General features: G+C 40.4%; 1 protein-coding gene and 1 pseudogene across 4 annotated transcripts; one reads left to right on the plus strand and one right to left on the minus strand.

Annotated features, from left to right (window-relative positions):
• Positions 1-4,584: 4,584 nt before the first annotated feature.
• On the plus strand, positions 4,585-5,241 carry LOC145089399 (AP2/ERF and B3 domain-containing transcription factor RAV1 pseudogene; annotated as a pseudogene).
• Positions 5,242-22,913: 17,672 nt separating this feature from the next.
• LOC145086508 (E3 ubiquitin-protein ligase RHF2A-like) lies at positions 22,914-28,249 on the minus strand. 4 transcript variants are annotated; one of them, XM_079024288.1, is made up of 9 exons: positions 28,094-28,249; positions 27,433-27,533; positions 27,005-27,153; positions 26,872-26,918; positions 25,512-25,574; positions 25,224-25,332; positions 24,265-24,644; positions 23,644-23,730; positions 22,914-23,291 (listed from the first exon to the last, which is right to left on the minus strand). In XM_079024288.1, exons 3-9 carry the CDS (start codon positions 27,134-27,136, stop codon positions 23,030-23,032), a joined length of 1,080 nt encoding a protein of 359 aa, XP_078880414.1. In that variant the 5' UTR covers positions 27,137-27,153; positions 27,433-27,533; positions 28,094-28,249; the 3' UTR covers positions 22,914-23,029. The 4 variants fall into 4 exon arrangements, with proteins under 4 accessions (XP_078880414.1, XP_078880416.1, XP_078880413.1 ...); XM_079024290.1 differs by lacking the exon at positions 27,433-27,533 and having other exon boundaries at positions 23,644-23,727; XM_079024287.1 differs by lacking the exon at positions 27,433-27,533.
• Positions 28,250-72,089: the final 43,840 nt, after the last annotated feature.

Here is a 72,089-nt window from a genome sequence, read left to right on the forward strand (position 1 = left end):
CAGCGATTCAGACATCGAAGAGAAACATATTGAGGCCAACACTTCTGGGGCTAGTCCCTCTTCCACTCCTCTTGGTATATGACTTTTATCCTCTTCTCAGTTGGTTGTTGTTTGAGAGACAATAGACAATTTTAACTTCCCCATCTTTTCAATATTATAGCTCTCTTTAGTTTATCGCATTGTCTTTTCAACCCTTGTGGTTTGTGTTGGCCACCCTAGGTTTGGATTCGTCTCAGAGGTTGATGTTGACATTTGGGGCTGCCATGCTTTTTGGTTTCACATTTGAGGGGAATCGGTTATGGTTCCCATTTTTTGGTAGATTTGCTTGTCCTGGAGCACGTTTCTTGGCTTAGGCCTGGGAGCTCGCCATGGTGGGGTTAGTGTTCATCACTTTTAGTGTTCTAGGTTTATCCTTCTAGGTTCAAGGTTGTGGTTGGCCTTTATTTATGAAATATGGTTGGTCCGTGTTGTTAGGGCACCCCATTTTTAACTAGAGGTTGTCCTCGCTGCCCTTTTGGGACTTTGTTCTAAGTCTTGAGTTGGTGAGGATTGTACCTCAACCCTATCCATCTAAGCCAGGTCAAGATCGTCAACTCAAGGCCTAAGGGCTTAGGTATTGTATACTTTAAGGGAAAGGTTATGATCCTTTATGGCCTCTACTTGTCATGGTCAGGAGTTGTGGCTCTTTCAATTTTACTGACATATTTTTAGGAAAAGGCTATGAGCCTTTGGAGCCTATGGTTGCATTCTTACAGCAGTTTCACTCAAACAATATGGATGATCAGTCCTTGTTGTCGTTTGGTAAACTTGTGTAACCTCTTATGGGTGGTGTCGAGTTCGAGTATAAATATTTTAGCGATATATATACATTTTTTGTGAAAACGTAATTGTCATAATTTCGTTAATAATGTTTTCCTCTCTAGGGAGGTTTACACTTTTTTTTAATATGAAGGAAGGGGTGACTTGATGTGTAATTCAATTCTTGGCCATTGTATTGTTTTTATGGGGTGTGATTATCCATTTGGAGTTTGATCACATTGCTCCTTCTTTGAGTCTGCTTCACTTGAGGCTCTCCGTTTGCTCAGGGATGGTGACGGTCCATGTGTGCGTCAGATTTCAAGAGATACGCCCCCATTTAGGACTCCTGCACCACATGCCCCCTTGATTTGTCCTTAAAATCATCTTTGCATGTAATTTGCTGGGCCTGTTCTCACTTGTGTATTGCTTCGCTTCGTTGGTCCTTTTGTCGGCGTTCAGTGTTCGTGACAACCTGAGTGTTACCTTGAGTAATGACGCTATTTTCTTAGCCTTCTTCTGGTTGTGCAGTATGCTTCCGCTAGGGAGTGGTCTGTTGACGTTTACGCTCTTGTAGCTCTGGTATCCCCCGAGCATGTCTACCCAGGGTATAGCTGTGTCCTCGGGCGCACGAGATTTTGGTATTTCTAGGTGAGCTACCCTACTGGGGATGATCTTTGGATCCTCTTGTCTCTTGGTGCCTTCTGCCTGGTTCTTTTGTATTTGCTTCGCCGCAACCTCCCTGCCTCCTCGATTAATGCTATTTGGGGCTTTGTTTGGCGGGAGTTCATTCAGGGAGTGGTTCGAGTGCAATCTGATTTGGCTGAAGGACCCTGCTGTTTTTCCGTTTTGTCCCAGACTGATTTCCTTTCTGGGAGCTTGTTTGGCTTTTCTATCCATCCATGCATTTGGCGGTCCTTTCCTGGCACCCCGATGTGTTCGTGTTCTTTGTCTTTTAGCTTCATGGGAGAGGCGGGCTTCTACGTCTTTACGAGGCGACACCTTCTCCCCAGGGGTAAGCCGCTTTGTGGGCTTTTGTCGCCATCCATCACCGTTTCTTTGTCAAGAGGTGATGTCTGAGGAAGTTTGAGCAGATCGAGCTTGCGTGGGTGTTCGTGTCAGTTGCCTCTGTGGGTTCCGGCCTAGCTCTGTTATTGTGGCCACCTCCTTCCTCCCCGAGATAGTCTTCCATTTTGTTTCCCTTACTTTCTTGGTTTTGCTTAATGGTTACCTGAACTAGATTCTTCCGTCTACACCGATTTGTCCTTTGCTTTCTCGGGATGTATGCGGCCTCCAGTGTGGCGACAGCCTCGTGATGTTGTGTTTCAGGGTTGTAGGCGATAATCGTGGCCGATCCCGAGTTGGTGCTGAATTTACTATACCATGAATCGTTGACGGTATGCCCTGGAACTAGAAAAGTGTTAGCTGTCAGAGGACCAAGTATGTTTAATATAGATGGTTTATTACTAAGAATTCTATTACTCTCGTGATTCTCTCCTTCCCATCGTGACTGACCAGGGTGACGGGGAGACTTGTGGTGCCTATTGGTTGTAACTAGTGACCTGTGAATCCCACTAGTGGCCCTTTGGTTGGTTGTTTTGATCCTTCTTTCCAAGGGTTTGGAAGCTCGTGGAAGCAATGCTCATAGAGAATGTCCGCACTGTTGTCGTTATCAATCAGTACTTGATGAATTTGCAATTGGCACACGTAGGCGGTTATTACGAGCAGGTCTCTGTGGTTCTATCTAGGTACTATGGGGTCTTCCAAAGAGAATTTGATGTTGAGGGTGTTTTTCCATACCTCCTCGATGTCGCAGTCTGCCTCTTGGGAGTCACTTCTTCCTCGTGGCCTCGTGATGCCCAAGATTTCTTCCTTCTTCACCGGGTACTTGTCGGTGTCATTTTTGGCTCGCGATTCCTTGGGGTCAACTTTGAATTTGGACCTCAAGTCCTTTGCTATATCCACAAGGTTGTCGGCCAGTCACTTTTCTTCTACTTCTTTTTTTAGCATTCTACATTCGCTGGTATCGTGGGTCTTGCTTTTGTGGTACTCGCAGTACTTCCCTTTTTCCTTTTTTACTTTTGTTGGTGTTTATTCAATGGCATGTACTTCAGATCTGTTTCCTTATGGCTCGTCCCTCCTAAATGGGAGAAACCTTCAAGACGAGTGTCTCGAGTGTCGACTGTTCTTATCATGGCGCCCTTCGTGGCGCTCCCGATGGTGGGAGTCGGGATGAACGTATGTTTCCTCTTGTTTGATATATGCGTTTGCCACTGCTTTGATGTTTGCTTCCTTCCGCTCTTCTCCATCAACTTGTCACAGGTACTTCTCCACCCTATATTTGAGTCTGTTTCTTGTTTTTGGCACTGTCCCCTGCATCTTTTTTGACAGGGGGCATGAGAGAAGTCCTTGGGCAAAAGCACCTATAACAAGGAATTCTTCGTGCCCCGTCATACTGAGTGTCACGAGAGTGAACCTATCATAGTACTACCTTATCAACTCCCCTTCCTTTTGCTTGCACGCCATGATGGAGCTCGTGTCCCCCTTCCCTTTCCGGAGCTACATAAAGTTGTTGAGAAAGAGGTATCGTAATTACTTGAAGCTTGAGATACTTTCCGGACGAAGCGCTTTAAATCATTTGCCTGCATTCCCCGATAACGTGATTGGGAAATATGTGCAAATGAACCTCTTGTCCATTCGGAGCAACGTCATCATATATTCGTAAGAATCTATGCATTCATCCGTATCCGTCGTGCCATTGTACTTGGGTATATTAGGGATCATTGTTGAGTGGGTATCTCGTACTGTAGGAGCTCCGGGCAGAATGCAGAGCCGACGCATCGCACTTGTCCGTCCATAGAGGGGAAACCACTGTATTGCATGGTCTGTTTGGCATGTTATGGATTGTTGTATCGTTTGTCATATCCGTAGTTATACCCTTGATTTTACCACTTCGTTTGTGGAACATATGGTGGTTGCATCGTGCTCGTGTACGTAAACTGTTTGGATAGAGAGTTAAAGTCTCGTTGCCCTAGCGTGCGTAAGTTTTCCCCATGCTCTAGTGTTGTATTGGTATTTTGGCCTTGCGACTGTGGTGCTTGAGGGGGGACTCCTTGAAAGTGGTGGAAGTAGGGTTTGAACATTGGTTGTTGTGCAAAGAGCAGAATGTGTGCCACGTTTGCCGTAGGAGCAAATTGGTGAGTCGTCGTTTGTTGCCGAGGAGGTAGTATGATTGTGCTTGGAGACCAGGTGTTTGCATGTGTTCGCCATGGTGGTGGTTGTGTTCTGTTATCATCAGCTAGTTGTGACTGGCGAGTGGGTACTATTTGTTGTGATGTGTTGTTGGTCGTTGCAACCAGGTGTTTTTTTTCCACCCACTTCATTTTTGGGTAAATGTCACTATAGCCTATTCAACTATCGTCATTTATTCTATTTGGTCACTAAAGTATTTTTTTTGCTCAATAGGTCATTAAACTTACAACTTACATGTCTATTAAGTCATTTTCGTTAGTTTTTAACCGATCTTCTGTTAACCAGTTATTATAATTTACAAGAATGGTCCCTATGATCTGAATTTCTTTCGTGGTTGGTCCATACCAGCATACTTCATCACCGACGTCGCCACCGTTCAATTCCGACAACCACCACCCTTCACATTGGGCAACCCCATCAACTATTATACTCAGCCTTTCTCTTACAGCCAACTTATATATATCATATTTCTCTCTATATATATATAAAACCTCATTCTTCTTCTTGCTACTCTCTCCTTTAAGAACACTAATTATAATGGAAGGAAGTTCCACTGATGATCAAAGAACAACTACGGAAGCAACTTCAATAGTTGCAGCACTGGTGACTATGCCTCCACTGATCGACAGTGGGGGCAGCATGGTTCTTGACACCAATGAAGCGAGGTTGGAAGCTAGTTTCTTGAATTCTCATTCAAAAGCTGAGATCGTTGATATGTTGAGGAAACACACATACAATGATGAAATAGAACAAAGTAAGAGAAGCTGCAGCTTAAAAAAAAACTTTTACAAACGGGTATAGATCGGGTGACAACCTGGTCAACGCCCGGGAACAACTTTTTAAGAAGACAGTCACCCCAACGACATTGGAAAACTGAACCGGTTAGTGATACCAAAGCAGCATGCAGAGAAGCACTTCCAAAGGTGTTCTTTTACATTTCGAAGACATCGGGATGAAAGTATGGAGATTTCATGATTTCGTTACTCATACTTTAATAGTAGCCAGAGCTACATTTTAACCAAAGGTTGGAGTCGATTCGTGAAGGAAAAGAACTTAAAAGCGGGTGACATTGTGAGCTTTCAGAGATCCACGGGTTCAGACAAACAACTTTACATCGACTGGAAGACAAAAAACAGGTCAGGTAGTTCCAATATTCAAGAACAAGCAACTTTACAACATGTTCAAGAACGGTAGTGGTGCATGTGACGAACGATGTTAGCAAATGACCAACCACAAAAGAAATTGAAATCATAGGGACCATTCTTGTAAATTATAATAACTGGTTAACGGAAGATCTATTAAAAACTAACGAAAATGACTTAATAGACATGTAAGTTGTAAGTATAATGACCTACTAAGCAAAAAAAAATACTTTAGTGACCAAATAGGATAAATGACGATGGTTGAATGGGCTATAGTGACATTTACCCCTTCATTTTTTTGTCATAACTTTTTTTTTCCACCCGCTTCCTTATGCATTTTTTTTGATTTTTAAGGTTTATATATATATATATATATATATATATATATATATATATATATATATATATATATATATATAACCGAGAAAAAAAATTCTCCAAAAATTATAAAAATTTAATGGATACTTCTAATCAATATACTAGTGACTTTGTAAAAAGAATTTTTCAAAAATAAGTTTTTGAAGTATTTATTTTTAATTTTAAGAAATATTAATTTTTTTAAGAAAAATGTTGAACATGATCCAAAATGTGATAATTCAAAATATTTATGATTCAAAAAAAAAATTTATTCAACTTGTTTATGATTCCTAAGTTGTTATAATCTAAAAATATTTATACTCAAATATTTTATAATCCATAGTTATATTTTTTATGATTTAAAATTAAATGATTCAAAATATATAATGATCCTTAATTGTTTTTGAACAAAAATAATATTTAATTAAATATATTATTGATCCAAAATCATATGATTCAAAAATGATTTGATTTAAAATATTATTATTCAAAATAATTTGATTCAAAATTTTATGATACAAAAATAATATGATTCAAAAAAAGTATGAACGAAAAATATTATAATCCTTAATATTCTTCTTATTTAAAATTTTATAATTGTTAAACATTATAAACTTAAACCGATATTTAGTTTAAAAAATCAAAAAATAAAAAAAAATAAAAATAATCAAAAAAATAAAAACAAAAATAAAGAAAAACACTAGTATCTTCAAACATGTAGTAAAGATATTTAAAAAATAAAAACGAGAAAAAATAATAATTAAAAAATGAAAAAAAAAAACAAGAAAAAATAAATAAATAAACCAAAAAAAATTAAAGAAAACCAAAAAAAATAAAAACCTTAAAACCGAGTATATATCTATTTAAATTTTTATTTTGTATTTTCTTAACGAAAAATTGAAAAAAAAACAATAAAACTCACTTAAATGACGTTTCATGGACGTTTGTCGCACGTGATTAAATCCTTGAGTCCGTATTAGTTACCATTGACGTGTGTCACACCCCAAAACCGAGAACGGCGGAATACGTTATGGGGTGGAGGACGTCATGTCAAGTATCACAACATATGCAGTATAGTAAACAAAGTACAACAACCATTGCGTTAATAGTAATAATTTTACATAGGTTACATTACATAGAAACATCAAAAGTAAATACAGAACATAGTATAGATGCCGCTTGGTTCTAGGCTGACTTTACACAAGCTCCCGGGATGTACCTGACTATCAATGACCTGAGAATACAAGTTATTTTGAAAGCGAGTATCAGCATTTTTATAATGCTGGTGAGTTTATAAGTATATAGTGTCATTTGTATAAATACACATTTTTATTCAAAATAACTTTATGAAAGAGACTAGTTTAGAATCTACGGTGTATTAGCGTTCTTCCAGAAAATCCTATATTTTCTAAATAAAAGCAGTCTTCTACCAAGACTCGACAGATTTAGGTTTTTAGGAGTAATTTCCCCAAAATACTATTATTACCAAAATACAGTTTTGACTTTAAAGGAATTGCGAAAAGATCACAAGTAAAAATACTAGGGGAAAATAACATATACCTCAGCAGTAATACTACTGACTAAAGCAAAAGAAATCATAGACTCCAGGAGGGTATCGAATGAATGATACGCCTGGCTCAGTCTAACAAAAGGAAGCACAGACTATAGACAGTATCGAAATGAACGATACAACTAGCAAAGTCTAAAACAAAGGGTGAATGTGAACTCGTATGTAACCATTCTGATCGATGATAGAGTATCTGATGACCCTCCAGGTCACGCGTACAGGTAGTGGCATTATATCACCCATGGGCCTTACCGGCACAGACTGTAGCTAGTAGTCTGGGTGTGGGAGTGTCAGTCCCGTATAGATCTATACACATGATGTTCGCTCTCTTTCCCAGAGACTCTGGTTACACGGCGTTGGCGCAATGAAGCGTCGTAGAGGGAAATAGTGTGCCACATTCTAAAGTAAAAGGGAGAGAGAGATAGAGAGAGATAGAGAGAGATAGAGAAAGAGATAGAGGGATAGATAGATAGAGAGAGAGAGAGAGTCTCCTAACTATTCCTGTAATAGTTACTAGGGTTCCAGAAACATGAATAATAGAAGGATGCTTGTACTACTCAAGGCGATAAATTGGCTGAGAGAGAGAGAGAGAGCTTTTATGTCCATACATGTATACATGATATATAACTAATATTTAAACGACCTTCGGACAGATAACCGATACCCACCAGACCACATCCCAACGAGGAAAAGGAAATAGGGCGAACTAGACTTCCTAAGTCCTTTAAACATTATTTATATAACTATACAAATATAGGCATGCATTTAACGAATTAAAAGCATAACAGAAACTTGGGTAAAACTTTTGGAAAACTTTATAAACAAGAATTTATGACTCGATGTCAGTTTATAAAACAAGCTTTTGAAAATGATTCGATAAAATAGTTTAAGTGAAGAAAACCTTTAACAAGAAATTGCGACTTGATGTCATTATATAAATCAAACTTTGAAAACCTTTGGAAAACCTTTAACAAGAAATTACGACTTGATGTCATTCTATAAATCAAACTTTGAAAACCTTTGGAAAACCTTTGGAAAACCTTTCGAATACTTATGATAATCTAAAAGAGAAATTCATACTTTAACAAGAGTTGAAAGCGATATTGGGAAAACCTTTTGTTAGATGAAGCAGTTTAACATGTAAAAATCCATTTGCTATATAGTTATTAATCACATGTGATTTATCTAATAACTGTATAGTTCAACTTCCATTCCACCCTATAAAAGCAGTTAAAATAAGTTAAAAGGTTAATTCAGGGGTATGAACTCACCTGCAGCGAGTGGATCGGATGGAAGTGTCGGTTGAGTGCTTGGTGTCAAGTGAAGACTTGAACACACTTAATGACCCTAATATCATATGAAGACATATGTTTACATATAATTAGTGATTATAACACTAATTAAACACGTATAAAACATCCTAATGTGAGGAAAACACTTTGGTCAAGTGCTAGGAGGCTATCGGGTTGCAACAAAGGAGTGTAAAGTCTTATACGGAGGTGTATGGTCAAATGACCATATTTGTTGGATTTTACGGCCCAGGGGAGTTTACTCCTGGCCGTAAACTCTCAATTGGGTCACCAAATGGGTCTTAAAACTATTATAACTTAAGTGGTTAAGTGTTCCAAGGCCTAAACAAGAGATTGGGTGATTTTACGGTCCAAAAATGGTCTTGTGTGGAGTTTACGGCCTGGGGACCACTTCCCCATGAGTTTGCGGCCATAAACTCATGGCATGAAGTGCCAAATCGTTGATTTAACTCCCTAATTCATAGAGGTGTAATTCTAGGTTAATGCCCAAGGCTAGGTGAGGTGATTAGGGCACATTTTGCACCATTTGAGGGAGTTTACGGCCTAAGAAGTGATTAGGCCGTAAACTCTCATTCAACCCACTAAAACTTGATGTTTAAGGTTTATAACACTTCAAGGGTATGATCTAAGCTAGCCTCTAAGCACAAGGAAGGAGTTAGGGGCATTTTGGCACCCTTTTTAAGGGTTTACGGCCTAAGAAGTTCTTGGGCCGTAAACACCTTGTTTATGCTCTTTTTGGGTGATTTCATTTCTATATGGACATGAAATAAGATTAAACACATTCTAGGGTAAGAGAACTTACAATTTGGGGTCGAAAACTTGATGATTCTTGGATGAAATCGTGTTTTTAGAGAGAGAGGGTAGAGTGAGAGAGTGGAAAGAGTGCAAATGAAGTCTAATAAATCCTTATATAGGGTGAGTTTGCTGCCCAAGAGTTTACTGCCCGAGTTTACTGTCGGGTTTACTGTTGGGTTTACTGCCGAGTTTACTGCCGGAGTTTACTACCGAGTTTACTGTCGGGTTTACTGCCGGAGTTTACGGCATTGTTTTGGTGTTGGGGCTTTAGTGGGTGCTTTTTAATGCTTGTTCCTTAAGTGCGAAAGGCTCGGAATATTAAAACGGACTTTAAATTGTGCTAAAAGATGGCGGAAACGAATTTGACTTCCAAACGAAGTGATAAACTGCTGAAATTATATATATGAAATATTTGGGGTTGTCACCTCATCCCCCCGTTAGAGGGAATTTCGTCCCGAAATTAGAGTTTAAGCAAGGAAGTAGGCATGAACAATTGAGTAAAGAGATGAGGGTACTTCCTATTCGGTTGGCCCTCGCGTTCCCAAGTAAACTCCAATCTTCGCTTGGCGTTCCAGCGAACCTTCACTTAACGGGATGTGGCTTCGTTTCGTTTGCTTGATCGCTTGGTTCATGATTCCTATAGGTTCTTTCACACAAAGTTTTGTTCCTATTGATTTCGATTCTTGACGAGTGGGATTTCGTGTGTTACGTCAGACCGGTACTTTCTTAAATCTAAGACATGGATAGATGTGAGGCGGGATTTATGGAATTCCAAAAGTAGTTGATGTCCGACGGGGGTTGGACCGATTCTTATCGAGAATCTCGGAAGGTCCTAAGCTCTCGGAAAGATAGAGCTTTTCAGTACTTAGAACATAATTTATCTCTATGGTGAGATCATCACTACCATGATCGCCACTTTGAAGTTCCAAAAGTTCTCTCATACCGGGGGTGTAGTTCTTCGGGTTGGTTCCTAGAAGACTATGGTTATCCTTGAATTTGCATTTCCTACTGATTGGCTCCCGGAGGTCATCTGGATCGTTGGATGTGTCGGCTATGTTCTGGCCTCTATTGGTTTCGTGACATCTATCTCAACCTAGTGCAAGATGGACCTGCACTTCTAACTCTTGAGGTGTTTCAAACAAACTCTCTCGTAGTCAGTGAGATAGGGTTTTACCAGACGTTTGTTTTGGAATTTTAGATTTTCATTATCATCATATAGATGCTTTCACAGCACGATCCCTAAACGGAACGAATCATGCTCTTACTCACTATGCTGCTTCACGAATAGCAGTCTCTGTTCAGGGCTAACTTAGCCCTTTAGAGATTTTCTGAAGTGTTGGACTGTCTCGGGAGGTGGTTCTACTATTTCTGTGTGAGATAGTATCCTTGGAACACTTAGTAGTCCAATGAATCTCTAAAACATGCCCTATTCTCCAAGGTGTCGGTTCATTCCAGTTGCAAAAAGCGCGTGTTCTTGTATAACCCATCGGCTAACACCTAGACTGGTGTCGAGTCTATAATCTCTTCGGGATCTGGGTTATAAGGCTTGACGCAACCTACTTTCGTAATTTATTCAAGTATTTTTAGCTGCGGAGGTTGTCCTTTGGTTTTTGGCATTTTAGAATACACTGCGGACAATGCAGTCTATCGTCTACAGGGCGACGGTGACTTCTTCCACGTGAGGAGGCGGGGTGTCCTAGGCACTACTTGTCGGTAACAGGGTGGACGAAGTGCCTGAGTAGTGAGTGTATCCCTTGCAATCTAATCTTCTGTTGTTTCTGAGTTTCCTCGATCTGAATTAAATCTGGAGAGCATAGGGTTCCATCACTCGGAACTTTCAATTCCTCATCCACTCTTCTCAGAGTTTAACCTGTCATAGCTTTCAGGTTTCTGGGCTCACTACTGAGATGCTTAATTCGTGGGTTAAACATGAATGGATGGTCGTAGTCAACATTCTTGACTCTTACAACTTGAGTTACTTTACTAACTGAAGGTGTCAGCTACTATGCTTGCTTATCCGGGATGACGACAAATTTCGAATTTGTGGTCATTTTAGTAGCTCAACCCGCAGTGGTTCTCTTGACTCTAATCCCTTATTCTATGGGATAGGGTGAAGGATCTCATTACAAGGTTCGTGGTAGAGCTCATACTCGGCTTAATCACTAATACTTGGTGTACACAAGCCGTATATAATTGAGATCGACGGGACGTTCAGTTGTATGGCCTCACCCCAGACCCACACCCGAACAAGGAACAGGGAGTAGGGAGGAGGCACACATCTTAAATCGTATTGATATAAATTATATACCACTCTAATGCATGTACTCAGTAGTAGCAAGTTAATCCCCATGAGTTCCTTCTCTTGATTCACGAATCTGATTGCGAGGTGCTAAGGGTCTTTCTGGGGGATCTACGGAGTGGGTTTCGAGTGGCTATCATCTTCTGGAATACCGGCAGTGTCTTTCGCTTCGGGTTCTATCTTGCCTAAGGAGAGGTTGGTTAACAACGCACGATACCCTACTCCGGGGTATTTCGTAAGGTTTTTGATGAGAGAGACGACCGACGGATTGTATTAGGTTTTATTATTAAGTCTGGAGGAACTCTTATTTGCCAAAACAGCTATGGTGAAAGTTCTTTTTACACAGCACTAGGAATTTACACATGGTTGCACTACGTCGAACCATGATTGATAGAGGCGTCGAATTTGGCATACATCAACATGATATGGAATGAGGGTCGATAGGGCCATGTTCTGAACGGGCACACAAGTTTGTTGACGTCTCGGGTTTTGTCCCGTATCACTGTCACGGATACTTGGAGCGATAGAGTCGACGCGGAACTATAGAGGGTCCTGAGTGTTTCGGAATAGTGTACTTTTCACAAATGGATTCTCACGAGGTCTTTCTATAATCGCTTAGCATACACTAGTCATGTATAATTAAGGTGGGGAAGGACTATTGACTGAGCAACTCCGCCCTAAATCCACAACCAAACGAGGAACAGGTGTTGGATTAATGTCTAAGTCCATAACTATAATTGGTAAGACTTCACCCGACCCGGCATGGTCCATTTGGGTTGCATGGCATAATGCACTTGGATAGACTATAATGAGAGAAATAAGACACTTATGGTTATTAATATATTATAAGTTCTAGTATATTGATAATAAGAATAATAAGATTATTTAACTAGTATTGATCAAGAATTAATCTAGGGTTAATTAAGTGATCAAAAGAAGACTAATTAAATATATGGGTTGATTGTGTAAATCATCCATACTTGTATAGTGGGCTAATGCTCCATGGATAATCAAGTTGGGCTAAAACCCATAGGATGGTCCATGGATGCTCCATGGTGTATTTGAACCCATGGATCCAAGGAAATGGAAAGTCATGACAATTAGGGTTTACCCTAATTGTAACACTATATAAAGATCTTATTCTTGACAAAATCGGCGACTAGTATCATTCTAGAGAAGGGCTAGCCGATTTTATGAAGTGTAGAATTCGCTCAAGTTATTCCAAGTGTATTTGGTGTTGTGTGAACCATTTGAGGTGTCACACTTGGGGCACTTGGCACTCAAGCTTCATGAAGACTTTCTACATGAAAGAGGTATGTATTCTATCTTGTTATATTCATTATTTTATATGCTAGATTAGGATAATACCTTGGATGTTCATATTTATATGTATAATAGAGAAAATATAGATCCAAGGTATTTAGGGTTGCATGTACACTTAGGAGTATTAGAATGCTCAAAATCCAACAGTGGTATCAGAGCCTAGGAATGTTTTCTTGTTATACTTGCAAAAGGAGCTGAAAAATCGAGTTTTGATGCTGCTGCCCAGCAGACTCGCCGAGTCCATGAATGGACTCGCTGAGTCCAAGGCAAAATGCATCCAACTCGCCGAGTTGGTTCGTGCACTCGACAAGTTGGACCCCCAGACAGCATAAATTCGACTTTTTTGGCTGGAATTGGACTAGGAACATTACCCTAAGATGTTTTTGAACTTATAAACTTGTTTTTGATGTGGTAATGTTCATGCTAATCCAATTTCAAAGATAATTGTCAATAGATTCATGTTTTGTATTAGTTTAAGGTTTAGACTAATTACATGAAAAAGTTTGATTTGAATTATCTTGTTCTTATGAGTTGCTTAGATTAATAGAAAAGTTGAGTGAAATAGTTGTTTTCAATCCAAATTAATCTAAGAGTTTATTCTAAAATGTGTTTTTGTAACTTGTCCTCAAGTTATATGAAAAGTCACATTTAAGTTTCATAAAACTCATAAAAGTTGGCAAAGGTTACAAAAATGAAGAGTCTAGTTCTAATTAAATGGGTTTATGACTCCATAACTTGTCCTCAAGTTATGGAGGACCAAGAGTCTCTTCATTAAATAATAAATAAAAAAAAGTGTAACCTTAATTAATTCCATAAGTTATAAGATAAAGAAAAAGTTAATTCTTTTATTAGTTTAAAGTGTTCCATAACTTGTCCTCAAGTTATGGAACTTGAAGAGTTTTTGGATTAAAACTACTTTAAACACATAAGTTATGGAATTAATTAGTTTTGAATAGTTTCAAAACTTGCCCTCAAGTTTTGGAATTTGTAAAGTTTTCTCTTATGAATACTTTAATTCCAAGTTAGCCCTTAGAATTTTAAAAAGTTAAAATTCAACCCTTATACTTTATAATATTATAAGTTAATAATATATATATATATATATATATATATATATATATATGTGTGTGTGTGTGTGTGTGTGTGTGTATAAGAGTAAAGTCGGTCTTACCGCTAGTACGCCTCATTCACAAAGCCGGTCTATAAGGTAGGTATAAGGTTGTTGCCTATAAAATGGCAACTTAATGGGTGTCCACTCTCACCCACCGCTTGCTTGACTAGTGGAGGGTCGTTAGCCGAACGGGTTTGACAGGACTATAATTCTCCCTTCATTAAAAGTATTAATGATAAATACTAAGTAACTAAACTCTTAATAATACCCAATCTTAGTTACTTAGGAAAATGTGAATAAGGTGCTAATCCATGAAATTACACTTTGCACTTTGTTTAAGTCGGTTAGTGGAGCGTGTGTGGTTAACCGGCACACTAACTTGTATTTAACAAGGTAGGCAAAGGGTAACTTAATGTTTATCATAGTATCGATGGAGCGTGTGTGGTTAACCGGCACATCGATTGAGGGGTAAACACTTAAGGGTACCAAGTAATTTGCATGGTTACTTCACACCTTGTTTTGTGATCCTCGGCATCCCAGTCACAAAACCTGAAGGGCACACTCGAGATTGAAACATGACATTGAACAGTTCAATGAATCTCAAAGATCTAGGAGTTTCAAAAACCAATTAAGACCTAATAATACATTTCGTTTTTCATGGTGGAAATTGGTGAATCGTCATTCACCTACCTTCAAATATTTTATAGCTTGGATTACGGCATCCCTCTTCTAAGTTATAAAATAGTTTGTTGGGTCCTAGCCTTAATATTTCATATTGGGTGTTATATTAAGGACTTTAGATCAACTATCTTGAATATCTCCCAAAACATGTCTGGTTTAGACATTTATGATCTTCCCAATTCTCTTGAAACAAGCTTTCCTAAATGAAGATGATGTCCCTTGGAAATCATCCTTCATTCACCTCCTCCAATTATTCTCCCTAACCCACAAGTTCAAGGTCACTCAAGCCCTATTGGCAAGGTAAGGTCTAGGTGTGATCACATCTTGAAGATGTAGTCACATATTGACAAGCCGAGAGAGTTGGGTGTCAAAGTCTTGAGAAAGTTGGTGGTTCAATCACTTTCTAAGTCACATAGTGAGTTCCTTTGGGACACCTATGAAACAGACTATGACAAGACCCTTAATGATCTTATCTATTTGTTAAGATCAACTTCCTTAAAACTTGATGGACATTGACAATAGTGACACAGGAAATCCAGAAAAGCATTCTCTTCCCAATGGAAAGGGATCGGCCATAGTCAACTAGGTTGACCAAATGGTAAAGAGAAAAGTTAAGTCTGTGATAGTCCCGTGTACCATTATCAAAGGGTCCATATGTTTATATTGCCAAAGAAAGGGGCATTGGTTGCGAAGCTGCCAAATTTACCTAAGGATGTTGAAGTCAATAAGTATGACTCTACTTCAGGTAAAGTCCACTATCTAACTCTGCTAAGTTTCTAATCTGAGATTCTTGATACATGATGTGACTGGGTCACATGTTGATAGAATCAAAGAAAAGTAAAGAAACTTAAAGAAAGAATATGTTGAATCTGATCGCGTAGATGGATTTCTATCGCGTAGCTTGAAGATCGGATTCTTGAGCTACTTCTTAGGAGTTATGAGATATTGCTTAGGAATAGATAACAACAAGTTTTCATATAGATTGTAAGGATAAGTTTTTCCGCAAAGTTTTAAAATAAAACAAAATTTTGATTTTATTTATTTTAAAATATCCTTACAATGGCATTTGAGGAAAAATTGTTGCTTATATGATTCCATTAATAGCAAGAGTGGAAATATGAAATTGATTCTTTCATTTGTGGTAATGTCTAAATTTACCAAATAAGGAAAGATTCTCATCACCCAAGTTCTCAATTGGACCGGAACTTGGAATCATGAAAGGTGTATAGCATGATGAATGAAAACTTTCAAGTATTGGAAAAATTAAGACTAATTACTTGGTCACATGGATGTGTGAGTCAAGTAAAGGACTAAGGGATCGAGTACACAGTCTTGTGCACTGATTCAATCCACCACAAAAGATTGATAAGACTATTCGTCATAGTTTACTAAAGCTCAGTAAATATTGTAACACTCGTGTTTCTAGCCTAGGCATTTATATTGAGTTGATAGTCTAGGTTAACCTTTGTAACTCATTTTGAAGAAATGAAAAGGAGTTATGTGAATATTATGTGAATTATGTGTTTTATGCTTAATTATTAGGGCTTAATTAATTAAGAATAAAAATAAGTGTCAAAATTAAAGTGTGAGATAAGCCCGATATCTTTACATAAAGTTGTAGTGGTCGAAACAAGGATTTCGGGGATATAAAGAATACCAAAATCCGAGTTATAACGAAGAAGTTATGACCTGTCGAAGTTTCGCGACAAAACCGGCACGGTGCTGAATGTCGTAAAAAGTGAGTTTTTGATAAACTACTTTTTAGCCTTAGTAATCTAAACGAAAGTCGTAGTATTCGTTAAACCGAGAAGTTCGATAAAAAGAACGCCCAAATCTGACTTCGTATGAGGAAGTTATGATTTTTCGAAGTTTCAGCGTAGCAGTAGACAGCTAAAAACTCGAATTTTAGATCGAGCGATTTTTAGCCGACACAACCTAACCAAGAATTGAAGGTCTCGTCATTAGGAGCACAATGGTAAAAAGTCTGACGAAAACGGACGTCGGATGAAGAAGTTATGAATTTTTAACGGATTTCCTGTCCCGGTCTGTTAAAAATAATAATATAAAATTTAAAGTCAAAATTAGCCGACAAAGTCTAAACGGAAGTTGTAGATCGTAATTTTAGCTACGCGTGCATATAAAGAACGTCAAAAATGGAGCTCGTATGCGAAAGTTATGGATTTTAGAAGTTTTGGCGCGAAAACCGAGAAATTTCGCATAGTCACACTTTGCCACGTCACCCTCGCCTCGCATGTGACACGTGTCCTGCTGAGTCATCGGGCTGCTGAGTCACCGAAGCTGCTGAGTCACCAGGCTGCTGAGTCACGAAGCCACCTGGCGAGGCGTGTCATTTCCTTCCGAGTCCGAACTGCGGTCCAATCCGCTGACTACACGTAGAAGCCTCGGTGGCGAGCCTCGCATCCGACGCGTGTGTAGTGACTCATGAGTCCGAACCCTCGCAGGCGCCACGAACCCCCTACTTCGGACCCTAGACCTCGGTCCAATCACAAGCCGCCAGAGAGCCCTTCGCACGCGCAACCCTCATGCGAGCCTCCCCCTCTGCGAGCCTTCTCAGCCGTCGGATCAGAAGACTCCTGACCGTCCGATCAGAAGCTTCCCCCTATAAATAGGAGGGTGCGAGACCTCTCGGGTATTTTTGGAATTTTGCCATAATTAGCCCCTAAACCCATATTTTCTTCATATTAACATCCCGCAAAGCCCCGGTATCGATTGTAAAGCCCGGAATACCCCACGAAGTGCCCGAGAAGCCCGGAAAATTTATCTTTTCGGTTTCGAAGCCCGACTTTTACAAAGCCCGATTTCTCAATAAAACTCCCGGTTTTATTAGAAACGATCGTTTTAGGAAACGAATTGCTGCCCGATTATCATCAAATCATGTGAGTGTATAGTCACTTTCATTTTACACATAGATATGAAGTATTTACCTTATAATACGTGCTATGTGTAAATATATTAATTATTTATTTGAGGTGATTGTTGTGTTGATATTTTATACAAGTTTTAAACTGTATAAGTATTTTTATCTACAAATGTGTTGGGTAGAACATGGGTAGATTGTGATGTGTGATAAAATAAAATTGATGAGAGGCCTCGATGTGTTTTAAGATCCAGTCATCTAGCGGAGTTTGGATGACGACCACGGACTTTCTAGACAGTCCAGTGGGAAACATTAGCAGGTCCGCAACCTGTAGGTGTTAATGAACTAAGAGTGTTCATTCGTTGTACTCCATCCCCCTCATGGTTGCCTTTAGGACATGTATGGCTGAGGAAACCCCTTAGCAGTAGTGTCCATCCCGATGATATTCTTTAGGCTAGGTCCCTTGTGACAAGTGTTTAGGGACATAAAGTGAGGATAACGGGAACGGGTAATCAGGGTTATTGTTGATTAATGAACTTAGTAAGTTTATTATTATTGTGGGTTGAAAACCCTATATGCTCACCAGGCTCCCAAGCCTGACCCACTCAGCTTTTTATGTTACAGGTAGTGAACCCCGAGCATAGTCGGAGGACAACGAGAGATTTTTGGATTATAGGCCAGTAGTTGTAAATAACTGTTGAAAGACTTATAATGTCTTGTTTATGCTTTTGGATCTGTATCGGAACATGACATCCCGAGGTTTTGATATATATATGGAAAACATATACCTTCTTAATGAAGGGTTTTGATAAACTTTTATCATATTTTGTTTGGGGACCAATTCCGCAATATCTTTTAAAAAGATTTCTCTGATTTTATTTTAAAAAGCATAAATTAAATCGGTCTTTTCTGGCCGAGAAATTAGGGGATGTCACAATAGGGCCATGTGCTGAACGGGCACACAAGTTTGTTGACGTCTCGGGTTTTGTCCCGTATCACTGTCACGGATACTTGGAGCGATAGAGTCGACGCAGAACTATAGAGGGTCCTGAGTGTTTCGGAATAGTGTACTTTTCACAAATGCATTCTCACGAGGGAGTTTACGGCCTAAGAAGTTCTTGGGCCGTAAACTCTCATTCAACCCACTAAAACTTGATGTTTAAGGTTTATAACACTTCAAGGGTATGATCTAAGCTAGTCTCTAAGCATAAGGAAGGAGTTAGGGGCATTTTGGCACCCTTTTTAAGGGTTTACAGCCTAAGAAGTTCTTGGGCCATAAACACCTTGTTTATGCTCTTTTTGGGTGATTTCATTGCTATATGGACATGAAATAAAATTAAACACATTCTAGGGTAAGAGAACTTACAATTTGGGGTCGAAAACTTGACGATTCTTGGATGAAATCGGGTTTTTAGAGAGAGAGGGTAGAGTGAGAGAGTGGAAAGAGTGCAAATGAAGTCTAATAATTCCTTATATAGGGTGAGTTTGCTGCCCAAGAGTTTATTGCCCGAGTTTACTGTCGGGTTTACTGTCGGGTTTACTGCCGAGTTTATTGCCGGAGTTTACTACCGAGTTTACTGTCGAGTTTACTACTGGGTTTACTGTCGGAGTTTACGGCATTGTTTTGGTGTTGGGTCTTTAGTGGGTGCTTTTTAACGCTTGTTCCTTAAGTGCGAAAGGCTCGGAATATTAAAACGGACTTTAAATTGTGCTAAAAGATGGCGGAAACGAATTTGACTTCCAAACGAAGTGATAAACTGCTGAAATTATATATGAAATATTTGGGGTTGTCACAACGTGGGTCGCATGCGAACGCACCACAGCCAAGTATTTTAGTTTGACGTTTGTGCGTTTGATGAAATGGGTGATGGAAAATTGTCCTCGTCGTCCTAACCATTTTTTGATTCCTCATAGGAACCGGGCCCTATATATATATATATATATATATATATATATATATATATATATATATATATATATATATATATATATATATATATATATATATGATTTTTATCACTGTAGCCCAACAAGGCAGGTGGGTCAATAATGACTCGATGGTGAGTCGACTCATCGTTGCCACATAAGCGAAAACCTAATTGCCATGAAGATAGAATTAATCCATCAGTTCACATCGGGACGTGAGGGCTTACAAACAATAACAATGGAGCTTCTTCATCATTAACGCCATGTACTTCTCCTACGTTTTAATTCCAAAAGCAGAATTGTGGAAAGTGTAGGTGAGATTTCCTAATGTAGTGGTGGGTGTAAACAGAGAGAGAAGGGGGTGTCGGTGTTGACTGGATTTTCCCGTGTGATGGTGGTAGGAATGATGATATAGTTGGCGGTGTATGTTTGTATGGGTTACAAGGTGAGTTTGTGTGGTATCTAATAGCAGCAAAACCCACCATTGATTCACAACCTCCAAAAACCACAGCACCAGGTGTTTCATTATTTATGTACACATAAATCGATGGGTTTTTGTTGATCATATTCAAATTCACGAGATATGGGTTTTGACAACGATTACGGTGGAGACAAAGATGAAACAGATTTAGACGATAAGAAGATTAGAGATTAGGTGGTACCTTGGTCATCTTTTCTGCCTTCAGCGAAATGTAGTTCCTCTGGAAGAAAATAGTGCTTTAGGATTTAGAAGCCGATTTCAAGAAAACAATTTGATTCTCAAATTTATTTCATGCAAACATCATAGAAAAATGATTTCAGAAACCAATTTCAAGTAAACATTTTGATTTAGAAAATCGATTTCATATGCCGATTTTAAACAAACATGTTGATTCCAGAAACCGATTTCAAGAAACATTTCAACTTAGAAACTCGATTTTAGATACCGATTTCAAGCAAACATTTCGATTTTATAAACGAGTTCAGTTCTAACAGACAAAATTACTCATCACGATGGTTGGTGAACCCTTGAAGGCGAAGATGGCGGTGGTTAGTGAAGGAAAGGGGCAGCGATTTTTCCCTAACAACATCAGCGTGGTAATGGTTGGTGAAGGACGATCGGTGATTAAAGACTAGAGATGGTGAAGAATAGCGATGTTGGACACGGCAGTATGCGTTTCGATGAACAAACATGGGTTTGAAAGCTTCGATTTAGAGAAATCTTGACCGGAGCTGGGTTCTTGAATGTCGATGGCATCGTCGACTGAGAGAAGAAGATATAATGGACTGATGATTAGGATAGGGGTTACCGGGTGACCCCTTCAAATTTTCCATAATGACCTTTTAAAACCTAAAAACATAAGTTCATACCCTTGAAAGACAAAAAAAATCACAAGGGATCATTTAAACCAATATACTAAATATTGTTGGTTATCATACATGGACTGAATCTGGCTCTCCATGCTCTTTTTCCATTTGGCGGCCATGGGCATGCCATCGCTTCCTTATAGTTGGATGGCTCATCCATACAGACTAGTGAACCCTCACTAACTTGTACGTCTCATCCTGTATTAATATATAAACCATAAAACTCAGGTTGGTGAAGAACTCTATTGGATCTGCGAGGAAGAGTTGGAGATACGCCAGTTTGTTCAATAGGTGTTTCAGTTGAGTGTTAATGTCAACTATAGAGTTAAAGTGAAGGATATGGAAGGAGTTGGTAGAACATATTATGCTCATTTGGTATAAGGTTATAGTGTAGACTATTTTGAGTGCTCCTAACCATGTCATAGGTTAATGTGAGCAGTTTTTTATGTTAATAGGCCTACATATCTATTTTTGATTAGTCATTAGCCACATCATATTAAATCTCTATGTATAGTGGTGGGAGTCATTGTATTAGTAAACATTTTTCCTATATATAGTGTATAGTGGTTGCAGTCATTGTATTAGCAAACAAGTTTCCTGATCTTGCTCATATTCTCTCTAACATTGGAGCATTTCTATTGTAATCTTTACAAGTGAACAATCAAAGAGCTCACCATATATTTATATAATTTTTCATCTTATACTTAAATCCGTGATTTGCCATCTTGTTAATTCAATCTAAAAAATACTATTTAACTATATAACATTTTATCTGTACATATATCATTACTTATTTTGCCAATTTACTCATAAAAGACTTATCGAGAACAAAAAATACAAATTCCCTTAGCCTAATTACACATCATGTAGACACTTCTTAAGTTAGCAACACATGCTCATTTTTTCAGTTGCGTTTCAAACTTGTATAACACACCCTAGTCAAGTATAACATATAACGTCTCCTTATTCTAATAAATAAATAAATTTATTATCTTATTAGCAAGTGTCAGAATATTAGAAATCCTCAATAATATTATACTAAGTGTAAAACATGTGTATTACATAGGTTGATTAAAAAAAACTAAATATTAAAATATAAACATTAAATATTTTTTTTAATAAAATTTTGAAATAAGGAAAGAAAAAACGTATTAATTACAATTGCTATCATATTTATTACATTTAATATTTTGCATATATAAATATCAAATTATTATGTGACTTTTTAATTTTAAAATTGAAAAAACTTAGAAATTGACATGTGGATATTATTTATTTCAAAAATATCATAAAATGAGGTGTATCAAAACTCATGAGTGATTGACATGTGGCAAAATAGATCTTCATTTATTATAATTGATGTTACCTATCAATCAACATGTCAATCTATTAATTCTCCATTTAAAATTTTAAAATTTAAATTTCTCACTCTAATTACATTAAATTAATGATTGATTCTTTATTTTAAATTTCACACTCTAATTACATTAAATTAATAACATTAGAATAAAAAATAAAATAAAATTAATATATATATATATATATATATATATATATATATATATATATATTATAAGGTGATATAATTTCATATATTTATTTAAATCAACGATTATAATTTTATATAATTAAAAAAGTATTTCTTAATTAATAATTTATTTAAAATAATTGATTAATAATATTGAGTTTTTATTATAAAAATTTAATAAATTTAATTAATTTTATAACCATGTTCTCATGGTTATAAAATGTTCTCACGGTTATAAATTAATTCTGAAATAAACCACACTTGCTCATGCTTTCTTTTCATTTTTTCCATAATTTATATAAACTTTTCAAATAACTATCATTTTCCTTCGGCGTGACTCTATTCAAAAGGGCAAAAAAAAAAAACAATTATTTACTTTTATTAAAACTGTTCATTCAAACCAACAACCTTTGTTCATACAACACTTAACACGATTATTAACAGTTTTCTTTTTTAATTTTCCACTTTTAGGGTTTGGGTTTCAAATTATAGAGCTTGTCAAGTAAAAAATCATTTTTCATTGGTCGTGTCACTTATCAAACAGAAGAGTAAATGGTGACTTACTCATTCAAATGGCTCTTTCTGTAAAATTAAAATAAAAGTAAAAATGAAAAACAATCTTTATTCATATAACATTTACTCGAGAGATGGCATATAATTTATCCATGTAGTATTTTAATCATACAATCCTTAATATGAAAAATTATAGATCAGACCCTCACTCTATACCAGAACTTGGTGCTGGTGCTGGTGCTGAACCTGTAATCTCATTTCGACTTGCAGAATTATTGGTGTTCTGGACACGTGGACTTGTGGTACTGTCCACGTGTCCTAAGTCTTGTTGAAGATGGTCCATCATACGTGATAACGTCGCACTGCCCTCACCCCTATCTTTAGAACCATCATCTGCGGCGCTGTTGTTGCGTGAAAATAATCTTTCTTTCCAACTCTTTGTGGTCTTCGTAATCGAGTCCTTATATCTTTTTTTAGAAAAAAAAAAAAAAAAAAAAAAAAAAAAAAAAAAAAAAAAAAAAAACAGTCCAAATGAAACAGATGCAAATGATACTGGCACTGGTAGGACAAAATACGACACCACTCGACTAAGACTAATTCAATCTGAACTGATACTCATCATCCCTAGGAAGCTTGTCTCGTCCAATGGAGCAAAGATTGCAACTTTTTGTCCCACACCCACCCAGATAGGTGGAATAGGGTTGGAGAAGCACTTAGCTCTGTATCTCTCGTCCGTGTAAAAGACTCAAATTCCCCCTTCATCCTCACTCAACTGAAAATAGCGTGTAATAAATGAGCTTGAAGTTTGTTAATAATTACCTCAATGATATTGCGTTGACTCGGGTTTTGAAATCTGAAAACGAGTGTGCTTCTGAAGGACCTGCTCTATCTTGGTTGCCTGACCTACTAATACAATTAGGAATATGATCATACATATATCAGGTAAGGTTGCATCAACATTCAACGTAGAGAAAGCAAAAGATGTTGCAGAATATGAGTAAGGTGTTGTTTCTATTTTACTAAATCAACTTAAGTTGGACATTACTTAATCTGATTACTTATATATGAAGTATGAACGTTTCTTCAGGCACAAATAATGACTTAATAGAAGAAATAAAAAGTCTGAGAAATAAGGCTTTCCCTGTTAGGTCATAACTGTTTACAACTTTTGTTCCACTTACAGTCATTTTCTCAAGGCAATACTTAGGCAGACCCTGTTTTTTTTCCCGTTACGTGCTGTTTGGGTTAAGTGTTGCCAAGACAAATGATGTTTAAAAAAAAAAAAACTCATATATAGGTTACTGCATTCACTAAGTCAAAAATAAATATAACCTTTAAAAAAAACATGGCTAAAGACACTAGGACATATTGAAGGTTTTTCATTTGTGCTATTTAATCAATTTTCTACATATTTGTCATTCAAATTGAATAATATGTTACCTTTCTGGTGGAGGTGGTTCATGTGGACGTGCAGGAACAATGGTGGAGACGAATGATGAAGCAGGGACAGAGGATGAGGATGGAACAGGTTCTTCATGCACGGTTCCCAATCCAATTGTAGGGGTAGGGGTAGGGGTGGTTTGAACATCATCAGTGCCACTGGCAGTAGGTCGAGTAGGGGAAGGTACGCTAGGTTGGGCAGAGAAACCCAAAAAGCGAGGGCGCCCTTGCCCTTGCCCCTGCCCCTGCCCGTGGGCAGATGTTCTCGTCCTGTGGCCTTCCCTCCTAGCCATATGACGTGCCCTGCCCATTGCTGCTGCAGCAGCTAAGTGCTGAATTATACGTTCCTCAAGCTCCGAATCAGTCGCACCAACCGGCAACTGCATACCATAAAACAACATCATGTCAACTAAGTACCTGTACCACCACTACAAACAAATTTTCTACTTTCTAGGGCTATTTTTGCTGATGAAGATGACGAGAGGGCATTTACGTCTTTTTTGCGAGAGTGAGTCCCCGTCTCACCTTTTTTCGGTGGGAGTCTATTGGACTGATGAAGAGGATGAGTAGGTCTATTGCACAAACGACCACTTTCCAGGGCTGAGGAGGCATGCATGGATTACTGATCCGCGCCTTTTTGGGTGGGACTAGAAAGGCTTTCTAAGGCTGGATTTGATGATTAAGATGATAATGAGGGCATTCACATCTTTTGCACAAACAAGAGATGGAGAGCGGTGGATTGGACTCAAAGTGACCAGATTTTTTGGGATATATTGGGTGATGAGGATGAGGTGGCCGTTTATGTCTTTTTGCACATTGTCCTCCACCTTTTTGGGCGAGACAAAAAAAATTTGCAGTTTTTGGTCCATTGTAATCAGTCCCATCCAAGTGCATGTCAAACCTAGTATAGTCCTATCCTATGTAACAAACGGGTCCTAAAGAGATAGATTGATACAAACATGTTGTAACTCGAAATCGCCAAAGGTTGGATGATGAAATATTGTTGCATTCAGAGCTGGGTTATTTGCAATACTTCTTTCTTGCTCTATAGCATCAAGCAACTCCTGACTGGAAATTAAGATATCATCATGTAAGAATCGTGAAAATAAATAAATAAATAAGACAGTAATATAAAGGCAGGCACAGGCACTTTTCCAAGTGACGATGCTGGAAGAAATTATCTCTATCTCTCTCTCTCTAATTTAGAATGTGAAGGAAAAGAATGTGATCAATCTGAAAAAAGTAACCTGCTAGGGTCCTTCAAGCTGATGGACTGCCAACACATTGGACATTGTGAGCTCCTTTGACACCTACAAAATTAAGTTACATAGTTTCAGCTGAAATGATATGGTAGATGTATGTGATTGCTTGCATATTTATAATTCTTTATAGGTGTTGAGAAAACTCTTATTAGGTTAGGAGTTAGGACAGTCTTACTTTAAAAAGTTGATATCCATTCCCTGGCCTTGCTCAAACAGATAATAGATTAATGCCTTGTTTCTTTATGTTCCGATTAAATGTTTTAGATTGAGATAAATGACATGTACAATATATATAATTCAGAAAAGACAGGCACAACCGAAAATGAAAGGAAAAAACAAATGAGGGGAAAGCTTTCTTTCCTGACTTTTCTATTAAGTTGTTCTTTCCTATACATTTTATTCAAAACTCAGCTGTCCCTAAATGAACAAGTACGTCGTCGTTTCTTTAAGTGTTGTCCTCATAAATGCTGAAACCTTTATCTCATCTTCTCTCCATGCTCATAAAACTATAAATATTAAGTTGAAACTAAAGCCTGTTTAACTTCAACATATAAAAGTAAATTTGTAGGAAGATATCATCTGCCTCCCCAACCCCATCATGTATTCCTATTTTCCTCTCATAAACTTTCTAGGGCTATGTTTGATGACAAGGACATTAACGTCTTTTAAACAGAACACATGGGACAAAAGATAAAATTGTCCCATTGACATCCAATGCAATACAATCGACTACCATATGCCAACTAGACGTGGAACACTCAAAAGCCAACAGTCATGTTTCTTGATGATAAAATACTAGCTAATGTGAAATGCCAAACTTATCAAATACCGACTAATCATTATTCTTGTATCCTTGTTCATTTGGAACCAAATTTATTTTGGCACTTGAAGGTTTAATCCAATATGTTTAGTCTTAACTTCTCTCTAGGTCTCTCGCCATGCAACAGCCTAATCTCAAAATCAAGCTCTCCTAGATCCACAAATTGTGTTTAAGATGATATTTTGTTGTAAATGATGTTACCTTTATACTGCAAATTCATATGAATGATGTAGAAATAATATTGAGTATACTAAAATGATATTCCCCTTTTCAAGTCCTAACATAGATAGGCTCTTAGCCACATCCACATGAGGCGTGATCCTTCTCTCCCTATAACTAGTATATAATCATGTTTCCAACAGAATGATTACATGGGATGAAAATGAATTCAGTCAGGTAAAGGCATGAAACCACCAATTTTTTTTCTCAAGATACAAATAGTGACTTATTTTCATATATCCATACAAGTTAAGATTCGACTAAAGCCTTTTACTTGAAGGTAAAGAAGAACACAATTAAGATTACCATTCAAGAATGCACTGAAGATGAAATTCGTGCTTGCAACCTGTAACCTGCAGGAAGAAAAAATGAAAAATATAACACTTGGTATAAAGTAGAAAGAAAAAGACATGTTATATCTGTAACTCCAAATATGTACCGTGTGAGGATCATTTTCAGAAAATGCTTCAAGGCATATGCTGCAAGCATCATCACAGGCATCCTGAGTTCCACCTTCAACAAAAGCTGCAGCTGATATCAAATGATCCTTAGACTTTGTACCTTCCTCCATTGTCAAATAACAAGAACCTTCACAACAAATTCCATTTCTGAACATCAAAATATGACACACTATAAAAAAAAAAAAAAAACAAAAAAAAAAAAAGGTAAACAGGTCCCATGATTAACACAATGTTCCCATTGCAGGAAATATGATGCCCAGGGCCCAGGCTTGTACTTATGGATTCTCACCTTTCTACCAGTTAACACTAGCACAAGCATGTGGGAGACCTATTGCTATTGGACACTCCTAAGAATTACAGAATGCAAAACACATACATGTAACCACAATTTTACATTCAAACATACCACAGCTTTTAACTAACAATCTCTCAGTTCAAGTTTCCAAAGACATATCAGATACATATCACATACCAATTGCTACCTCAATCGAAGTCAAACCTGCAAGACTAAAACAACTCCCTACATCAAATAAAATTGGAATGTTTGTTTCGTTTTTACAACTTTTTTAGTTCATAATACCTATTTTCCTATCATAATCATTACAACTGATTGATAGTATTGATATGGCTCCACAAAACTAAAGATTTATCCACGTTTGATAATAAGTCAAACTTTAAAAGTTACAAATTTCACAGCAACTTAAGGAATCAAAAGTTCTATCAAAAAGAGAAGAACCGAAACATAACTACAAAGGCTAAGTTGTTTATAATCGAAACAACCACAATCAATCAACTAATTTCGATTTTAAATCAGATAAAGTTCTTGAAATATCCACAATTCGAAGATTAAAAAAATGACAAGTTCTGAGAAGACAAACTACCGGATAACTAGACACGGATACAATCTGAAAACACAAATTCACACAAATGGAAAGCACAAAATACTGACAAGACAAACTACCGGAAAACTTGACACATATAGCATCTAAAACATAAATTCACACAAAATCAAAAAAGCACAATAGTAAGTTGGCATAGAAGGGGAAAGGTTGTAACGAAAGAGTTACCAGAGTTGAAGTGATGGATCACAGATAACCAGGTTTATCGATCGGGATTGAGGTGCAAATGGATTCGTTGTTTGGTTTTATTAGCAAGGTAAGAATGAAGAGAGAGACAGAAGAAGGCGAAGAAGACCAAGTCATGGACTTTCCTTTTCAACTTTTACAATTCCATGTACGCGTTTCATTTTTTTCTTTTTTTCAATTTCGTGCGTATTACTAGGAAAAAAAATACCAAACGAGCATGAAAAAGATTTGTGGTAAATACGATTAATACATAATTAAAAGATGAATATGCAAATGGTCGCGTGGCATTTAAATAATAATAATAATAATAATAATAATAATAATCCACTAAATTTTTGGATTTATGGTTTTTTTTAATATGTTTGTTTGTGATTTTGGTTTCTCTCTCCATGGTATACTCTGATATTGCTAAAATTAATTATATATTATAAATGATATTTTAATACATTTAGCTATATTTTGGTTAATATTTGGTACCTATTAAGTGTGAAATCTATTTTGTAGCCAAAATGATATTCCTATAGGAAAAAGAGCAAAATTGGATAGCCGGAGACTTGGAGATTAGAAGCTCTCATCAGGAGGAAGTAAAGAGAATAAAATGTACAAAATGTGGATGCCACGTCGTGGTCGCATATATGTCATGACTATTAAGGATATAGAGCCCAATGATACAGAGCTCAATTATAATACACAACAGCCCAGCTCATGAATACAACATGTGCACAAGAATTACCCAGTTGTTATTCAGTTGTATATTCAATTGTATAGTCAATATAGTTCCTATATGTACTCCTATAGAATAGCTAGTATTCAACAGTCTATTCAACTTATATAAGGCATGTAAATCAATTGAATAGAATCAAGCAATTCATTCCTAATTATATGTTATGATATGGTATCAAAGCTTATATAGCTCCTTCGAGTCTTCCCAAATCTCGATCCTTCAAAATTTCAAAATCACTATGACGTCCATTGTTGAAGTCACCACTCATACTCACTTTCCAATCATACTCACCGTCACCAATTTCCCTGTATGGCGAAAGCAAGTGGCCGCAACCCTAACTAGGCTTGGTCTTGACGGCTACATAAAAGACTCTACTGAAGCTCCACCAAAAGTTATGTCCACCGACAACACAAAATCAAACCCGACTTATCTCCTTTGGTTCCGCCAAGATCAAATTATTCTTGGTGCTCTACTCGGAAGTTATTCAGAAACTATCCAACCAATTGTCTTATCTGTTGAGACTGCACAACAAGCATTTAAAACGCCTAACTGAAAGTTATGCTAGCGTCTTCAGGTCTCGTATAATCTTGTGACAACCCGAAATTTTCATTAGTACAAACCCTAAAGTCGAGCACTTCAATTAAAAGTCAATTACCTTTCTGATAATTGTTAGCCAGTTTAAAGTCCGTTTGAGTGTTTTTAGCATTTATTCATCAAACGAACGAGTGAAATGAAGTACCTTCTCGAGTCTTGGAGTAGCAAACCCACCATTATCACCCTAATAAGGAGTTCACGGCCAAACTTTTAGAGTTTGGGCCGTAAACTCCCATGTGGCCGTGAAATCATGCCTTAGGCATGAGTTTACTCCCCAAACTCCTCATTTCTCACTTCCACCCTCAAGTTTACTCCCCATTCACTCTCAACTAGCATCCCGTTCTTCACCCAATCTCCCGAAAACGTAAGTGTTTCTCGACTTGATTTGTTGCTATAACCTAACATCTAGTTGTTATACATCATTTCATCCATTCATTTTTTATTAAACTTAGATCTTTAAGTGTTCTTCAAAACACCAAGAACACACACTAGTGTTCTTGGACCTTAAACACCCAATCGAGCTTCTATCTTGTAAGTACACTTGCCCTAGCTTCTTGTGTGCTTTGTATGATCCTAATAACACTTGAAAATCATCAAGAATCATAAGAACAAAGGAGTTTATGGCCAAGGATGTTCTTGAGCTATAAACCCCTCTTAAGGTGGCTAAATGGACCCTAGTTCCTTCCTAAGCCTTGGATGCCAACCTTGATCCTTCCTAGAAGTGTTCAAGACCTTAAACAACAATCAAAACAAGTCCCCATGAGATTTTACGGTCGTAAACACCTAAGGAAGTGGTCCTTAGGCCGTGAACTCTACAAGGAAGGGTTAGTGTGCCCCTAATGCTTTCCTAAGGCTTGGACTTGATCATCGAATGCTCAATCATGACTTGTAAGACCTCAAAACACAATTTGGCACTTAGTACCATGAGTTTACGGCTAAACTCATGGGGAAATGGCCATGGGACGTAAACTCCATAAAGAGTGGTCCTTGGGCCATAAACTCCAATGTCATGCCATACAACCCTTAGATGCAACCCTTTGGTACGTATAGCACTTGATTCAAAGTGTTTCCATGTCCTAGGGTGTCTTAACTTGATTAATTAGTTGTTAAGTCTCTAATTAGATACATATGTCTTTCATTATATGTTAACTAGGACCATTGTGTGTGTTCAAGTCTCCACTTGACACCTAACACCTTGTCCAACACTTCCGTTCAATCCACTCACAACAAGTGAGTTCATACCCCTTAATTAACCTTTTAAATGTTTTGAAATGTTTATAAATGCTTTTATTGGGGGGGGGAATACAAGTTGAATCATGCTAGTTATTATAGCAATCACATGTGATTAATAACTAGCATACAAATGGATTTACTACACTTTTAGCTGTTTTACCAAACAGATTACTTCAAATGACTTTCTCAAACGTTTTTACATGTTAAAACTCTTTATCAAACTGTCTTACATATTGTATGTTACTTTTCAAACTCTGTTACAATTGTGTTTCAAACAAAGGTTTTTCTTATACTTAAAACTGTTTTATCAAACCATCTACTTTCAAATCGTTTTATAAACTGACATCAAGTCATGAACTCTTATTTATTAAACTCTTCAAAGGTTTTACCAAAACTTATCTTATACTTTTATATTGTCAATTGCATGCCTATATATGTATATTTATATAAGTAATGTTTAAAGGACTTAGGACGACTAGCTCGCCTTGTTTCCTTTTCCTCGTTGGGATGTGGCCTTAGGGTATCGGTTATTCGTCTGAATGTCGTCTAAATATTAGTTATATATCATGTATACCTATATAGACATAAAGTTATATCAGTCAATTCAGTACCTTTGGGTAGCAAAGGCATACTTTCGGTTATTCACATACATTACTAGTAGCTATAATAGGTATAGTTAGGAGATACTAATTACTATTCCTAGTACAATTGTTAAAACCATGTCTATATATGTATAGTTATATAAATAATGTTTGAAGGACTTAGAACTGCTAACTCGCCTTGTTTCCTTTTCCTCGTTGGGACGTGGCCTTAGGGTATCGGTTAGTTGTCCGAATGTCATCTAAATATTAGTTATATATTATGTATACATATATAGATATAAAGGTTCTAATCAGTCAGTTTAGTACCTTTGGGTAGAAAAGGTATACGTTCATATATTTCTAGTAAACTATTATAGGTATAGTTTTGGGTATATATATATATATATATATATATATATATATGATTACGTAACATAAATGTGGATTTCGACCTAGCGATTCGTTGTGGAAGTCACCTTTAGTTTCCCAGAATCTCTTCTAAGGAGAACTTTTAGTATGGGGACTATCAATCACATTATTACTTACTTTCAGCGGGTCTCGTGAGAAGACTACTTACTTACTTACTTACAGCGGGTCTCGTGAGAAGACTACTTACTTTCAGCGAGTCTCGTTAGAAGACTATTTACTTACTTTCATTTAGGTCTTGGTAGAAGACTACTTTTTATACTAGTAGGAAATATGGGATTTTCTAGGGTTTTCATACTTATACAAACTTTTCCTCAAAAAAATTACAAGTCTTTTATTACAAGTTTTATTTACAAATAATGACATTAAATACTTATGAATTCACCAGCTTTATGCTGATACTCGCTTCCAAAATAACTTGTATTCTCAGGTCACCAATAGACAGATACGATGACTAGGTTTTGTGAAGACGGAGCAGTCAAGACTCGTCTTTTATTTTGAATATTCATTATATTGTTATTCTATGAAAGAACACACTTGTATTTAAAATTATACTTTTAATGCAATGGATGATGTTGTTGCTTGTTTACTACTTTGCATTATTGTGATACTTTACATGATGTCCTCCGCCCCAGAACGTTTCCACCGTTCTTGGTTTTGGGGTGTGACAGATCTCATTGAAGTCCATATTGGCAAACATTCCAAAAGGTACCCACTCCATCACTGAATTCCTTCATGATATGAAGAACGTAGCAAATGACCTTGCTTTAGCTTAAAGTCTTGTTGATGATGAAGACCTAATTTTCCTCATACTGGGACAACTAGGTGAAGACTATACACATATATCTCCTCTGACCTTAAAATCATAGACACACCCTTCACTTTTTCATGATCTCTTTGATAAATTAGTAGATCATGAACGCACCCTGAAAGACACTCAACCAACACTGGTCATTACCACAGTCAGCAACACTCAAAAGTACTCCAACAAATATCCACCCAAATCCAACTATGACAACCGAAGCTCAAATAGGCACAACAACAACTCAGGTGCAAGATCATATCGCCCTCCTGGTCAATAAAATGGAAGCAACAGCTATCAAAGAGGTAACCACAATCCTAGATATTGTCAATATTGTAATATCCCTGGGCACGATACTAAAGATTAAAGGAAGCTTGCACAATTTCTCAAAAAAAACAACATCACAATCAACACGAGCTCTTATTAAATCCAATGGTCAACACCACTTCAGTAAGCTCCTCTTCGTCTCCACCACCATGGATGTTTGACAGTGGTGCATCTAATCATGTAGCATCTAATCCTGCATCATTCCACACCCTATCAGAATACGGAGGACCTGATGAAATTGTGTTAGATAATGGTAACACCCTATCTATCTCTCACACGAGTCATTCTAGTCTTCCAACTTCTTCCCATCCTTTAAATCTTCACAATGTTTTATTCATTCCTCAGTTAAGAAATAATCTTATCTCAGTAGCTAAACTCTGCAAATCTAACCATGTTTCTGTTGAATTTCTCTCCACTTTCTTTTTTTTCAAGGACCTGTGCACGGGAACAATACTCATGTGGGGAGTAAACGTCAATGATATATACTATGCAATCATTTGTTCCCTTCGTAATCTACCACAAATAAACTCAGCGATCATATCTAGTAAGTCAATCCTTTCTGGGCATCACAAGCTTGGTCACCCGTCTATTAAAGTTTTCAAGTTCCTTCTAAGTCATTTAGGATTATCATGTAATAAAGTATCATCAATTTTGTTTCATTGTGATTCATGTTCTATCAATAAAAGCTACAAATTACCTTTTGATACAAACTATTTCAAAGCATCTAAAACACTGGAACTTGTTTATTCAGATGTATGGGGTCCAATACAACTTTCGAATGATGGATACACTTACTATGTCACATTTGTTGATTTCTACTCCCGTTATATTTGGTTATACCTAATGAAAAACAAGTCTGATGTCTCCACCTTGTTTCCACAATTTCGAACCCTTGTTGAAAAATATTATAATACCCCTCTTGTCTCTTTATTCACTGATAATGGAGGAGACTTTATTAAACTCACCTAATACCTCCAGCAACATGGTATATCTCACTTTACAACTCCTCCTCACACACCAGAACAAAATGGCATAGCTGAAAGATGCCATAAACATATAGTTGAAATCGGACTCTCCCTGTTACATCATGTTAATCTCCCTCTCACATTCTGGACCCATGCGTTCCAAACAGCTATTCATCTTATCAACCGACTACCCACATCAGTTCTCGCTTTTCAATCCCCCTATGGAAAACTACATAACACATCTCCCACATATCAAAAGCTCAAACCCTTTGGTTGCTTATGTTACCCATGGTTAAAACCTTACTCCTCCTCCAAACTTCATCCAAGATCCAAGAAATGCATCTTTCTTGGTTATTCTTCCTCAAATCAGCCTGTAAATGCTATGAACCCACCTCTCATCGCTTATATCACTCTCACCATGTTGAGTTTGTTGAGCATATTTATCCGTACCAAACTGAAACCTCTTTCTCGCTACCCACTCCCGATAACTTTTGCTCTACATCTTCTACTGAATTTGATGTGCCTCCTACCTCTACAAATCCACCTTGTTGTCCTCCATCTTCTATTACTAACACCATACCCATCTCTACTTTACCAACCAACTCTACTACCACAGATGATGATAACTCATCACCACCGCCACATTCGTCACCTCCTCAACCCTACTCCCCTTTACCACCACCTGTTCACATGGCCCCTCCACCATCCCCACCATCTGTAGCTATATTTGATCAACCAATTTGAAATAGAAAACACAACCCAAAATACTTTAATGCCAATCTCATTAACACCGCTACCATATATCCAACACCCTCCTCCCTCAAGCCTTCTACCCACAACCAAGCACTTAAAGATCCTAAGTGGCGACATGTTATGGACTTATAATACAATGCTTTACTTCAAAATCAGACATGGGTTCTCGTTCCTTCTTCCAATCATACACCCATTGGATGCAAGTGAATCTTTCGAATCAAAAGAAATCTAGATGGCTTTGTTTCCAAATACAAGGCTTGTCTTGTCGTCATGGGCTATCTTTAACAACATGGAAAGGATTACTTTGACACTTTTAGACTTTTTACCAAACCTACCACCATTCGAACTATTCTCGCCATAGCACTTGCAAACAACTGGCCCCTACATCAATTGGACGGAAACAATGCCTTTCTTCACGACACACTTCATGAAGAAGTGTTCATGTCCCAGCCACCTAGATATATTCACTCTCAGTACCCCAACCATATTTGCAAACTAAAAAATCTATCTATGGTTTAAAGTAGGCCCCACGTGCATGGTATATCGAACTTACTACCTTTCTCCTTCATTTCAGCTTCAAAAAATCCTTAGTCGATGCTTCTTTATTCATTTATCAAAATCAAGAAGTCACTTGCTATTTTATTGTCTATGTCGATGACATAGTTCTCACGGGAAACAATTCCAAATTTATTGATTCCTTCATTTAATCCTTATGCACAAAATTCTCTCTCAAAGATCTTGGAATGCTCCACCAATTTTTAGGAGTAAAAGTCATTCCCACTCCTACAGGCCTCTTCCTTTCCCAACACAGACATATCCGAGACATTATACTCCACTATCATATGGAAGGAGCCAAAGACGTGACCACACCTTTAAGTGCTACTGAACCTTTGTCCCTTGTAGATCAGTCACCCACTATTGATGCTGCTCCATATTGAAAAAATTGTAGGTTCTCTACAGTACTTAGCGTGCACTCGTCCCGACATTTCATTCGCCATAAACAAACTCTCACAATTCATTCATAATCCCCGCCAACATCATTGGCAAGCCCTCAAACGGGTTCTTCATTACCTTAAAGGCACCATTCATCATGGGCTTCTCATGAACAAAATCTCTTCTTTAACTCCATCGGTATTTTCAAATTCTGATTGGGGTGGTGTTCACAGTGCAAGAAGATCAACTACAACTTATTTACTATATCTTGGTACCAATATTGTTACCTAGAAATCAACAAGGCAAAAGTTTGTTTCTCGCTCATCCACAGAAGCTGAATACAAGGGGATTGTAAATGCATCAACTGAACTCATTTGGCTCAAAAACTTATTAAGTGAATTAGGGGTACCTACAACCACTACTCCAACACTGTTCTACGACAATGTTGGAGCTACTTATCTATGTGTCAATCCTGTGTATCACTCTCGAAGGAAACATGTGGCCCTTGATTATCACTTTGTTAGAGAACAACTTGCTGCTGGTCTTCTCAAAGTTCTTCATGTATATTCTCAAGACCAACTTGCAGATATGTTAACCAAGCCTCTCACTCGAGCACCATTTCTACGTAACAGATCCAAGATTGGAGTATCCGATGGATCCTCCATCTTGCGGGGGCATATTAAGGATATAGAGCCCGAGGATACGGATCCCAGTGATAATACACAATAGCCCAGCTCATGAATATAACACATGCACAAGAATTACCCAGTTGTATATTCAGTTGTATAGTCAATATAGTTCCTATATGTACTCCTATAGAATAGCTAGTATTCAATAGTGTATTCAACCTATATAAAGCATGTAAATCAATTGAATATAATCAAGCAATTCATTCCCAATTATATGTTCTGATAATGACGTGGAGACATGTCTTGCATGGAATCGTCCCGATGATGTGCATAAAAGACTTGGTGCATACAACTAAAAGTGTCTCCCGTGTCGTGGCGGCCATCTGCCACGACATGGTGATGTATTTTTGGCATCTTATATAAAGGAATTTTAGGTCGAATTTCGGGATATGTTGTTTTTAGATGCGATTATTAACGACCAAGAACCTTCTGAGTAACCCTTGGAAGGAAAGGAATCTATTAGATACCAAGTATTCAAACACACAGAACACAATAAATTCATTCGGTTTGCTAGTTTAACATCATGTCTACTCTAGTTTACTTCATTTTTTATTGTGTTTATGACTTAATAATTGGCTAAATACCTTAACTTTCTTTTATCATAGATGAAAACTAATACTATGTGTTGATTTCGAGCTTTATGGATTAGTTTATACTGGTTTTTACTTGTGTTTGATAGATCAGTATCCTAGCATGTTATGTCACACCCCAAAACCGGAACGGCGGAAACGTTCTGGGGTGGATGACGTCATGTCAAGTATCACAACACATGCATTATAGTAATCAAAGTACAACAAAACATTGCATTAATAGTAATAGTTTTACATGGTTACATTACAACAATTCAAAGTATACAAACAAATATAATAAGTACAGCAAGGTACTAAGCCGTATTCATCAACAGCTCCGGGGGTGTACCTGTCTAATGCTAACCTGAGAATACAAGTTATTTGAAAAGCGAGTATCAGCATTTTTACAAATGCTGGTGAGTTCATAAGTATTTAGTGACATTTATCCAAATAACTTTATAAAGTAGTAGTTTAAGTGTTTACTGTGTATTAGAGTTCTTTCCAGAAAATCCTATATTTTCTTTAATAAAGCAGCCTTCTACCAAGACTGGTCAGTGTTATGTGGCAAAAAGTGGTTTTCCCTTAATTGCTATCATTATCAAAATACTGAATTTGTTTATTAAAGAAAGCAAGAGACAACAGGGAAATAACATAGGCCTCAGCAGTGAGGACTGCTGACTAAGGCAAAGGAATCATAGACTCTAGGAGAGTATCGGACTAACGACACGCCTGGTTCAGTCTAACAAGTAGAGACTCAGACCCCAGAAGGTACCAAATGAAAGGTACAGCTGGTAAGGTCTAAAACAGTGAAAAACAGACCCCAGACAGTATCAAATGAAAGATACGTCTTATAAGGTCAAAACAGAGAAAACAGACCCCAGACAATATCAAATGAAAGATACGTCTTGTAAAGTCAAAACAGTGTGACTCTGAAAATGAATTACCAGCATACAGTGTAAATTGCCGGTGAAATACCGTTACCTTAAGGCCAATGAATTATAAGGTAACCTGGGATACTCGTAACCATACTGACTAGAGTTCCAGACGCCCTACAAGCGTCTATAATGTGACATCTGTCACCCGTTGGCCTGGTAGGCCGGGACTGTAGCTAGCAGTCTGGGTGCGGGGTTGCCAATCCCGTATAGATCTATACACACAATGTCCGCTCTCCCTACAGGAGATTCTGGTTACCAACTAGACGACGGAGAAGGTCGTGTCCTAAAGATGCATCCCAAATAGTGGGTAGAGACTTCCAAATAGTGGGTAGTGTGTAAGTGCTGAACTAGAGGTAGAGACTTCCAAATAGTGGGTAGTGTGTTTCTAATGTAAGTGTAGACTAGAGGTAGAGACTCTTAACTGAACTGACTAGAGAATTCCTGTATGTCCATACTCATATACATAATATATAACTAATGAATCAAACGACCTTCGGACGGCCATCCGATCCCACCAGACCACATCTCAACGAAGAAAAGGAAATAGGGCGGACGAGCCTTCCTAAGTCTTTCAATCATTACTTATACGTACCTATATAAGCACAAACATACATCTAACTACGACTGAGTGTGTATCAAGTAGAAGTGATTCTTGTGAAGTAGGAGTGTCTAACAAGTGAAGTAGGAGCGGTCACAAGTGAGGTAGGAGTGTCGAACAAGTATAAGCGTATCACGAAGTAGAGACGACAATAAATGAAGTAAGAGCGTCTATTAGGTATAAGCGACTACAGGTATAAGTGAAATAGAGGCAATAACAGGTATAAGCGTATCACGAAGAGAAAGCATTATCAAGTAGGAGTTTAAAATACATGAAAGCGAAGCAGTAGCAACTAACAAGTAAGAATATACGTCGTAAAAGGGAACTTTGAGGAAAAGCCTTTATACTCGGGGAAAAATCATAATTTGTATTCTTTTGTAAAATATGTTTGAAAACCTTTGGAAATCTTTCATAAACCAGTTTAAAATGAATTTGGATAAAACAGTATAAGTAAGAGTTTGGAAACAAATGATCTTTAGAAAACCATTATAGTGTCCTACTCGGTAAAACAGTGTATAGTGTCGTAAAATCTTGTGCATGCGGGTTATCAATCACATGTGATTGATATGATAACCGGCATGTTTAACTTGTATTCCCCCCCCCCCTATAAAACATGTAAAACATTTAAAAGGTTCATTCAGGGGTATGAACTCACCTGGTATAAGTAGGTCCGACAAAGGTGCCGTTTGGGCGTTCGGTGTCACGTAAGGACTCGAGCACACTCAATGACCTATTTAACATATGATAACATATGTTCACATACAATTAGTATATTTAATACTAATTAAACAAGTATACGCGCTCAAAGGAGCGGATAACACTTTAGATAAGTGTTTGGGTGTCCCGGGTAGCGTCTAAAGGTGTGTATGGCTTAGGAATGGAGTTTACTCTCCGAGAGTAACCTCTTATTACTTAGTTTACAGCCCAAGGAGTACTCACCATGAGTTAATGGCCGTAAAATCATGGTGAGGGTATCTAGTGTGCTAATGTGTCTCATATCAATTGTAGATTTATGCTAGGCTCAAATATCAAATGTGTGAATGGGTTTAAAGCATTAAATGGCCCTTTTGAGGAGTTTACGGCCGTAAGCAAGGGAGCTTACGGCCGTAAGCTCCTATACACACTTTCTTTTGGTGTTTTAAAGGCTTAAGTGGTAGAGGGTAAATTCCTAAGCATTTTGGTAATAGTCTAAGGCCATTTAGGGGACAAAATCAATGTTTTGGGCATGTTAAAGGGTGTTTACGGCCCTGGTACATGCCTGGGCCGTAAACTCTTTTTGACCCTTCAATTTGTTGTGTTTAATTGATCCAAACCCCAAATATTAAGTCCCTAAATTTTGTATTAAGCCTAAGGGTGTTTTAGGAGTGTGTTTGGGACATTTTAACATGCTTAAGAGGTGTTTACGGCCTTGGCATATGCCTGGGCCGTAAACTCCCTTTTATGTCCCATTTTGATTGTTTTAAATGATCAAACACTCCTAGGCTAAATCCTCAATTTATTTCCAAGCCATTAGGGACAAGTTTGGGTCATTTTGGCCTTGATTAAGGGGTTTACGGCCTAAGGAGGAGCTTAGGCCGTAAACTCCTCTTTCACAGCTTCTATGTCCAATTTCTAAGCTATAAACATGAATCAATACGTTTAGAACAAGCTAGGATAAGCGAAATTACGATTTGGAAGCGTTTGGTTGCGGATTTGGGACAAAAACGGGTCTAGAGAGAGAGTATAAAGAGAGTGTGTAAAAAGTCTCCAATGGACTCCACTCACCTTTATATAGGGGTTCGAGTCGGGGCTCAGTGGAATTCTACCCGATACTGCCGTTAAACGGGGCTTTTGGTCGCACCCGATTTAGTGGTCGTAATAATAAAACTTAACATTTTCCAAATAAATGGAAATGTGTGTTATGTGTTTTTATTTCCTTTTATCACGACTTAACGACATATTAAATGAAATAAATAAAACATTTTATTTATTTGACGACCTCCTATTAACGGAACTTTTATACAGTGGAATATTTCGTTAACGGTAACGGGGAAATGTAACGGAACAACTTGGGTTGTCACATCATCCCCCCGTTAGAGGGAATTTCATCTCGAAATTTAGGTCTAGGCAAGGAAGTAGGTATGAATGGCTAAGTAGAGGTAAGAGAGTACTTCCTGTATGGTTTGTCCTCGCATTCCCAAGTGATCTCTGGTCCGTGTTTGTTATTCCAACAGACCTTCACGTACGGGATGCGGATTTTGTCTTGTGTAACTAGTGGGTTCCGACTGGTGTATCTACGAGGTTAGGGTTCTCAATGGATTCTATCGATATGAGTGGGGTATGAAGAGTGATGTCGGGCAATCGCATATCTAGTCTAAGAAGTGGATCGATCAGGTGTGAGTCTTGTGGTATATCCGAAGGTACTAGTGGTCTGAAGAGGGTTGGACCAAGTCCCTAAGGATTTTCAGATGGTCCTAAGCTCTCGGAAGGGTAGAGCTTTTCAGCACTTAGAACATAGTGTACTTCTATGGCAAATCATTACTGGCGCTATCGCCATTCCGAAGTTCCTAACGTTCTCTCCCGTACTGGTAGTGTAGTCCTTCAGGTTGGTTCTTAGAAAGCTCGGGTGGTCTTTGGTCTCGCGTTTCCTGTCAACTGGATGATAGAGACTTTCTAGATCGTCGAGTGGGTTGCGTGACTATGGTTATTCGTTTGCTATAGAGTGTCTATCTCAAGCTTGTGCAAAATGAATCTGCACTAAGGGATCTTGAGATACGGAAACCCTACAGGTCGGGGAGATAGGGTTTCACCAGACGAGCGTTGGACTATCTCAGGAGGTGGTTCTACTATCTCTGCGTGAGATGGTGTTCGTGTAACACCTAATAGTCCAAGGATTTTCCAAGACTTTGGTTTATTCCGGTGCGGAAAGCGCATGGTCCTGCATAACCCTTCGACTAACACCAGGGTTGGCGTCTAGTCGATAATCTCTTCAGGATCTGGGTCACGAGGTTTAACACAACTAATTTCACACTTTGACCAAGTATTCTTAGCTGCGGAGGTTATCCTGTGGTTCTCGGTATCCTAGTGTTCACTTCAGAGAATGTATTTTATCATCTACAGGGCGACGACGATTTCCTCCATGCGAGAGGGTAGAGGGTGATAGGCACTACCTGTCTATAACAGGGTGGGCAAGGTGCCTGAGTAGTAAGAACATCTACTGCAACTACTCTTCCGAAGGTTCTGAGTTTCCTCGGTCTAGGTCAATTCTAGTGAGTATAGGGTCTCATCACTCGGAACTTTACTAGCTTAACCCACAGTGATTTTCTTGACTCCGGCTCCTATTTTATGGAATAGGATGAAGGGCTTTGCTAAGAGGTTCGTGGTAGAGCTCATACTTGGCCTAACCACCAATACTTGGTGTATACAGGCAGTATACAATTGAGGTCGGCAGGATGTTCAGCTGTGCGACTCCACCCCAAACCCACAACCCAACGAGGAACAGGGAATAGGGAGGAAGCACACACCTTAAATCTTTTTGACCTCGATTGTATACCACTTTTACGCATATACCTGGTTATGGCGTCATTCCTTATGAGTTCTAATCTCTATGTTTACGAACCCGACATGCGAGGTGCGAAGGGTCTTTTTGGGGAAACTATGAAGTACGCTTCAGATGGTTATCATCTTCTGGAGTATCTACAGTGTCGTTCACTTTGGTGTCCATCTGACTACTAGGGGTCGGTCAACAGTGTACGGTACCCTCTCTTGGGTACTTCGGAAGGTTTAAGATAAGAGGGACGATTGACGGATCGCATTAGGTTTGATTATTTGTGTTAGGTTTAGGTTCAGGAGAACCTTTATTTGCCGATATGGCTACGGAGAAACTTCTTTTTACACAGCACTAAGGATGTACACATGGTTGCACGAAGTCAAACCATGATCAATAGAGTCGTCGAAGTTGGCACACTCCGACATGATATAAAATGAAGGTCGGTAGAGTCATGCGCCGAACGGGCACACAAGTTCTAGGTGTCTCGAGTTTCGTCCTATGTATCACTACCGCTGATACTTGGACCGATAGAGTCGACGCGGAACTATAGAGAGTCCTAAGTGTTTCTGAGTAGAGTACCTTTCCATGAATGGATTCTCACGAGGCATTTCTATAATCGCCTCACATATACTAGTCATGTATATTTAAGGTGGGGAAGACTATTGACTGAGCGACTCCGCCCTAAATCCACAACCAAACGAGGAACAGGAAATGAGGCGGCATTCACTCACTCTAGGTCTATCCATCTTAACTATACATGGCCGTAACGCATATGTTTAGCCATTATAGTTTTACCTAATGAATTTAAATTTTATAACAGTGCTGCGACTTTCGCCTTAATGGGGAAGTATTTACATTTTGAATTAGTCTTTTAATGTTCTCGGTTAGTTATCTGGGATCGAGAGACGTACCAAAAATCTACCAGGTTCCTTGATGCTTCTCCCTAAGCATTAGAGTTAGACTCCTCCTGTATCTTTGTCTTTCCCTTTGGTTGGGCAGTCCCTTTTGAAGTGTCCCATTTCACTACATAGGTGACAAACTATATTGGTTGCCGCGCCAGTGGTTGGTGTAATGAACTCAACCGGGGTTCTGCAGACGCGAGCAGTATGCCCCAACATGTGGCACCTGGAACAATAGAGCTCCCGGCAGACACCATGATGATGGTAGCTACACTTGCTGCAATGGGGAAGGTTTCCTAAGTATGGTCTCCTAGGCATAGGGATGGGAGGGTTGGCAGGGATACTGACTGTCTCAGATCGTTGCCCTTCGGAAAGTCCTTGAGCCGAGTTACTTCCCTCCTCGATCTTGATCTTGATCTTCAGTGGGTTTGAGTGAGGTTCTTGGGTGGCTGGGTATGAAAGTGTTGGTTGCTGTTGTCCATTGCTAGGATCGGAAATCCCGACAGGCACCTTGCTAACATTGGCATTGTTAGCATTCAGGTGAGCCATGACAGCTGCTACGGCTGCCGAGACTGCAGCTTGGAACGTAGCTTCATTGAATAAGAGAGTAGGTTTCTTGCTTGTGGACTGGTTACGCTTCTTCGGTGGCATGGTTTCTCCTACACGGAAAGGAAAAAAAGGTAATGAGAGACAGTGGCTAACCCTGGACATATCTGTCCTGACTGTATTAGGTATAAATTTTTCCCGTGCCTTGGGTACTGGTTGTCTAAGTGTTGACCTACATCCCTATGATGTAGTCCTGGGAATCAAGGTAGGAGTGTGAGTATCGGAAAAGGCCATAAGATGCGAGTCGTTCCTACTACGTTACCTTTATACTGGGAAAGGTTTTCACTCTCCGCCCTGGAAAGATTTTTGAGAACAGTTCAGAATGAAACCGCGAAAAGAGAGGCTCATGAGGGCTTATGGCTAGATACTTTCAATAGAGGTGCGGGGATCCGCTCTAATCGTGTAACTGGCAACGGGAAACGACGATTCACCTAACACATAGCGTGAGTAGTGTAACCGCTAGCTCACTAAATTGTATTATTTTACGGGTTTATTAGTGTGACGAACACGAGGAAAAGACAATTCTTGGGTTCCATGCACTGGCTCCCTCTGTCTGCCTCGTATCTTTGGTTGGTATCGGCGTTGGTTTCCTTCGGGTAGTTACCTAGGGTTCTCTCCTCACATGGACATATTGAATCTCTTTTCCGCCTTACATCCGAATCCGACTCTGGGTGTCATCACTTCATGATGGATAACTGGGAATCTCGGAAGTTTAAGCGAATTTCTCACTGATGTCCCTAAGAAGATATAGACACTTGGTGAATTCAATAGTCTCGACCTAGTTCATTTATTTCCGAACCGGAAATCTTCTCAATGAACTTCTTCGGGGTCGGAATCAACTCTTCTGCCGAGTATTGAAGTGGATAGGGTTTTCTACAGGGTTCGTGCGAGAATGGAAATGTATAAAGAATCCTAAGAGATTATTAACATTTCACTGGATGATCCATATCGAGTCCTGCTACGATTACACAGGGTATACAAATCATATATAGCTTAGATCCGATAGGCCTTCGAATATGTGATACTACTCTAGAACCACATCCCAACGAGGAAAAGGAAATAGAGCGAAACCACACATTCTTAGCCTATGGGATCCTTATTATATATAACCTTGGGAGTATACTCTCTATAGTTGTAGGTATATCAATAAGGATCTTTTTAGTTCTTCACACAAAGTTATCTATGCATCCTAAAATACCCCTATGGTATTTTAATTCTTGTTTGATTCTTATCTTCTGAATATCATTCTGGGATTAGTGTGAATCTTTTAGTGTTCCAAAATACTCCTATAGTATTTTAACTTTATGTTTGGCTCTAGCAATCCTAGTTGGTAAGTTTCAGACCTGTTGTACACCACTATCACTCCCCAACACATGTTCATCGCATCTCGGATAAATGTAGTTGATCAGGTTACATTTATCCCAGCTTACGATTACATAACTGCCCAGGTTTGACTGTAGTGCTCAACATCCGAAGACTTTTATTATTGTTCTTCTTGTGATACTTTTGTTCAAGTGTTTAGATTCTGGATGTTATTATACTTTGGTAAAATATGGTTGTATTTTAAAGTATAATTCTTGGTCAGAGTGTTTTATCCCTTTGTGTTTATAGGTTGTATATCTTTTATGAATTGATATACTTAGCTCACTATAAACAATGCTCTGATACCAATCTGTCACACCCCAAAACCGGAACGGCGGAAACGTTCTGGGGTGGATGACGTCATGTCAAGTATCACAACACATGCATTATAGTAATCAAAGTACAACAAAACATTGCATTAATAGTAATAGTTTTACATGGTTACATTACAACAATTCAAAGTATACAAACAAATATAATAAGTACAGCAAGGTACTAAGCCGTCTTCATCAACAGCTCCGGGGGTGTACCTGTCTAATGTTAACATGAGAATACAAGTTATTTGAAAAGCGAGTATCAACATTTTTACAAATGCTGGTGAGTTCATAAGTATTTAGTGACATTTATCCAAATAACTTTATAAAGTAGTAGTTTAAGTGTTTACTGTGTATTAGAGTTCTTTCCGGAAAATCCTATATTTTCTTTAATAAAGCAGCCTTCTACCAAGACTGGTCAGTGTTATGTGGCAAAAAGTGGTTTTCCCTTAATTGCTATCATTATCAAAATACTGAATTTGTTTATTAAAGAAAGCAAGAGACAACAGGGAAATAACATAGGCCTCAGCAGTGAGGACTGCTGACTAAGGCAAAGGAATCATAGACTCTAGGAGAGTATCGGACTAACGACACGCCTGGTTCAGTCTAACAAGTAGAGACTCAGACCCCAGAAGGTACCAAATGAAAGGTACAGCTGGTAAGGTCTAAAACAATGAAAAACAGACCCCAGACAGTATCAAATGAAAGATACGTCTTGTAAGGTCAAGACAGAGAAAACAGACCCCAGACAGTATCAAATGAAAGATACGTCTTGTAAAGTCAAAACAGTGTGACTCTGAAAATGAATTACTAGCATACAATGTAAATTGCCGGTGAAATACCGTTACCCCCAATGAATTATAAGGTAACCCGGGATACTCGTAACCATACTGACTAGAGTCCCAGACGCCCTACAAGCGTCTATAATGTGACATCTGTCACCCGTTGGCCTGGTAGGCCAGGACTGTAGCTAGCAGTCTGGGTGTGGGGTTGTCAATCCCGTATAGATCTATACACACAATGTCCGCTCTCCCTACAGGAGATTCTGGTTACCAACTAGACGACGGAGAAGGCCGTGTCCTGAAGATGCATCCCAAATAGTGGGTAGAGACTTCCAAATAGTGGGTAGTGTGTAAGTGTTGAACTAGAGGTAGAGACTTCCAAATAGTGGGTAGTGTGTTTCTAATGTAAGTGTAGACTAGAGGTAGAGACTCTTAACTGAACTGACTAGAGAATTCCTGTATGTCCATACTCATATACATAATATATAACTAATGAATCAAACGACCTTCGGACGGCCATCCGATCCCACCAGACCACATCTCAACGAAGAAAAGGAAATAGGGCGGACGAGCCTTCCTAAGTCTTTCAATCATTACTTATACGTACCTATATAAGCACAGACATACATCTAACTACGATTGAGTGTGTATCAAGTAGAAGTGATTCTTGTGAAGTAGGAGTGTCTAACAAGTGAAGTAGGAGCGGTCACAAGTGAAGTAGGAGTGTCGAACAAGCATAAGCGTATCACGAAGTAGAGACGACAATAAGTGAAGTAAGAGCGTCTATTAGGTATAAGCGACTACAAGTAATTGCCAACTGGAAAGATAAGACCAAGCTGCTCCGACCACCGACACAATCTTCACCACATAACACTACCAAACAACCAATTTTGTAAATACCCAAAATTACCAAAATATCCTTGGAAGTCAAACTGGTCAACTCTTGGTCAAAGTCAAAGTCCTCAGTCAAAGTCAACCTTCCTGGTTGACTCTACTCGCCGAGTCACCCCGACGACTCGTCGAGTTCCTATACTCAGAAACTCCCATAATACGACTCAACTCGCCGAGTCGCCCTTAGACTCGTCGAGTCCAATGATCTCTGAGTCCCATCCTGACCGACTCACTGAGTTGCCGACCGACACACTTAATCCAAGGCTTTAACCAAAAGAGGTTGGGTTCTGCGACCAGACTCGCCGAGTCCAAGAACAGACTCGCCCAGTCCAAGGCAATCTTCAACAGACTCGCCGAGTTGTTCTTCCAACTCGTCGAGTCCATGCACATGTTCATACAACTCGTCGAGTACACCTATGTGACTCGCCGAGTCTCTCCATTTCTCAATCCATTCAGAAGCTTTTCGAGTCATGCAGGGGCTCCAATCCATAGATCCACCCTCCTACAATCTAACCCTCACATAAAGTTGCAAACTTTACGTGAAACCAAGGAGATATAGGCCCAAAACATACTAGGGCTTGGGTTTTAGACCAAGGGGCTTCACCAACAACTCAAAGACTGAAGCTTTATGACATTCTAGGCCATCATGAGTCTAGATCTGGAGTAGCAACCCCAGATCTAACTCCAAATCCGAGATAGGTCTCAAAACAAGTTAAAGAACTCCCAAAACAACCACCAAGGATGAACCACAAAGGAAATAACTTAAGATGAGGGCTCCTTACCTCAGAGATATGCCCAAATCTGATGTAGATCCAAGATCTATACAAACCCCTTGATGCTAGCTTCCAATTTCTCAAGCTCCTTCCAACAATTTCCTCTTCCAAGTCCCAATCTCCTCAACAATGAAGCCTCTCACGAATTTAGGGTTTTCTGGAACTCTCAGGGAGATTAAGAGGCTGGGGGAAGGACATAAAGTCCTTTTAATAGGGTGCAACCCTCGAGATTAGGGTTTTCTCTCTTCAGCACCAACTCATCGAGTCCACCGCTGACTTGGCGAGTTGACCACTTATACCCGTGATCTATCTCGCTCTGACTCGACGAGTGGCATAACTACTCGTCGAGTAGCTTCCTTAATTTACACTTAGCACCCTCTAACTTCTTGCTTCGAACTTGGGATGTTACAATTCTCCCCCACTTAAATTAGGCTTCGTCCTCGAAGCCTACGACAACACAAACTTCCGGATGGTACTCCCACAATGCATCCACTTGTCTCAAACCAACCTAGATTCCTTCAAACACTATTATCGAAACCCTAAAATCCATCTATTCCCTTGCAGGGTCCTAATAATTGCTTCAAGCCGGCCACCATCTTCCTTCTCTGATAACAACACTCATCGACTAAATGCCACCAGAAGACATTACCTTACTTCCGACTTACGCATTCATTCGCCTCCTGCGAAAACTGGATACCATTCTAAACCACCGGGTCTTGACCCAGTATTAGCTCACTATCTTTCGCCCAACTGGCGCTACCTCTTCTAACTTGCACCGATGGAAAATCATCCCGTTTCCTCCCCGGATCAAATCCCTTACCATGTTGACATGATGAAACCTTTCACAGCTTCCGTGCAACCTTCCCGAACACTCAGCTATAAAGTTCCTACACATCGTAACTGGCTCAAACAGCCTTGGGCTGGAAAACTAGGCATGCCTACGATGGCCCAGCCATCCCTAGGATGGAACACCGCTACATTCAGAGCTCATGAATCAACCATACTCGGAACCAAGGACCCTGTCCTTGCGTCACCCTCGAACACTTCAGTTCGAAACAACGGGGTGCAACCCACTCACACTTCCCCATCACGATCTCTAGGTCCTTAACCTCTGACTGTAATATCCTTATACAGTCCTCAGCACCGGTCCAGACTACTCCCGAGTCTGTTAACCTGCTTTCTCACCTTCCTCTGTCCAAAATCTCCACTTTGGAACCACTATCCTCCTCCTCTTCCAAGGAGACTGAAAACATGCCTGCACATCATCCAACATTGCCATAACCTCAACGGGCATCCAAACCGTATGTGATTCCATATATCTGGTACAATCCCAGTGCTTACTACCAGCAACTGAAGCACTTTCGATCATCCATTCACTCTGTTGCCTTCCTTTTAGAGGACCCGCACTCCTTCTGGAGCTACATACCTTTCCTTTCCAGGAAGTCTACATAAGAACCCTTACCGCACCTAAAAGTGCCACTGAGTTAAACTCCACTCTACACTATCCATGTAGAGCAACCGCTATTCTCGAACTCCCATATATTCCGAATCCGATCACATAACTAACTAGGCCCACACATGGCCTTCAACCAACTCCATCATCATGATCAATACTTGGGACCAAACCATATCGATTACCATTGCATGACGACATATTCCTTCATTCTCCTCATACCGACCCACTAACACATACAGAGTCTTCAGCATGACTGGACTGCCTTTCCAGGCCTTCAGTCTATCTGGACCACTCTCAGAACCTTCAGCATGTATGGACCGCCCTCCCGGGCCTTCAGCTTGTCTGGACCGTTCTCCGAGCCTTCGACCCGACTGGTACGCGTTCCGGCCCTCAGTCTATCCGGACCGCTCAAAATTGATGTACGTTGCCCTGAACCATTCTTCCCGGGAACCTCTCCCATGTAGTCTGTTCTAGACCTCTAGGGGTTTCGAACTCCCATTTCGTTCCCGAAATCCTTTCCGTGGCCTAAACCCAGGCCTCACATCGACCAACTACCTTCCCTGAAACCAAGGTCTATTCCCTGCCCCACTTGTCTATCGCTTGCTCCCATCATGCCACACTCTCGACTAACAACACCGTTGGATCCAACATTTTAATTAAAACACCCATTTGGATCCATTCTCGGTCCCCAACTGGAGTATTACCCGATCCGAGAAGATGAAACCTCGGAGACACTCCGAACGGATGAGATCACTAAGATTCTTTAAACTCCGTCCAACCCCTAATAATAACTTCTGATCAACCAAGATACACCGGAGTCCTCAGCCTACTCTAGCAGCATGCTCAAAATGTGGAACATACCAATTGAGTGTTAAAGCGTAGTAGTCTACTCAATACCCGAACATAGATCTACAAACATAAACAGAGTCTTCAGCATGACTGGACCGCCCTACCAGGCCTTCAGTCAATTGTCCACCTTTTCGGAAATCCAAGGCCTGTTCCTTGGCCCGCGTGTCTACCATACACGCTAAATAACCCGCACTCCCGTGTTGAATGCACAGCTGGGCCCTGACATCTAACAAAACCCTCAATCTATCAATCCAAAACCCTCAGAGTCGAGCACACCCTCGACCGAAAACTCGAACTGAACTCGATTCTTGACTAGGACCCCAACTTGGTTACCCAACCTCTTCTATCAAGCATCCAGAAGACGTGTTCTTATGCTGGGGAGTTTTGCTGACCCCCAAAAAACACAACCCTCAACTAAGCAGCCAATAGGGCCTCTGTTCTCCCTGTCAGGTTGTGAAACTTATCCCCGTTTCAAAACCTTCCCACTTTAACATCTCAGGGTAACACTCCCCCACTTAGATTCAACTAAGCCTTCATAATACATGAAGATTGGGGGATTCTCAATCCTCCTCACTTCCCAACGATTTATCCGATGACAACCGACTCTTTCCCACTAGTGCTCCATTGCTAGCTAGGACCGACTCATCACACACTTCTAAGAATCAGATGATCACTTCCTGAATCCCAGTGAAACCAACAGCCACCAATGCGTGAATGACTCCACACTCACTTCCTAAAGGCCACCGTATAGATGCTCCAACTAATACCTCGGCAACGAGTTACTTCTTTTGGCGTTTTTAATCTGTCAACCAATAATGGTTGCTAACCACTGAATCCGAACAATGATGAATAACCCTTTTGTGGGACTACATCCGCAGTCCTCCCACATAAAACCCCTCTTCCAAAGGTGTTCCAAACAAGCTTCCCACTTTCGGGCTTTAGAAATCATTCTTATCAGGGTTCACACCCTGACTCACTGAACGGCAGCAGCTGAAACAACCTCTGCCCTAAACCAAGCTAAAAACCACTCCCAAGACATAGTCTACAGTCCCAAAAGTGCAATAGATCGCACAATCAATCCTTTCCATCCGATACAAGAGATCCATGGAAAACCGGACCTCACAACACTTATGCCACGCCGACCGTCCTAAGCTCACCGGTGCTGAAATAATGTTGCCTATTCCTGTAACCAACTGACCTCGAGCTGGAATACACCCGATCCTGGGGTCACAAGCTTGCTCACTCCTTCAAGCTCGGAAACTGAGAGGGTGCAATCCTTGCCCTACCAAACGACGGTCCAATTCGTCAATCAACCATTTCACTTCCAGCTACAAAACCCCAGCTGAACATAATCATCAATCCTTTCCAGAGTTCCCACGACCCATAACCCGGCCTCGAGAAAACCCCTGAGCCTCAAATCTATAAACCCACAAGCTAGACTCTCCCGCTCAACCCGCAGAAATATAATGAGTACAGGTCATCTTCCTGCTCCCAGATAACTCTATCCTTCTGCTCATCAGATTATGTACCGATAACATGTCGCGGTCCAGGAAAGCTCGTCCAGCTCCTCTCCCCGCCATCGTTACAGCTGCCAAAGCTGTCGCGGACACCGTCTTAGCAATGTCTGCATGACACTTGACAAAATACCCAACCATGGCGGTCTTGAAAGACCCAATCATCTTCGGAATTTATCCCTGAACAATCTCGATCGTCTCCTCCCGGAGGATCTCCCTGACATGATCCCCTGACAATGCTGGCCTATCCTGGCTGCCAGCTCCCGATCCTAACCTGGATCCGGTCACAAGACGTCTTGTGACCACCATTCTAGCAATACACCAAAAGGTCTCTAATAACCTATATAATGACAGGGAAACAACTCCAAAACCCAACCCTAGGGGTTGTGACTTCCTAGCCACGCATATGGGTCCTGTGCTTTCAGTAGTACGGGCCCATACTACCTTCCACACCTACCCATATTTGTCTCAAGTATCATCACAACGCCCTAACAATATACATAAATTTAACGAGCGATTAAATCCTCACTCTTAGAGGAATGCTAAACATCTTATATCTGGCCTCCCGACCTCTCACTACCTACCCAATCCATGAAACTTCCATCGACCCTGCAACATTAGTGTATACTAGCCACACATAACGCTGGACCCGATAGAATTTCGAATATCTAATTCTACCCTAAGGTCGAATCAAATATTCTCAGGCTATAAGATCTTGATTATGCACAACCATGGTGCATACACTAAACATCTACAGTAAGGATGTCAAATTCATATACGGAAAACCCTAGGCTAATAGGCATCATGAAATCGGGCAATTCTATCATGCAATTCCTGAAGATCCCTAGCCTAGTACTAGCATGCTATTTTAACATATCACCTAATCAAATAACTTGTATGGTATTTTAGGGTCTACTTACTGGCTCTGGCTGATCGTACCCTCTGCATCCTCCTTTACTTATTTCGAAACCTTTTGAAAACCATTTTGTAAATCCCTCCTTGATTTGAGACTGGATTCACACGAATGTTCCTCCAATTCACTCAAACCAAGACTTTGATACCAACTTGTCACACCCATAAAATTCGAGCCAAATTAAAACATTTTAATTCATTCAAAAACCCTTAAGTTCATACATTTGTTTTCAAAATAATTTAAACATCAGAGTATTTCCCCAGAACCATATCACATAAATCATAAAACATGAGGAGCGGTACGATCATGCCTTCGCCTTGCCACGTTCTCCTGAAGTACCTGAAACAAAACACTAAACTGTAAGCTCAAAAGCTTAGTGAGTTACCACAAAAATACCAACCACACACAAACATACTCATAACATATCGCAAATAGAACAACCATGCACATCGGGTCTACAGTGTGATTGGTCCGCCCGCACTGGGCCTTTAATCCACCTGATCCACTCTCTGAGTCTACAGTATGACTGGTCCGCCCACACCAGGCCTTCAGTCAGCCTGGTCCACACTCCGAGTCTCGGCACGTCTGGTCCGCCCTCTTGGGGCCTTCAGTCTATCCGGACCGCTCGTTGGGCCTTCGGAATATCCGGTCCGCCTTGGCTATGTTGCCTACAGCACATATCAGGACCCGCCTCAACCCAACCCCCGTTAAACAATCATATGCACAATAAACAATTAATCACATAACAATCCTTAACCAGACAAATAGTCTAACAAATCACATAGCATATCAGTAACATAGCAACCATCCTAAACCAGGATGTATCTAGCATATCAGTAACATAACAACCACCCTAAACCAGGATGTATCTAGCATATCAATAACATAGCAACCATCCTAACCAGGATTCCGACCTAACCAGTCTCTAGCATAACATTACCCTATATACCGGGTCCCGACCTTAACCAGGTCACTAACATAACACCATCCTAAATACCAGGATGCATATCTAGCAAAGCAATAACATAACAAACAATACCCGAATTTCCATCCGATAAAGGGCTGGCCTTGGTGCCGTAGACCCCATCGATATAATGAGGAGAACTCACCTGTAATTGCCAACTGGAAAGATAAGACCAAGCTGCTCCGACCACTGACACAATCTTCACCACACAACACTACCAAACAACCAATTTCGTAAATACCCAAAATTACCAAAATATCCTTGGAAGTCAAACTGGTCAACTCTTGGTCAAAGTCAAAGTCCTCAGTCAAAGTCAACCTTCCTGGTTGATTCTACTCGCCGAGTCACCCCGACGACTCGTCGACTTCCTATACTCAGAAACTCCCATAATACGACTCAACTCGCCGAGTCGTTCCAAGACTCGTCGAGTCCAACGATCTCTGAGTCTCATCCTGACCGACTCACTAAGTCGCCGACCGACTCACTTAATCCAAGGCTTTAACCAAAAGAGGTTGGGTTCTGCGACCAGACTCGCCGAGTCCAAGGCAATCTTCAACAGACTCGCCGAGTTGTTCTTCCAACTCGTCGAGTCCATGCACATGTTCATACAACTCGTCGAGTACACCCATGTGAATCGCCGAGTCTCTCCATTTCTCAATCCATTCAGAAGCTTTTCGAGTCATGTAGGGGCTCCAATCCGTAGATCCACCCTCCTACAATCTAACCCTCACATAAAGTTGCAAACTTTACGTGAAACCAAGGAGATATAGGCCCAAAACATACTAGGGCTTGGGTTTTAGACCAAGGGGCTTCACCAATGTGACAATCTGAAATTTCCATTCTGTAGAACATACCAAGGTAATAGAAAGTCAAACTCATTCCTGCTATCATTTAGCACAATTTAGAGTCCGTTTGAGAGTTCTGAGCCTTGTACACTTAAGGAAGAAGTGTCGGGGTTTATCTGCTGAATTTATAGCACAAAGAAATGACCCTAAGCACTCATGCAAGGAGTTCACAGGAGTTTACGGCCGTAAACTCCATGTGGGCCGTAAACTCTTGCCTATATGGTGAAATGGTGGCCATTTGTTCATTCCTTCCTTCCATTTGGCCCAAATCCTCTCAAGTATCATCCCGATCTTCAAAACTCGTAAGCTTTTTGTCTTAACTAGTTGATATCTTGCTTGAACTAGTAATCTTACATGATTTCATCTGTGAAATCATTCCATTTTGTAGATTTTCAAGATCCACCAAGAACACACACTCGTGTTCTTGGCCAATATCGACCATTTGAGCTCGTAGATTGTAAGTGCCCTTGATCCAACTCATTATACACTAGGTATATCATGTTTAGATCTTAGAAAACATAAAAAATCAAGAGATTCAAGGAGTTTACGGCCAAGACATGTTCTTGGGCCGTAAACCCCTTTTTAGGGTGCAAATGACCCCCTAACACCTTAGTAAGCTTTGGTTAGTGACATAAAACCTTACCCCATGGACCTAAGGACCAAGATTCACGAAATGGTACTCCTTACCATGAGTTTACGGCCGTAACTCATGGGGGAGTGGTCCCAGGGCCGTGAACACCAAGCAAGACCATTTTAGGGCCTTAAACCCACCCAAACTCTTGGTTAATGCTTTGGAACACTTAACCACTTAATCCCTTAGAGTTTTAAGCCTCATTTTGGGACCACCTTAGGGACTAGTAAACACTTATAATGAAGTGTTATAATCAGATATAATTGTATGAGGGTTTATAAGGCTATACAAGAGGGTGTATGGCCAAAATACACACTATATGTGTGTGTGCGGCCTGGTGTGCGGCCAGCACATGTGTGCGGCCATGTGTGCTACTAGATGGTGTGTGCTGCCAGAAACATGGTGTTCTTGGTACCTTTTATGAAGATCTTCAAAGAGAATGGATGATACTTGAGAGGATTTCGTGTTCTATGCTTGAAGAAGTGAAGGAAGTGTTCAAAAATGATTTAAGTGTGGTATATATAGGTGGAGTGTGCGGTTGGGAAGGGTGTGAGGCCGCAAACATGAGTGTGTGGCCGCACACTCAAGTGTGTGGCCGCACACTCCATGTGTTGGAGTGTTTGGCCCGGTTTTGATTCCTACACTTCGAGTTAACCCTTTTTAACACTCCTACCTTGATTATATCACATTTAGAACGCTTCATTAGACTCTAAAGGGTACTACCATATAGTAAAATAAGTCTAATATTGGAAAGAATTGAAGAGTGCATGCGAGAAGTTTTTCGGGTTGTCACATCATCCCCCTGTTAGAGGGAATTTCGTCCCGAAATTTGAGTTTAAGTTACGAGATTATTACAAATAACTAAGTAAAAAGATGAGGATATTTTAGTTTCATCTGATCCTCTTGCTCCCATGTAAATTCCGGTCCTCGCTTGGCGTTCCAACGAACCTTCACAACCGGGATGCGGCTTTGTTTCGTCTGTTTGACTTCACGGTCCATGACCTCTACAGGTTCTTCCACGAAGTTGAGGCTCTCGTTGATCTCGATCTCGTCGAGTGGGATTACAAGAGTCTCGTCGGACAGACACTTTTTCAAGTTAGAAACGTGGAAGGTAGAATGTATGTTACGAAGTTCGTTCGGTAGATTGAGTTTGTAAGCCACTGGGCCGATTCTGGCGAGAATCTCGAAAGGCCCAATGTACCTTGGATTCAGCTTTCCACACTTTCCGAAGCGTATCAAGCCCTTCCAGGGTGAGACCTTCAATAAAACACGGTCGCCCACCTGGAATTCCAATGGTTTTCTACATTTATTGGTGTAGCTTTTCTGTCGGTCTCTGGAGGCTTTCAATCGTTCACGGATCTGAACGATCTTCTTTGTCGTTTCCCGAATGATTTCCGGGCCTGTGAGAGTATTATCAGAAACTTGCCCCTTAGCTAACTGGGTGTCACCCACTTCAGCCCAACACAGAGGGGATCTGCACTTTCGGCCATAGAGGGCTTCAAATGGGGCAGTCTTGATGCTCGTGTGATAACTGTTATTGTAGGAAAATTTGACAAGAGGTAAGTGAGTATCCCATGCCTTTCCAAAGTCAATTACACAAGCTCTCAGCATATCTTCCAGTGTTTGAATGGTCCTCTCACTTTCCCCGTCGGTCTGAGGGTGGTAGGCTGTGCTCATGTCTAGCCTTGTTCCTAGGGAATGTTGCAACGATTGCCAGAATCTTGAGGTGAACCTGCTATCTCTATCGGAGATAATGGATATAGGGACACCATGCAGTCGCACGATTTCCCTAATGTATGTTCTCGTAAGTTTCTCCATCTTATCAGTTTCCTTGATAGGTAGGAAGTGTGCAGACTTGGTCAATCTATCGACGATGACCCATATGGTATCAAGTCCACCCGTTGTCTTGGGTAACTTGGTTATGAAGTCCATAGTGATCCGCTCCGACTTCCATTCTGGGATCTCTAGTTGTTGTAGTAAACCAGAGGGTTTCTGGTACTCGACCTTAAACTTTGCGCAAGTAAGGCATTTACTTACGAAGGTAGCAATCTCTGCTTTCATGTTAGGCCACCAGTATAACTTCTTAAGATCCAGATACATCTTATCTGAGCCTGGGTGGACGGAATATCGAGTGTTGTGTGCCTCGGTCATGACCAAGTCTCGAAAACCACCGTGTTTCGGGGTCCAGATCCGGTCCATGAAATATAGGGCTCTGCCATCCTTGGCTTCTAAGTTCTTATCCATTCCTCTGAGGGATCCACTCGCCACATGTTCAGGTTTCGTAGCTTCAAGCTGGGCCGCCTGAATTTGCTTAGACAAGTGTGAATGGATAGTCATTGTCAACGACTTGACTCTTCGACTAGAATATTCCTTCCGACTTAGGGCGTCCGCTACTACGTTGGCCTTACCCGGATGATAATGAACGTCGCATTCGTAGTCATTGAGTAGCTCGAACCATCGTCGTTGGCGCATGTTGAGCTCCTTCTGATCGAATATGTGCTGTAAACTCTTGTGGTCAGTAAAAATGGTGCTTTTGGTGCCATACAGGTAATGTCTCCAGATCTTCAGGGCAAACACAACTGCCCCCAGTTCAAGATCGTGCGTGGTGTAGTTGACTTCGTGTGTCTTCAGCTGTCTCGAGGCGTAGGCGATAACTTTACCTCGTTGCATCAGGACACAACCGAGCCCTTGATTTGACGCATCACAGTAGACAACGAAATATTCTATCCCTTCGGGAAGGGATAGTATTGGTGCGGTGCACAAGGCTCGCTTGAGCGTTTGGAATGCTTTCTCCTGTTTCTCTTCCCAGTCAAAGGCCACGCCCTTCTGGGTCAGTGTTGTAAGGGGTTTCGCAATGCGGGAGAAGTTCTGTATGAATCTATGGTAGTAGCCAGCTAGACATAGAAATTGACGAATTTCTGTTGGCATCTTCGGTGCTGACCAGTTCTCAATGGCCTTAATTTTGGATGGGTCCACATGTATTCCCTCTTCGCTTACCACATGTACTAATAATTCGACTCTTCGGATACAAAATTCACATTTCGAGAACTTCGCATAGAGCTTCTCCGTTCGTAAAGTTCCTAGAACTTGTCGCAGGTGATCGCCATGCTCTTCCTTACTACGAGAGTAGATTAGGATGTCGTCAATAAAGACAATGACGAAGTGATCTAAGTAAGGTCGGCATACTCTATTCATCAAATCCATGAAGACTGCGGGCGCATTGGTCGATACGAATGGCATCACCACGAACTCGTAGTGTCCGTAACGAGTCCGAAAAGCTGTCTTCGGAACATCCTCCTCTAGCACTCGTAACTGGTGATATCCGGATCTCAGATCAATTTTGGAAAAATAATTCGCCCCTTGCAGTTGGTCAAATAAATCGTCGATGCGAGGCAGAGGGTAACGATTTTTGACCGTCAGTTTGGTGAGTTCCCTGTAGTCGATACACATACGGAATGATCTATCTTTCTTCTTAACAAACAAGACCGGTGCTCCCCAAGGTGAGAAACTCGGTCTTATAAAGCCTTTGTTGAGAAGTTCGTTAAGTTGACCAGATAATTCCTGCATCTTAGCTGGTGCTAATCGGTATGGCGACTTAGCTACTGGGGTAGCTCCAGGAATTAATTCGATTCTAAACTCGACCTGTCGTTGTGGAGGTAATCCTGGTAGCTCTTCAGGGAAAATGTCGGGGAAGTCGCTCAATACTGGGATGTTCTTCATTTTTTCGTTTCGAGGCTCGTATCGACGGCGTGAGCAAGGAATGCACGGTATTCCTTACGTAGATATTTCTGTGCTTGAATACTGGAGATAATACGAAGACTTGTACCGGGTTTGTCGCCGTAGACTATAAGAGTTTCGTTAGACGGGAGGTTTAGACGGATTGCCTTCTCGAAGCACATGATGTCGGCGCGATGAAGACTTAACCAATCCATGCCGATGATAACGTCAAAGCTTTTAATTGAAACCAACATGAGGTCGATTGGAAATGAATGGTTATCTAGAGTTAGGTTGCATCCTAAGTATATGCTCCTGGTGCTTTCAGTTTTCCCATTAGCCATTTCTACCGTGAATTGTTCTTTAAGTGTGTGTGGTTGATGTTTAAGTATGTGAGCAAATTTATGGTTCACGAAGCTTCGCTCTGCTCCACTATCGAACAGAATGCATGCATAGGAGTTATCGAGAAGGAACGTACCAATCACCACCGTCGGGTCAGCAACCGCTTCCCCATGGCTTATTGCCAGTACTCTCCCCGATCCACCTACATTCTTTGCTTTGGGGCAGTCCCTCTTGTAGTGGCCTGCTTCACCACATCCATAGCAGGTTGGGCTCGCGCCTAAGCCAGGGACTTGAGTGATCGGTCTTGCCGGAGACCTACAGAAATGGACAGTGTGTCCTTTCTTGTCACAGTTAGAACACTGCATTTCACGGAAGGGGCTGTTGTGGTGGAACTTGCATTTGTTGCACTTAGGCAAACTTCCAACATATTGCTTCACTGGAGCAGTAGCAGCAGTAGGGGTTATCGCAACATGTACAACCATAATTTGCTGCTTTTTGGCAGCTCGCTGCTTCTTCTTGTCATCCCAGAACTTCCGCTTAAAGTCAGCGGGTTTGGAGGGTTCTGAGACGGCTTGGGTTGTTGTCGCTGTTGGGGATTTGATTCCATGGTCAATGAGTCGCTGTGCCAGCCGCTTGGCACTGTCAAAAGTAGCGGGGTTTGATGATAGAACATTTCCTTGATACGGAGGCACCAGTCCCCAGATGTACCTTTCGATCTTTTTCCCTTCAGTGGGAACCATATTGGGGCAGAGAGCCACCAGTTCACTGAACCTGGCGGTATAAGCGACTATGTTGGAGCCCTTCATGGTTAGGCCTCATAGCTCTTGCTCCAATTTCTGGATTTCGCCCCTCGGGCAATACTCCTCAATCATGAGGTCCTTCATCGTTTCCCAACCCATGTCGTTGGCTACAACGAGTGTTAGGGCTTTAACGTGGCTGTTCCACCATGTCAGGGCTTTTCCTTCAAAGGTGCATGCGGCATATTTAACCTTGCTCGCCGTAGGGCATGAAAAAATTTCGAAGACCGATTCCGTCTTCTCGAACCATTGCGAGAGGGCAATGACTCCGCCGGTCCCATGAAAGGACTTCGGCTTGCAGTTGGTGAAATCCTTGTAGGAGCACTCTCTTGTGCGCACAGGGATCTCAGCATGAGTAGATTCAACAGGGGTTCCACATCGGCTGTTGTCAGTTGAGTGATATTGAGCCATGGCAGTTGCTACTGCCGCAGCTACTGCAACATTTAGAGTCGCGGTATCGATGACAAGAGGAGGAGGTGGTGGTGGGGTTGGAGGATTACGTCTTGTTGACTTGCGAGGAGGCATCTTTCAGCTATAAGTTTATAAAGACAATTACAATGGTAAGAATCAATTGTAAGCAGGGTGAGAATGACACATGGACTAAACAGCCATAGTCCAACAGTTGAATGAACGTACAAATTGAGTTTACAATAGGGAATAATAGTAGGAAAAACACAAGTGCAAAGATTTTTCCCACAGATTAGATAGACGTCAATAATACTGGTATTACCGATGTAATAAGTTCGGGGAAAATCGACCTAGTAGTAGGTCTTACATCATACCATACGAAAAAGTTTGGCAGTTTCTAGATTCCTAATTAGAGTACTGAAAGTTAGGAATATTTTACAGACAAGCGTTACTAAAAGCCCAGTTACTAAAGGTTATTCCTTAATCAAAAGACAAAGATGTACTAGACATCTTCTAACGACGACGTGAATCCCTAGGGCGAATCTTCATATCTGCCAATTGACGAACCACTTCTCGGAGGTGTCGTTTGTGAGCTCTTTGGCGAACTCGAAGTTCTGCGACTTCGGTGGTCAATTGATGTTGCAGTGCGTCATTGGTTTTCCTCGTCCCTTCGAGTGCTTCTTCCAGATGTCGAATGCGGACGGTATTAATGCCTGAGTTAGCATCAATTTCCATGACTCGGTCGATGGCTGCTCGACCTTGTTCGACGTTTCGAGCAATTCTACGGACCATGACGGGCAGAGCTCTATCCGCAGAACCACCTTCGCTAACGTTGTAAAAGCTTTGGTCCCCAAAGTAAGGTAAGGGTTGACCCTTCTCGTCACTCCAGCGATTCAAGTTGTTTACCCACAAGGGAGTGGGACCTGGAAATGCTGGTCGGGGACCGTTGTTTGGGGCTTGACCTACGGGAGGTAGATTGTTGACTTCGGGCTCAAAGTCAGATCCATCCGAGAAACCTTCTGCTTGATGATCATCCAATGGGATTTGGTGCTCATCATCGGACTCTGCGTCGAGCCATCCTGCGTTGCCTTCGTTTGGAAAGTATGGGTCGCCATGATGAAATCCAGCCATGATATCTACACGAGAAAGGGGATATAAGAATCTTATGAAATTTGACGTACTACTAAGATAATTATAAGATGATCTATATCAATTATGTCAATACTTGTGTAGTGCATACCAATTATATGAAAATAGGGTAGGATAGGCCTTCGAATAAGTAGCCCTAACTCCAAAACCACAACCAAACAAGGAATAGGAGATGCAGCAAAGGTTACAGATTCTTAGACTATAATACCTAATTTCATACAACCTTAAAGTATCCACTTAACGACTATTGACCCATTTGATAATGACCCTTTTAGTTCTCAGATAATTGATTAAAGTAACACAAAATACTCCTATAGTATTTTAAACCTATGCTCTGTTCTAATGATCCTATTGTAGTAGTGTTGGTAAGTTTTTAGATTTGTTACCATATCACAACTATTCTAGGGCATATGCTAATCACTCCTTGGACCAGCATAGTTGATCAGGCTATGCCATTCCCAAGACTGACCATACATCCCCGAGCTCACTTGTGATATTTAACAATCGCAATACTTTTGTTCTTGTCGTTGTGACACCGATTTTAGTATGAATGCAGACTTGTATACTTTATTAAATATTTTAGTATTTAAAGTATAGACTCTTGGTCAGAGTGTTTTAATCCCAAATGGGTTTATAGTTAGTATATCTTTTATGGGTTGATATACTTAATTCACTATAAACAATGCTCTGATACCAATCTGTCACACCCCAAAACCAAGAACGGCGGAAACGTTCTGGGGCGGAGGACGTCATGTAAAGTATCACAACACAGTAAAAGTAAACAAGCAAACAACATCATCCATTGCATTAAATATATAATTTAATACAAGTGTGTTCTTTACAGTTATAGACACCAAAAATAATGTGAATCAAAATAATAAGATGAGTCTTGGATGCACTCCATCTTCTTAAAAGCTGGCATCGGTACCTGTCTACTGATGACCTGATAATACAAGTTATTTTGAAAGAGTTTATCAGCATTAAGCTGGTGAGTTCATAAGTATTTTAGTGTCGGTGGTTGTATCAAAACGTTTGAACATAGTTTTTAAACAATAGTTTGTAAACATTAGTTATAAAAGTATGTGAATGTTTGTACGTGTTTGTAAAAGTTTGAATCTATTAGAAAAACCTATATTTTCTATTAAAAGTAACCTTCTACCAAGGCGTAACTGTTTTGTACGTTTGTTTATCGTAAAAGTGTGTAATTTTCCCAAGTGTAACTATCATTATCAAATTATAGTTTGTACATTAATGTTTAAGTGAAATAATCACTAAATGTATGTAAGGGATAAATTATTGTAGTACTGTAGTGTTGTATTATAGGAACTACTGCTGTACTAATTACCTTAAACCGGATTTATATTAAGATATCATGTGATTAATTACACCATACTATTGACTGGTAACAACGACATACGAATAGTCGTAGAACGGAATGACGTTTGGCACCCGCATATCTGCAGGTCTGGCTGTAGCTAGCAGCAAGGTGTAGGATAGTCAATCCAATATAGATCTATACGTAAACTCATGCTCTCCCTCTAAGAGAATTCTGGCTACAACTCGGGTCATGACATTTAAGGCATGCTCCGATATAGTGGATCACAATTGTTAACGTATTCATGTATATGTAATGTAATGTTACTTGTTCTAGTATCGTTGTATATGTTCTCTTCCTAGTATAGTTGTATATGTTCTTCTCTAGTATAGTTGTATATGTTATCATAGTATTATAATGTATATGTTCTCATAGTAATGTAATGTATATGTTTCTCATAGTACTAAGTACTGACTCATGAATGAACTGACTCATTGATCTAGCAATAGTATAAGTGTAATCCTGTGTTACCCCGATGGTAACTTACTAATGATGTAACTGTTACGCATGAATATGGAAGTACTTTTATGTCTATATATGCACATATGGTATATAATTAATATTGAAACGACCCTCGGACGGCTACCCGACATCCCACCAGACCACATCCAAATCGCGGAAAAGGAAATAGGGCGGACGGCCTTACTAAGCCTTTTAAACATTTCTTATATATCTGTACATATATGGACATGCAAATTATAAGAAGTATATTAAAGTTTAAATAAAAGTATTTGATAAGTAAAAGAGTTTGTAAAACATTTTGAAGTAAAACAGTTTGATAAACAGTTTGGACAGTGATAAAATCATTGGTTTTATAGTTATTAATCACATGTGATTGATGTAATAACTATAAGTATTCAACTTGTATTCCCCCCATAAAAGCATTTAAAACATTTAAAAGTATTTCAAAGGTTAATTAAAGGGGTATGAACTCACCTGTAGTGAGTGTTTCTGATGACAATGTTGGATTAGTTGCTAGGCGTCAAGTGGTGACTTGAGTATACACGCGAATCCTATTTAGCATATATTGGCACATATATGGATATAATTAGTGTTATGAATGACTAATTGATAATTTTGGGACCACCTTAGGGACTAGTAAACACTTATAATGAAGTGTTATAATCATATATAATTGTATGAGGGTTTATAAGGCTATACAAGAGGGTGTATGGCTAAAATACACACTATGTGTGTGTGTGCGGCCAGGTGTGCGGCCAACACATGTGTGCGGCCATGTGTGCTGCCAGATGGTGTGTGCTGCCAGAAACATGGTGTTCTTGGTGTTCTTGGTACCTTTTATGAAGATCTTCAAAGAGAATGGATGATACTTGAGAGGATTTCGTGTTCTATGCTTGAAGAAGTGAAGGAAGTGTTCAAAAATGATTTAAGTGTGGTATATATAGGTGGAGTGTGCGGTTGGGAAGGGTGTGAGGACGCAAACATGAGTGTGTGGCCGCACACTCAAGTGTGTGGCCGCACACTCCATGTGTTGGAGGGTTTGGCCCGGTTTTGATTCCTACACTCCGAGTTAACCCTTTTTAACACTCCTACCTTGATTGTATCACATTTAGAACGCTTCATTAGGCTCTAAAGGGTACTACCATATAGTAAAATAAGTCTAATATTGGAAAGAATTGAAGAGTACATGCGAGAAGTTTTTCGGGTTGTCACATCATCCCCCCGTTAGAGGGAATTTCGTCCCGAAATTTGAGTTTAAGTTATGAGATTATTACAAATAACTAAGTAAAAAGATGAGGATATTTCAGTTTCATCTGATCCTCTTGCTCCCATGTAAATTCTGGTCCTCGCTTGGTGTTCCAGCGAACCTTCACAATCGGGATGCGGCTTTGTTTCGTCTGTTTGACTTCACGGTCCATGACCTCTACAGGTTCTTCCACGAAGTTGAGGCTCTCGTTGATCTCGATCTCGTCGAGTGGGATTACAAGAGTCTCGTCGGACATACACTTTTTCAAGTTAGAAATGTGGAAGGTAGAATGTATGTTACGAAGTTCGTTCGGTAGATTGAGTTTGTAAGCCACTGGGCCGATTCTGACGAGAATCTCAAAAGGCCCAATGTACCTTGGATTCATCTTTCCACACTTTCCGAAGCGTATCAAGCCCTTCCAGGGTGAGACCTTCAATAAAACACGGTCGCCCACCTGGAATTCCAATGGTTTTCTACGTTTATTGGCGTAGCTTTTCTGTCGGTCTCTGGAGGCTTTCAATCGTTCACGGATCTGAACGATCTTCTCTGTCGTTTCCCGAATGATTTCCGGGCCTGTGAGAGTACTGTCAGAAACTTGCCCCTTAGCTAACTGGGTGTCACCCACTTTAGCCCAACACAGAGGGGATCTGCACTTCCGGCCATAGAGGGCTTCAAATGGGGCAGTCTTGATGCTCGTATGATAACTGTTATTGTAGGAAAATTCGACAAGAGGTAAGTGAGTATCCCATGCCTTTCCAAATTCAATTACACAGGCTCTCATCATATCTTCCAGTGTTTGAATGGTCCTCTCACTTTGCCCGTCGGTCTGAGGGTGGTAGGCTGTGCTCATGTCTAGCCTTGTTCCTAGGGAATGTTGCAACGATTGCCAGAATCTTGAGGTGAACCTGCTATCTCTATCGGAGATAATGGATATAGGGACACCATGCAGTCGCACGATTTCCCTAATGTATGTTCTCGTAAGTTTCTCCATCTTATCAGTTTCCTTGATAGGTAGGAAGTGTGCAGACTTGGTCAATCTATCGACGATGACCCATATGGTATCAAGTCCACCCGTTGTCTTGGGCAACTTGGTTATGAAGTCCATAGTGATCTACTCCCACTTCCATTCTGGGATCTCTAGTTGTTGTAGTAAACTAGAGGGTTTCTGGTACTCGACCTTAATCTTTGCGCAAGTAAGGCATATACTTACGAAGGTAGCAATGTCTGCTTTCATGTTAGGCCACTAGTATAACTTCTTAAGATCCAGATACATCTTATATGAGCCTGGGTGGACGGAATATCGAGTGTTGTGTGCCTCGGTCATGACCAAGTCTCGAAAACCACCGTGTTTCGGGGTCCAGATCCGGTCCATGAAATATAGGGCTCTGCCATCCTTGGCTTCTAAGTTCTTATCCATTCCTCTGAGGGATTCACTCGCCACATGTTCAGGTTTCATAGCTTCAAGCTGGGCCGCCTGAATTTGCTTAGACAAGTGCGAATGGATAGTCATTGTCAATGACTTGACTCTTCGACCAGAATATTCCTTCTGACTTAAGGCGTCCGCTACTACGTTGGCCTTACCCGGATGATAACGAACGTCGCATTCGTAGTCATTGAGTAGCTCGACCCATCGTCGTTGGCGCATGTTGAGCTCCTTCTGATCGAATATGTGCTGTAAATTGTTGTGGTGAGTAAAAATGTTGCTTTTGGTGCCATACAGGTAATGTCTCCAGATCTTCAGGGCAAACACAACTGCCCCCAGTTCAAGATCGTGCGTGGTGTAGTTGACTTCGTGTGTCTTCAGCTGTCTCGAGGCGTAGGCGATAACTTTACCTCGTTGCATCAGGACACAACCGAGCCCTTGATTTGATGCATCACAGTAGACAAAAAAATCTTCTATCCCTTCGGGAAGGGATAGTATTGGTGCGGTGCACAAGGCTCGCTTGAGCGTTTGGAATGCTTTCTCCTGTTTCTCTTCCCAGTCAAAGGCCACACCCTTCTGGGTCAGTGTTGTAAGGGGTTTCACAATGCGGGAGAAGTTCTGTATGAATCTATGGTAGTAGCCAGCTAGACCTAGAAATTGACGAATTTCTGTAGGCGTCTTCAGTGCTGACCAGTTCTCAATGGCCTTAATTTTGGATGGGTCCACATGTATTCCCTCTTCGCTTACCACATGTCCTAAGAATTCGACTCTTCGGATCCAAAATTCACATTTCGAGAACTTTGCATAGAGCTTCTCCGTTCGTAAAGTTCCTAGAACTTGTCGCAGGTGATCGCCATGCTCTTCCTTACTACGAGAGTAGATTAGGATGTCATCAATAAAGACAATGACGAACTGATCTAAGTAAGGTCAGCATACTCTATTCATCAAATCCATGAAGACTTCTCAGTTTATCTCTGTTGAAGTTAGAATATTATGCCAGATAGTTTCTTTATATTCAATCGTTTATACTTTATTATGTTTCAAAACGATTATGATATTCGATAATGACCGAGTACACTGTGAATAATTTAATACTAGCTTGTGAGATTAGTCTTCAATATACCCTTCGGGTTATCAGTAAATCCTCCCAGGATGTATAACCAGAGTCTCCTGGAGGGAGAGCGTGGAATTTGTGAATAGATCTATTCGGGACTGACAATCCCACACCTTAACTGCTAGCTACAGTTAGGCAGGCACGCCTGGGGTGACAAATTATGGATATCGTCCGACGCCTGAAGAACGTCAAGGAGGTCTCGGGTCTCATTAGCATGGTTATACGACTCACAATACGTATTAAAATATAGTTTATTCATGGATTTTATACCTACTGTGATACGGGATGGTATTCCCATGGTTTTCAATCTATAGTTTTACGTATTAAACTATCTACTGTTGTACCGAACGGAATTCAGAAGTGTTAACTAAACTGTCTTTATAAGAAAATATGGGATTTTCTTGGATAACAACTTTTTCAGAAAACTAAAGGAAACATGTTCATTTTCAGAAAACAAAACACTTATGAACTCACCAGCTTTATGCTGATTTTCAAACTGCTTGTATTCTCAGGTCCACATTAGACAGGTACCCGTGATCTTTTGGAGAAGACAGAGTGTAGTGAAGATTCGTCTTAGCTTTTGTTTATATGATGTATAAACTTGTAACACTTTACTTTCAAACAAATGTAAATTCTATTATGCAATGTAATTGTTATGTTTACTTCGCCTACTATGTACATTGGTTATGATACTTAACATGAAGTCACCTCCGCCCCGGAACGTTTTTGCCCTGGGTTTCGGGGTGTGACAGATTGGTATCAGATACCCGATTTATAGTGAACTAAGTATACAAAACCTTACATGGTATAAGACTATAAACACTAAGGGGCCTAAGTGCTCTGAACTAAAAGTATACTTTAAAATATAAGTATTTTCAAAAGTATACAAGTATACCTAACCGCCGAAATCTGTAACCTCGAGTAGAACAAAACATAAGTAAATGGGTATTGTACACTGCGGTTAAACCTGGGCAGTTATGTAGTCGTGTCTAGGGTCAATTTAGCCTGATCAACTATATTCATTCGAGACACGACCAACATGTGCTTGGGAGTGACTGTGGTGTGCAACATGCCTAAAACTTACCCAATACCCAAAACAACGAGCCGTCTTCGCAGCGAATCATGAAATACTATGGGAGTATTTCTAGAGCCAGCTTTGTTATAGAAAATCTTCATTCAAGCGTTGCTCCTCAATCATCCCTTTTAGGCGATAGTTTATCTGCTTTGATAATTCCTTCCTGCTTTATCGCTTAATAGAATTCCATATCTGTCATATCTCTTGATTCAATTCAGAGGACTTACCATCCTCTCTTTTCCTGATCTTTTTAGATCAAGATGCCTCCAAGAAAGAGACCCAGCTCAAAGAACAATAATCCTCCTCCGCCACCACCTCCTCCTCAATTTGATCCTGTGATGTTCCAGGCAGTTTTTACTGTCGCAGTAGCAGCCGCCATGTCTCAAATGAACCCCGGTTGTTCCGGTGGTCCAGGAGGTGGTACCCAACCTCAAAAACAGGACGGTGGTCAGGGACACCCGAAGGAGTGTTCCTATAAAGACTTCATGAACGCGAAACCCACATCCTTCGATGGCACTGGAGGTGTCATTTCCCTAACCCGATGGTTTGAGAAAATCGAATCTATCTTTGAAATCTGTGTTTGTTCGGAGTCTGATAAGGTGAAGTTCGTTGCCTGTACCTTCACCGATAAAGCCTTGACTTGGTGGAACGGCCGAGTCAAATCCTTAACTCTACCTGTAGCTAATGCTATGTGTTGGGAGGCCATGAAGGATCTTCTACTCGCTGAGTACTGCCAACGGGGTGAGATACAGAAATTGGAGCATGAACTATGGAATCTAAAGATGAAGGGTTCCGACATCGTTGCTTACACCTCTAGATTCGAAGACCTGGCACTTCTCTGTCTGGGAATGGTTACCCCGGATAGTAAGAAGATTGAAAGATTTATATGGGGGTTGACCCAGCCAACCAAAGGGAATGTTTTGGCTGCGAAACCAGATACTTTCGACAACGCTAAATGTCTGGTGCAAACCCTGATTGATCACGGAGACAACCCCGATGAGGAAACCACTACTCCTGAGCCGATTAAAAGTACTGGGGGAAGTAGAAAGAAATTTTGGAACAAACGGAAGGCCCAAAGTTCACAAGGATCCTCTAAGAAACAACAAACGGTAGCAATCCACGCTGCTACTGCCCCTGCTGCTGTTTCTGCCGTCGGATCCACAGCTCTGACTCCTACCAGTGGATATACCGGTACCCTTCCTTGGTGAAACAAGTGCAACTACCATCATCGTACTCCCAGGCCATGTCGTGAAAGACTCTGCAACAACTGTGGCAAGAAGGGACACCTTGCCCGAAACTGCAGAAAACCAGCCCAGTCAACAAATCAATCTTCCGGAGCAGGTGTCGGTCAGGCCTTCTACGGTTGTGGCGAAGTAGGGAACTTCAAGAGAAATTGCCCCAAGGCGGAATCAAATGGCAACATGGGGAGAGTTTTAGCTATGGGAAGAGAGGAGGCTGTCGCAGATCCTACCGTTGTCTTGGGTACGTTCCTTCTCGACAACTCTTATGCTAGTATCCTTTTCGATTCTGGTGCGGAACGTAGTTTTGTTAGCCATTCATTCGAACGCCTTCTTAAACATAATCCCCAACCATTAACCAAAACATTTACCGTCGAGATGGCTAACGGTGAGAAAGAAAACGCTAGCAATATATTCATAGGCTGTACACTTACCCTGAACGACCATTCTTATCCCATCGATCTTATGCCAGTCTCCATAAAGAGCTTTGATGTTATCATTGGCATGGATTAGTTGAGTCCCAATCATGTTGATATCCTTTGTTACGAAAAATCCATCCGTCTCAATCTCCCCTCTGGTTAGACTCTCATGATCTATGGCGATAAGCTTAGCTCAAATCTTCATATCATTTCCTGCATCAAAGCTCAAAAGCTTCTGCGGAAGGAGTGCCAAGCATTCCTAGCCCATGTCATCAATGAGAAACGGGAAGTTAAAGACCTTGAGAGCATCCCCGAAGTCTGCAACTTTCCTGATGTCTTTCCCGAAGAGCTCCTGGGAATTCCTCCCGAACGTCAAGTTGAATTTCGCATCAACCCAAACCCTGGAGCTACCCCCGTAGCCAAATCTCCATATCGCCTAGCTCCAGCAGAAATGCAGGAGTTATCCAGCCAACTCAACGAGCTACTCAGCAAAGGGTTCATCAGACCGAGTTCCTCACCCTAGGGAGCTCCGGTATTGTTTTTAAAGAAGAAAGATGGATCCTTTCGAATGTGTATCGACTACCGTGAGCTGAATAAGTTAACCGTCAAGAACCGATATCCTCTTCCTCGAATAGATGACCTCTTCAACCAACTTCAGGGAGCTAGCTAATTCTCAAAGATAGACCTTAGGTCAGGGTACCATCAGCTACGAGTTCATGAGAGTGATGTTTCCAAAACAGCTTTCAGGACTCGGTATGGACACTACGAGTTTGTAGCGATGCCCTTTGGTCTAACCAATGCACCGGCTGTGTTCATGGACCTGATGAACCGGGTGTGTTGTCCCTTCTTAGACAAGTTCGTCATCGTGTTCATTGACGACATACTTGTCTACTCCAGAAGTGAAGAAGATCACAAACAACACTTGAGGTCAGTGTTGGAAACCCTTAGATCCGAAAAGTTGTACGCGAAATTCTCCAAGTGCGAATTCTGGATTCGGAAGGTAACTTTCCTTGGTCACGTGGTTAGCAAAGAGGGTATACACGTGGACCCTTCCAAGATCAAAGCAATAGAGAATTGGTCGGCATCGAAGACACCCACAGAAATCCGTCAATTCTTGGGTCTTGCCGGCTATTATCGGAGATTCATCCAGAATTTTTCCAAAATTGCCAAACCCTTAACCACTATGACACAGAAAGGAGTACCCTTTTGTTGGAGTGAAAAGCAAGAAATCACGTTCCAAACATTAAAGCGAGCCTTGTGCAGCGCACTTGTCCTATCCTTGCCCAAAGGAACGGAAGACTTTGTTGTTTATTGTGATGCGTCTAATCAGGGCTTAGGCTGTGTGCTTATGCAAAGGGGAAAAGTAACTGATTATGCCTCAAGACAGCTGAAGGCACATGAAGTTAACCACACCACTCATGAATTGGAGTTAGGAGCAGTAGTTTTCGCATTGAAGATTTGGAGACATTATCTCTATGGAACCAAGTGTACGACCTTCACTGACCATAAGAGCCTGCAGCACATCTTCAATCAAAAGGACTTAAACATGAGACAACGGCGATGGGTAGAGCTGCTCAGCGATTACGAGTGTGAAATTCGCTACCATCCCGACAAGGCTAATGTAGTGGCAGATGCCCTTAGCCGAAAAGAAAGTACAAGCCACAAAGTGAAGACACTGACGATGACTATCCATTCTCACTTATCCATACAAATCCGAGAAGCCCAGTTGGAAGCCCTCAAACCAGAAAATGTGTCAAGTGAAGCCTTGAGGGGATTGGATAAGAAACTTGAGATCAGAGGTGACGGAGTCTACTGTTTCATGGACCGAATTTGGACCCCAAAGTTTGGAGGATTCAGGGAAGTTGTCATGGAGGAAGCACACAAGACTAGATACTCTGTTCACCCGGGTTCGGATAAGATGTACCTGGATCTCAAGAAACAATATTGGTGGCCAAACATGAAAGTTGAGATCGCTACCTTCGTGGGCAAGTGCTTGACTTGCGCCAAGGTAAAAGTTGAGTACCAGAAACCCTCGGGTCTGCTCCAGCAGCCCGAAATACCTGAATGGAAATGGGAGATGATTACCATGGATTTCATCACCAAGTTACCCAAATCTCCGAGTGGGTATGATACCATTTGGGTAATTGTCGATCGTTTGACAAAATCCGCCCACTTCATTCTGATCAAAGAATCATTCAAGATGGAAAGACTCATGCGAATCTACATCCAAGAGGTAGTTCGACTGCATGGTGTACCTGTGTCCATTATCTCTGATCGAGATAGCAGGTTTACCTCCAGATTTTGGCAGTCTCTTCAGAAGGCTCTTGGAACTAAATTAGACATGAGCACGACTTATCATCCTCAGACCGACGGACAGAGTGAAAGAACTATCCAAACCCTGGAAGACATGCTGAGAGCATGTGTCATTGATTTCGGAAAGTCGTGGGACACACATTTGCCTTTGATAGAGTTCTCGTATAACAACAGTTACCACACCAGCATCAAGGCTACCTCGTTTGAAGCCCTCTACGGTCGTAAGTGCAGATCCCCTCTGTGTTGAGCCGAGGTAGGGGATACGCAGCTAGCCAAGAGTCGAGTCCCCGACAGTGCTCTCAATGGTCCTGAAATCATCTGTGAAACCACCGAGAAAATCATCCAAATCCGAGAACGACTGAAAGCCTTACGAGACTGACAGAAGAGTTACGCCGATATACGAAGGAAACCTCTGGAGTTCCAGGTTGGAGACCGTGTCCTGTTGA

Source organism: Lactuca serriola, chromosome 2, assembly GCF_051521515.1.
Source record: "Lactuca serriola cultivar US96UC23 chromosome 2, Lser_US96UC23_V15, whole genome shotgun sequence".
NCBI classification, from domain to species: Eukaryota; Viridiplantae; Streptophyta; class Magnoliopsida; order Asterales; family Asteraceae; genus Lactuca; species Lactuca serriola.

What these genes read in the sequence shown, in the direction of transcription:
- LOC145086508 (XM_079024287.1), bottom strand. Translation starts at nt 27,136, where the DNA reads ATGGAGGAAGGTACAAAGTCTAAGGATCATTTGATATCAGCTGCAGCT. An exon ending in AGCTTGAAGGACCCTAGCAG is followed by an intron (nt 25,333 to 25,511) that starts GTTACTTTTTTC and finishes CTTAATTTCCAG; the next exon opens with TCAGGAGTTGCTTGATGCTA. An exon ending in GCGATTTCGAGTTACAACAT is followed by an intron (nt 24,645 to 25,223) that starts GTTTGTATCAAT and finishes TATGGTATGCAG; the next exon opens with TTGCCGGTTGGTGCGACTGA.